The sequence below is a fragment of the Protomyctophum bolini genome (genome assembly GCF_963924005.1).
Source record: "Protomyctophum bolini genome assembly, chromosome: 15".
NCBI classification, from domain to species: domain Eukaryota; kingdom Metazoa; phylum Chordata; class Actinopteri; order Myctophiformes; family Myctophidae; genus Protomyctophum; species Protomyctophum bolini.
The window spans coordinates 5,529,467-5,596,640 of record NC_137876.1 but is presented as its reverse complement, the minus strand read 5'-3'; the positions used below and the strand labels follow the sequence as shown (position 1 = coordinate 5,596,640).

General features: G+C 40.0%; 1 protein-coding gene across 1 annotated transcript; it reads right to left on the bottom strand.

Moving 5' to 3' along the window:
- Positions 1 to 11,838: 11,838 nt before the first annotated feature.
- LOC308329235 (nuclear factor 7, brain-like) lies at positions 11,839 to 13,278 on the bottom strand (the record flags this gene model as incomplete). The annotated part of the gene is made up of 1 exon (XM_080783440.1): positions 11,839 to 13,278. One exon carries the CDS (start codon positions 13,276 to 13,278, stop codon positions 11,839 to 11,841), a length of 1,440 nt encoding a protein of 479 aa, XP_080639566.1.
- Between the last annotated feature and the right edge of the window lie 53,896 nt (positions 13,279 to 67,174).

Sequence of the window (67,174 nt, the reverse complement as noted above, 5' to 3'; positions counted from 1 at the left end):
AATGAGGCAGGAAGAGGAAACAAGGGGGGGGGTCTTTTGAACTCACGCAAGCCTGAAGTGTATACTGTGTAGCGATCCTAATTAGCCAGGCTCCAATTACAAAGTCGGACCAATTAGGTGGCACTCTGATTATCATCATAGTGCAATGTGGAGGGCTTTCTGTGCAAGGGAACGGTGTGTTTTGTTTTATTTCATAATGAAACATTGCTATAACTGTTACGTTTTAAAGGTACGTTTAAGCTCACGCGTCGTGTATATAGCTGCACCATAGCGTGCTTTTTGGTCAATTCATTGTGCTGAGTGAGTAAATGGAACTATTCTTTTATACTGCGTTATAGGTTTTAACCCATTCTAGACGGGGACCCCTTTTGGTGTTAGCATCATGTCATGCTTTAGCTATTGAAAAATAGCAGATCTACAAGCTCATAGCGCGCCACCGAGTGGCGCGCTACGAGCTTGTAGGTCTGCTATTTTTTTGAAAAATCGAAAGAACGACTGACATTTTTAGAATCTGATCTCAGGTCAGAATGGGTTAATCAGACCAGTGTGTGTCCAGTGGAAACCTCGTATGAATCTGATCTCAGGTCAGAATGGGTTAAAGAAAACACACGGGCGCTCTTATCGTTGTACATCATCCATCCATCCATTCATTGGCTATGGGAATTTAATCTTTGTGTATATAGTGACAAAAAATAGCCGATGATTTCACGGGGTTCCCCGCTGACAGTACAGTTTACTATATTTACGCGTCCTGAAAAAGGTTGAGAACCAACTGGGCTAAATAAACTAAACCACTAAGCTAAATAAAGCAGGTTGTCGCAGGAGATCTCTAGCCCATTTAGACCTGAGAACCGATTCTACAAAATGTCTTCTGAATCCTGAAAAACCCATGTTTCTACGTCAGTGGTTCTCAAGGAAGGTTATGTCAAACTAAGACCCCCAGAATGATACGTAATTGGCCGCCGACCCCCCATCTGAAAATATGTAGTTCCAGGGACCCCCCAGAAGCAAAGATTTGATTTAAAGACGTTGGCTCTGAAAGAATATATATATATTTAAAGATTTGCGCCACATTTTCACGATTTTCAAAGATAGCAGATCCACGAGCTCGTAGCGAGGCACTCGGTGCCGTGCTATGAGCTTGTAGAACTGCTATTTTTCAAAAGCTAAAGTGTAACATATAATGCTTAAAACACCAAAAAAGGTGGTTCCCCGTCAAGAATGGGCTAAAGGAGCTAGGGGCCCCTCTGGCTCCTTGAGGTGTCCCAGAAGGGGAGCGTTGCATTGGGGGGGCCCGGCTGGCCCCGGCCCGCCGAGCGGCGGCCACAGGGGCTAAACGCGATTGTTCCGCCGAAAGAAAAATGGCAGCCCGTGTGTGACTAAATCGGGTTTGCTTGGCAGCCGGACCGCAGGCCCGCTTCCACGGGGGAGGGGGAGGGGGAGAGGGGGAGGGGAGGGGAGGGGGAGGGGGAGGGGAGGGGGAGGGGAGGGGGGGCTCCCGGGAGACGGCAGAGGAAACGAGCAAACAAACGAGTGGGAGAATGCGCGGCCCAAAACACGTCCTCCTCGCAGACACAAACACACACGCGCGCCTATGCGTGCGCCTATGCTAAAAAACCTGGCATCTGATGCGAGATTGAGCGTTGCCAAAGCTATATGCATTCACTACAATTAGCTTCCTCCTCAGCCCCTGTTTGCCTGCTTATCCTAAGCCCCAAGGTGGCTATCCAAATGGATGCCTTTGTTTTGGAGGAGCTCTGTTTGTCACCATGGCACTAACATGACTCGTTTGCTGTCAGACAGACAGAGCACTTTGTCCTCTTGCGAGAGAGAGAGAGAGAGAGAGAGAGAGAGATGAGAGAGAGAGAGAGAGAGAGAGAGACACATAGAGGAGCCGAGGCCTGGGCTTATACAGTATACCGTGCTGCATATCGCCTCTCTTTGGAGTGGAAAGATGCACGGAAAAACATAATAATAAAGTGCCACTTTTCGGGAAATGGGGTACAAAAGAATTGCACCTGTACTGTTAACCCAAATCCCCACCGGGATTAATTAATAACATGCAAGGATATATATATCGCCCCGTTCAACCCTTATTTTGAAGATCCAACACACTGAGACCGGATGTCGTGTCAGCTTAATCGTGCGCGTGTGTGTGTGTGTGTGTGTGTGTGCGTGTGTTGTCGTTCGATTGTTATTGTTTCACAAGCCGATGGGAAGTACAGGCCGGCGCCATTACTGCGACAGCTATAGGATCCGTGCAGCAAGTGTCATTTAGCGTTTTTTCTCCAGTGTGAATACGCTGGTGTGACCTTCAGACTACTTGAGGCAGTGAAACAAACACTTGTCACAATGTTTACAGTGTAATGTTTACGTATAGTCTGTTGTTGTTGTTATGTATTATGTTCTACTGTTTGTAATGTATTTAAGAGCTTTTATTATCAGCCGTAAAACGAAGTGCCCAGCTTGGGGACATATGAATGAACTTGACCTTGACACCAGCGTCTCCATGTATGCACACTGGAGAAAAAAATACATACTGCTGTAAACAAAAGTTTCAATCAGTCCCGGTTATCTTAAGAAACACCAGCGTCTCCACACTGGAGAAAAACCACACCACTGCAAACATTGTTTCACTGACAAGAGTTTCACTGACTCTATAGTCTGAGGTCACAACCAGCGTATTCACACATAAACATTACACAGAGACTTTAGTTGTTACTGTACAATACTTTTTTTTTTTATATATATATTTTATCCACGATTTTGTCCCTTTGCCAATCATCTACTGTGATCCTGGGCTCTACACACCCTCCGTTAGGCATGAAGGGAGCATGAGTTAAGTCCGTTGCTCTCCCCAGGTTGAGTGTCCAAGTTGCTCCTTTACACCTGACACGGGGGAGTTTCCCTGGTTGGAATAACGTGTTCCTTCCACGCGCTACGTCCTTTTAGTTCCTTTCCCCTCCATCAGGCGCCCCGGCTGGCCAGGGGGAGGCAGTTTAGAGACCAGGATTACTGCATGTTTTTGTGAGGGTATCTACCCTAGGGACACGGGGAGAACATGCAAACTCCACACAGAAAGACCTTTCGCCAACCCTGTACAACCCTGTACAGTACCTACTGTAGAATACTTTAAAACAGTTGTCATGTTGCACACATGCCTAAAACTTCTCATATTTGCGCCGCCCCTCGTTGAAAACAATGCATTTAAAACCTCCATCTTGTCACACTCTCTGCATGGCGGTTTTGTTTTCCGCCCCCGTCAATGACGTCACTTCTCCTATAGTCTCCACCCCTCTGGTGAGTCGTAGGATCGATTGCGGAAGAGCGCCCCCTATCGTAATCACTGAGAACACCATGACATTCAATGGCAGTCAAGCGTTGGGTTTGAAACGCAACACATATACAGGCCGTGAACAGACTGCGTGAAGTGCTGGCCATTAGTACCATGCAGGACGCGGCGAGCTGCCGCGCAGCTGCCAATTTGTGGCAAGGAGAAAATATTGTTTCACCGCACGGCAACGCATGCGTCAAGTTACATTCCATTAGGTTATTGAGGTCAGTTCATTAACCCATTCTGAACGGGAACCCGTTTTGGTGTTGGCATCATGTTATGCTTTAGCTATTGAAAAATAGCAGATCTACAAGCTCATAGCGCGCCACCGAGTGGCGCGCTACGAGCTTGTAGGTCTGCTATTTTTGAAAAATCGAAGAACGACTGACATTTTTTAGAATCTGATCTCAGGTCAGAATGGGTTCATCAGACCAGTGTGTGTCCAGTGGAAACCTCGTATGAATCTGATCTCAGGTCAGAATGGGTTAACATGGGGGTTATTGATCATGGTTTCATCATCTGTCGCTCTCTCTCTCTCAGGCTGACACTTCTTTCACAGATCGTCTCATATCGTGACGGGTGGAAACCTCATTGTGTCCAAAACCGTTACTCTTCTTTCGGGATTCAAATTAAAATAATATCTCAAATGAGCAAATCCATGCGAGCTCAAAACGCTTGGCGTCGCGTTGTGAGCTTTGCAGATCTGCTACTTTGGAGGCTTTTTGTGTGAAGCTGTATTTAGGCCTACAGTCAAGTGGGCGTTAACCCATTCTGACCTGAGATCAGATTCATACGAGGTTTTCACTGGACACACACTGGTCTGATTAACCCATTCTGACCTGAGATCAGATTCTAGAAAAATGTCAGTCGTTCTTCGATTTTTCAAAAATAGCAGACCTACAAGCTCGTAGCGCGCCACTCGGTGGCGCGCTATGAGCTTGTAGATCTGCTATTTTTCAATAGCTAAAGCATAACATGATGCTAACACCAAAATGGGTGCCCGGTCAGAATGGGTTAAAACCCAAAACAAGACGTTTAAAACAAGGTTTCTGTCCGACAGCAACGATATGCAAATGCACACACCCACATGCATGCAATTTGTAAAAAACATTATGTATAGAAGGGATCGATATTCAAAGTCACATATCAACACGCACACGCTCTTGCACATGCACATGCACACGCACACGCACGCGCGAGCGCACACACACACACACACACACACACACACACACACGAGTGCGTGCGTGTGTGTGTGTGTGAGTGAAGTGGAGCGTTTAGCTCGCCACATACTCTTATCAGGCTGAACTGTGGCCGACTCCCGTGTTAGGGCAGCGAGAGACGGAGCCTACCCTATCCATCATTATGATGAATTACACACACACACACACACACACACACACACACACACACACACACACACACACACTATAGAAAAACAGGGAGACAGAGAGATGGAGTCGATACAGTACAATATTTGCCTTTGAAATGTAGCGGAGTAAAAGTGAGAAAAAAATAACACTGAACTTGAACCTGAACTTGATTGATTGATTGATTGATTGATTGATTGATTGATTGGGAAATGACTTTGGGCCAACCAGCCATGATGCGATAAGTCGTTGTCGGGCAGAAGCCTCAGATCTCCGTTTTTATAGAATCTTTATGTTTCTTTCTTCATGAATTAATTCCAGCGTGGAACTGATCGTGGAAATAGCAGATCCAACAAGTGCATAAATTAAACAACGCGCTGTGGATCGGCAGTATATTATATATACTCATATGCTCCTATATTCACTATAGTTTCAAATGTTTTCATTAGAACTAATGATGAAAACAGGAACGGTTTTGCACATGCAAGGTTTTCCACTTCTTTGGAGTGTCTAATCATGTCTGGCATGGCATGGTGTATACATGGCTGTCATGATCTGTCACTCCACAGACCATGTCTCCTCCCTGGCCACTCCCTCATTTCCATCCCATTCACTCACCTGCTTCCAACTCCCTCGTCATTCCACCTGTGAACAATTCCTCAATCAACCTTCCCCCTATAAGACTGGACTCATGGCTAACATTCAGTGTCAGTTCATTATTTGTTGTAGCAGATGCATGTTCCTGGTTTTCCATGTTGTTCCTGGTTTTTGACAGTTTGGACATTTTCTGATTTTGATTCCTATACGTGCTGCTCTAGTGTGAGTTTTTCCTGAGCTAGCTTTTTACAGCTACCTTTTTTGTTTGTGTCCCTTATCTGCCTTGGATATATAAATAAATACTTTGATTTTGAAACCTTCCGGTTTTGTGGCTTGCATATTGGGTTCAGTCATTCTCATACCATAACATAGGCACTGCGCTGTGGGGAGTGCATCTGGAGCGCCTGAGAGGAATCTATATTGTCACTGTCAGCCGGTGGATGGACTGTACTGTATCCAAAACGCTTTACCTTTCAGCTAATGGGAAAACAAAAGTTGTGTTCCCAATGGATCCAATGTAGTGATTTCTTTTGTCTCACACACAGTCTTGTTAATATTTGCAGTTATATTATACAGCATTTAGTTTTAATGCTGCACTATTTAACGTTCCTCTATACTATACCACAGGTTTGAACCCGGTTTTCTATATAGCTGTGTGCTGTATTGTCTTTTACCATTGAGCTAATAGAGCCTGCCTGCGTGCTTGCTCAGGGGATAAGTTCAATCTTGACCATGTAGGTAAAAGATGTTTTACCTGATGTGCACTATGTAAAAAAATTACATAGTGCTGCTTATAAAATAAAATAAAATAAAATAAAATTCATAAAATGTAAAAACCAATAAAAATATTATTGAAAAAAAAAAAAAAAAAAACTCAGGGCAATTTATACCAGAATGTTTTTTTTGTTTTTGTTTTTTTTAGGTGGAGATACAAGCTGGTTTCTGCCTGCCAGCGAAGACTCTTTGACTCCTACATGGTGGATAGAACGACGTGGTTGTATATAGATGCAGTGGGTGGCGGTGATGGTTGCATACGGCGGAGCGCGCGGGAGGAGGCACTGCTTGGTTGGTGCTGCTAAACGTGTGTGGGGGATTCCTGGGGAGAACGCAACGCTTCCATCTGTCACTCATCAAGAGACCACAGACCACTTTGAAGAATGATGGAATATGATCGACTGACTTTCTGGGTGAGTGTGTGTGTGTGTGTGTGTGTGTGTGTGTGTGTGTGTGTGTGTGTGTGCACATGCATGCATACTTGTCTGTCTTTCCCCATCACTCTCTCCATCCTTGTCCGTTTCATGTTTCTCTCACTCTGTGATTGGCTCACACTCACTCTCTCTCTCTCTCTCTCTCTCTCTCTGTCTCTCTCTCTCTTAGACGAATCGGATAGGTCCGCACCTGGGAAAGAAGTTCCCTGGTTCGATTCCCGGCCTGTTACAGTATGTGTCGAGGTGTCCATGAGCAAGACACTGACTGTTCTCCCCTGAGCGCAGAACCATCTGAGCAACCATCAGCTGGATGTCTTTCCACCACCACCACCACCTCTCTCTCTCTCTCTCTCTCTCTCTCTCTCTGTGCTACAGGTAAATTGATTTCAAAATACTACTATAAAGTTTTTAAGGATTTAGGGTTTCTGCGGATTCTGCAATATTATTATAAACCATCCAGGTCATCTGGGAAAGGTCTGCTTTCTGTGCCTATATATTGCCTAAGGCCAAAAAACAATCAAACATGGAGAAGCATTTAGCCAAGGCGTTATGCACCACAATTTACAAACTCCCAGAAAAAAGCTATGCATGTCTGCTGCCATTCTTAGTCCTTTTAATTTCACAGCTAAAGACCTTGCTGCTGCCTTTCATTGAGTAAATCAATTTCTCTTTCTCTTTGGCACTGTGATTTTTGTCATTGTCAGTTGTAATGCATCCTAATGGCATTGTTATAATAATGTGTATCCTTTTGCTTGATGTTTTGCGTAAAGCACATTGACGTGCCTTGTTCTTCAAACGTGCCGTACAGATAAACTCCCTCCTTCTCCCTCTGAGCGCACATGCAGGCTTCAGTAATTAAAGTGCTTTGCTTCATTAACTGTCCTCCGCTGCCCTCTCCTGGTCAAATCATCTAATCAATTTATACCTCCTCCAACACAATAATTGTATGTCCTCCCATTACACATGGACATCATCGATTAGCGTTTAACTTTGAGTTCCCTACACAGCGGCGCGCTTCTCAACCTGTGGGCTGTGAGGATGCTGGAAGTGGGCCCCCCCCAAATAATATAAGATACAGTACCAATGATAATGTGATGTTATCACGCACGCACGAGTCCACATGACACAAGTCAAACACTTAACTTAACCCATTCTGACCTGAGATCAGATTCATACGAGGTTTCCACTGGACACACACTGGTCTGATTAACCCATTCTGACCTGAGATCAGATTCTAAAAATGTCAGTCGTTCTTCGATTTGTCAAAAATAGCAGATCTACAAGCTCATAGCGCGCCACCGAGTGGCGCGCTATGAGCTTGTAGATCTGCTATTTTTCAATAGCTAAAGCATAACATGATGCTTACACCAAAATGGATTCCCGTTCAGAATGGGTTAAGATGTATTTAAATTTTTACTAAATTAAAGCTGATATATGAGTGTGTGAATAAGTCATAGTCAGTCAGTGGATGTGTGTAATGTGCTGTGTGAGCGTATTAAAAGGCAACCTCAACCAAAAGGGTTAGACCCCAAACAGGCCAGTTAATTGGCAGGCCCAAACACGACCTGCATCAACGGGGCTGCATGTCTTTTGTCGTACGTACTGTATATGGCATGGTGTAGTACAGTTGAGTTTGGCTTTTGCTTTTGCACCCCAGGCTACTGACATGCAGGAAATATGCTGAGAATGTAGGTGGATGATTTCCATGAAACAACATGGTTTCATGGAAACCATCCACCTACATTCCTTATAGTTTTGTTGTTTGCTTTTGCACCCCAGCCCGCTGACATGAATGAGCATGTGTATCGGACGGTTATTCTCTTGAAACCACATGATGGTTTCATGGAAACCTCTGTGTGACGTCACGGAGTCAGTGCAGGTCTCTACGCGTAGAAGAAGCTGAGTTTTGGTATGACAGCGGAGGTTGGAGTTCCATACAATGGCCATGCCGTTCAGGGCCCTCCATGGTTGTAGTTCCATACACTGGCCATGCCGTTCAGGGCCCTCCATGCAAGGGGAGGTTGTAGTTCCATACACTGGCCATGCCGTTTAGGGCCCTCCATGGTTGGAGTTCCATACACTGGCCATGCCGTTCAGGGCCCTCCATGCAAGGGGAGGTTGTAGTTCCATACACTGGCCATGCCGTTTAGGGCCCTCCATGGTTGTAGTTCCATACACTGGCCATGCCGTTCAGGGCCCTCCATGCAAGGGGAGGTTGTAGTTCCATACACTGGCCATGCCGTTCAGGGCCCTCCATGCAAGGGGAGGTTGTAGTTCCATACACTGGCCATGCCGTTCAGGGCCCTCCATGGTTGGAGTTCCATACACTGGCCATGCCGTTCAGGGCCCTCCATGCAAGGGGAGGTTGTAGTTCCATACACTGGCCATGCCGTTCAGGGCCCTCCATGCAAGGGGAGGTTGTAGTTCCATACACTGGCCATGCCGTTCAGGGCCCTCCATGGTTGTAGTTCCACACACTGGCCATGCCGTTCAGGGCCCTCCATGCCAAGTGCCTTCCTCACTTTCAGGTCTTGTTGGGTTTGAGTTGACCCATGAGCCCATCAGGTACTTGAAGTCCTTGACTTCCTTCAAAGCAGTGCCTTCTGTTGTTGTTAGAGGTGGATATGCTGGCCCTATTGTTTGTTTTTGCTTGTTGTTATTTCCGTCTAAAAGCAAGCATGGCAAGTGGCAATGTTTCTATATATACCAAGTTGCTTGAATGTCGTAATTGTGGCAACCTATCGGGAATAGTATACTTTACTCTGTACTGTAGCTGTACTGTACTGTACTGTACTGTACTGTACTGTACTGTACTGTACTGTACTGTACTGTACTGTACTGTACTGTACTGTACTGTACTGTACTGTGGAATACAACTAAGAGAGCTGTCTGTATATGTACTCCTTTCTTCCTTTTATGGACCGAAACAAAATATATCTACGGTATCTATGTTATACTTTAGCTATTGAAAAATTGCAGATCTACAAGCTCGGAGCTTGTAGGTCTGCTGTTTTTGAATAATCGATCAAATGTGGCACAAATCTTTTAATATGTATTCTTTCAGAGCCAAAGTTTTTAATCTCAAATCTATATACATCTACATTATACATCTTCTGTTGGCTCATAATGCACATACTGTACTATGTGTTCTAACTACAATGTACAGGGTGAAGGGATGTTAGGGAAAGAAAGGTTGCAGCTAGAAAACATGTTTACACTCCTGGAGCTCCATGTCTTGTCGGTGGAGGAAAGTAACTATATGTACATTTAATTAGGTACAATTTTGAGGCATAATTTGTACTTTACTTTAATCGAGTATTTCCTATAATGTCAGTGCTTTTACTTCTACTCCATTACATCTCAGAGGCAAATATTGTCTACATTTATTTGAAAACTTTAGTTACTTTATAGATTTAGATTATTATTATTACACAACATGCATTAACGACCACTTTGGCCTCGTACCGGTATACATTTTTTGCCATTTGAAAATAGCCGATCTAAAAGCTCACAATGTGTCGCAATGCAACGCATTGTGAGCTTGTAGATCTGCTATTTTCCAAAGGTTGTTTATACATGTGAAAACTTGAAAGTGGGCATTCTGCACATTCTGGGAGCGACACACACACACACACACACACACACACACACACACACACACACACACACACACACACACACACACACACACACACACACACACACACACACACACACGCTCTCTCTCGCTCTCTCTGCACACTCTCTCTCTTTCTCTCAATGGTAAAGTGACAGAATGTAAAGAGATTATACACATTTTAATCAGATTGATCACAGCTTACAATAAATTATTAATAATAACCATTCCAACTATATGTCCACCACAATATGCCCTTTTCTCGTGGGAACCCAAAGATCAGTGACTCTGTCTCTAGCTCTCTGTCGTCATTTGAGCTGCTATGTGTAAATTGTGACTTTTATGGCAATTAACAGACTTGTGTTTTCCCCAATCCAGATAGGGCTAGATAGCAGTGTTGTTTTCGTCGACTAAAACTAAGACACCTTTCTCCACTGACGAAAACGCAATGGAAACTAAATGAAAACTAAGCTATGATGACTAAGTAAGACTAAATATACTGTTGATTTAGTCAACAAATAAAAACTAGACTATAATGTTAGTAAGGGACTAGTGGATAAGAGATCCTGTGTAAGTCATTTTACACTTTGTTGCATGCTGAAAATAGCAGATCTACAAGCTCACAACGCGTCGCAACACATTGTGAGCTTGTAGATCTGCTATTTTCAGCAAGTTTAAGTCATTACGACGGCATTAAGGCCCGCCGAAACACATTTTATTAGACTAAATCAACTGTAGATTTAGTCGACACAAATCTGGTTGTGGATCTATCAGCCAATCAGAAGTCAGAGTGGAGGGTATTATGGGATGTATGGGGCAGCTGTATGCATTGATTGATTAAAAAAAAAAGATTATTCTTTTTGTCAAATACGTTTTTTATTAAAAGCAGGTATAAATGATTATATCATTGGTACAGTATACATTTATTCACTTTTTTATTAAAACAAAAAGAAGAAAGGAAAGAAATAAGTGAGGGGCGCTAATATATTAAAGTCTAACTCATGTTGATTAGGTGATGTAAAACAAACATTGAATGCCATTATCAATAAAGAGACAATATGTCGGAATTAGCACATTATAACGTACATTTCCCCTTCATTGTCAATGCGTTTACAAACAAACATTGAACTAAAGACAAACATTAAACCTGTGTAACGCCCCTCAAATAACAGACAAAAAGAAAACCCTCAGTCCCTCCCACCCAGACTGCTCAATGACACCGCATAGAATGAAATAGTAAGATGATGAAATAGTCATGGAAATCAACATCTGAAATGATTCTATAGTCAATTCAAGGATTTTTTTTTTTATGGTGTTATCATTTTATTATCTGTGACTGCAGGGTTCATAGTCCACCTCATCCTGTGGTTTCATTAAAGTAATTAACATTAACTAATATTTAACATACTGACCTCTGCTAACCATCATACATATTATAACTATATAATGTCATAAAGAGACTCATCCAACCTGATTATTACATTTTAGGACATTGTGTAAAAAGTACAGTGCAGTTAAGTGTAAAGGTTTGCACGGGAGGAAACTATATCTAACTCAATTCCTTTTTGTTTTTTAGTTTTTTTTAGTTTTTAGTTTTCTCTTTTGGCTTAAATCAGAGCTATTGAACACCATTTACGTCAGTGTGTTGTTTAGAAAATATTGTACGATCTACAAGTTCACAACGAGTTTGTAGATCGGCTATTTTCACAATATTTATGTGTGGTACCATTCTGTTGCTTGTCTGGGTGAGGGGTCCAGAGTCACACTGACCTTCCATGGTAACATCTTCAGAGTCTGAACAGTGTCAATGTATGGACGGAGTGTGCCAGTGAAGGTGTGTTTGAAGGTGTGGATGCGTGTGTTGGTATCGGGATCAGAGAAGGACAGAGTTCCTTTGTTCCAGTCCAGCTGGACTCTGATCTTCTTGGGGTTCTGCTTCAGTGAGAGAACAGTGACTGACCCTGAGGGGGGGCTTGCTTTGTATTTACCATTATAGAACTGTATGGCCCAACGTGGACCCGCTCCGTTTCCTTTCCTCTGGTAAGACTCCGCTAACACACCCAGTGCCCAGTATGTAGTACTGTCTCCAACCTCAACATCCCAGCTGTGAGTCCCAGAGTTAAAGCCCTCAGAACCCAAGACACAGAGACAGTGGTCAAACCTCCCTGGATTGTCAGGAAGCTGCTGTTTCTTTCCAAATCTCACACTGGTCAGATCATCAGACAGGGTGAGGTTTGGATGGGCAGTGTTGGGATCCAGAATGACAGGAGTGTAGGAGACGATGTCCTTCATCTTGTCCCAGACTCCGAAGGCCAGGTTTCCCAGGTGTTTGGCCTCGTCTATCATTGCTCCTGAGACCGGCTGTGGGTCCTGCAGTCCTGCAGTGAGCTGGACTCTTTCCACTGTGGTCTTGTAGTTCTGCAGGAATGAGACGTGTCCGGCTCTCAGCTCCTCTTCGGTGGCTCTGATCGTGTCTGAAATGGTTGATATGTCTCTGTTCAGACCCTCCATCTTCTTCTTCATCATCTGACTCTTCTGCTGCTCTTCCTCCCTCAGTTTGGTGATCCTGGCCTCCTCTGCATCATGTAGAAACTGATGCATCTTCTTAAACTGTTCCTTTATCTGCGTCTCGGTGTGCCGGGCCCGGACCTTAATGTGTTCTGCCGTTTGGTCGTAGTTTGTTTTAACTTCATTAAAAACCTTCAGTTTCTCCTGTAAAGGCTCCAGGGATTTCTGGACTTTCTCCTTGTGTTCTGGTGCAGCTTCATCGATGGGTCTGATAATGTGGTTGGAGTGTGTTTTAGAATCTCGACACACGACACACGCTGGCTGTTGACATTCCAGGCAGAACAGTTTGAGTTTCTCATCGGCGTGCAGAAGGCAGAGAACCCCAGACCCAGTTGCAGCTCTCTGATGTCCCTCCTGTACGAAGGACTCACACAGGTTCTTCAGATCCCGGTTTAGAGTTGGATCAGCAATTGAATGTCTCTTAATACAAATGGGACATTCCTTTGTGACCTTACCTCTCCACCATTCCTGCAGACAGGCTTTACAGAAGCTGTGGCTACACGGCAGTATAACAGGATCTTTAAAGATGTCGCAACACACGGAACAGCAATAATCCTCTTCTGGGCGAGATGCGTTGGAAGCCATTTTGTTTAGAGTTTAGCTACAAATGCCCGAGACAGGAAATGGTATAACACTCCTTTTAGAATATTCAAATGAAGTTTACTTTGACTGTGAAAGTGGTTGTTGTTAAAGTCCATTCAGCTGATAGAGCCAGCAGGTAGTTCCAGTGGTCTGGGTCAGTGTCCAGGTATAGTTCCAGTGGTCTGGGGTCAGTGTTCAGGTATAGTTCCAGTGCTCTGGGGTCAGTGTTTCTTCCTCTAGGTGTGGATGGAAAAACAGTCTGTTCTCTCTCTCAGTGGAAGTTGCGTTTGATCTGGCGTCTCAGATCAGACTGGCAAGAGGTTGAGCTTTGACACAATATCTATAGACAAAGTTCACTCTCTCTCTGTCACACATGCAGGTTCGCACACGCGTTCTGGGCTTAACACACAACTATAAACAAACAGGTTCTAGGAGTCAGGTGGCAACATGCAATGTTCCCCCTAAGGAAGGCACATGGCCAAATGCTCTCGCGCACAACTGAAATCTGTCGCGCACAGACACCGACGCTGGTGTAAAAAAAAAAAGAAAAGTTTTCTTTAAAAGAAAAATGTGTCCCCCCCCCCCCCCCCCCCCCCGAGTATCATCTACATTACAGTAATAATACCTATCCCGAGTCGACATTTGCCCACACTTTATTTCTATTTACTTCACAGTTTATTTAGATTACACAGGCGAGGCGACAGACACAGGTCTCCTCCCCTCCTTTTTTGACTCTTTGCTCTCCTCTCCTCTCCTCTCCTCCTGTGTATGACTGCAGCGCCCGGCGTCTGCGCGGCGAGCGAGGACCTTAGACGGAGACGTAACAGCAGGAAGCAGTCAGCGCACTGCAGTGCAGTCAGTGTTAATGAAACCCCCAAGAACCAGATAAGATCGCGTTGCGCCTTGGACCCGTGCGTTGATGGGACCTCTCTCTGTAATTCTCCAATCTGTTAAAACAGCTTTCTTCAATCAATCAATCAATCAATCAATCAATCAATCAATCAATCAATCAATCAATCAATCCCTCTGCTATGTAGAGCTACATAATAATAACCCATAGCTGGCGTAGTATAGGGGCCATAAGGGGCTGCTGACGTTCGACAATCTGAGAAACTATAGGAGTTCAAAGACACACCAACAAAAACGTCTTTGTGTGTGTGTGTGTGTGTGTGTGTGTGTGTGTGTGTGTGTGTGTGTGTGTGTGTGTGTGTGTGTGTGTGTGTGTGTGTGTGTGTGTGTGTGTGTGTGTGTGTGTGTGTGTGTGTGTGTTAGCTGGATGCCCAGAGAAGGCATGCAGACTTCAGAGCAGTGTGACCTCTTTAAAGTGGACACTGAGACTGGGGGGCCGAAGGCCCCCCAGTCTCTGCACCTGAGGACCACCAGCTCATCCTCACCCCGAGAGAGAGGTTGTATGTAAGTATCCAGAGCTCTACAGGGATAGCACTTACCCCGTAGCCATTAGACATCTGAACTCATAGTACAGTATATGCATATAGCACTTAAAAAAAAACTGAATGTAATTTCATATGCTGCTGGTTTTTGTATTGTACTGTCCTTCTTGTTTGTGTATCTATGGTTGTCTGTATATGTTGAGTATGAACCAAGACAAATTCCTATCAACTTGTTGACATGGAAAATAAATTATTGAATCTTGAATCTTGAATGGGGCATGATGTAGGGGGGGGAAGAGTGAACACCTGGGCACCTGATTGGCTGTTTGTTTCCAAAATGCTGTTTGTTTCCAAAACTGAATTTAGGAAACGTTATGTAAAGCAATCATGTATACATGATTAGAACAATTTGCTTGAACATTTGACATTGATACATTAATAGTTCACCTCCAAAATAACTTTATTTTGTGTCACAATGAAAACTCAGCATTTTTCAAGCAAGTTTTGAAAGAAATAGATACTAAATATCATCATTCATCATTTCTATATATCTTGATATTGTTATCATGAACATTGTTTTGCCAAATATCTGGGGCCCACTTGCAATACCCTTGCGACGCACCAGTTTTCCCCGGCCCGTGCACATCTCTTTTGTTTTAATTTCCTTTTATAGGAAAAGAGAAAGGAACCTGCACACTCATATGAGTTTCGAGCCAAGGCTCTGGTTTGACCAGATGAAGTATTGGCTCGAAACTTCGTCAATAAATGTATCTTTTGGAGCATAATGAGTGTGCGGGTTCCTTTCTCTTTTCCTATGTCACTTTTTGAACCCAGCACCTCCACGAAGTGATGTGCGTATTTTACTATAGTTTCTTTAACCCATTCTGACCTGAGATCAGATTCATACGAGGTTTCCACTGGACACACACTGGTCTGATGAACCCATTCTGACCTGAGATCAGATTCTAAAAATGTCAGTCGTTCTTCGAATTTTTCAAAAATAGCAGACCTACAAGCTCGTATCGCGCCACTCGGTGGCGCGCTATGAGCTTGTAGATCTGCTATTTTTCAATAGGTAAAGCATAACATGATGCTAACACCAAAATGGGTGCCCGGTCAGAATGGGTTAAAAGAAATGATCACACAGTGCTTTTGTAACCCATTTCTTCACCCAGTGCACTACACTCCCTCGGCCAACCTGAGGAGTGCAATGAACTGACCTCATGCTATCTTCTATGCAGTCAGAGCCGCTTCTATTCACCCGACAGGGGGGAGCTATGCCCCTGTTGGACGTAGAGCATGCGGTTATAACAACCAGGCCCTTTCGCCAACCCCACCACATAGGACGCTGGTGACCACGGAGAAGCTCATGAGCACGACGCCCACAGCGTCCCCCAGCGGGACTCGAACCCCGGACCTTGTATAGCTGTGTGGCGACAGCGGTACTGACTATACGGCACCGCGTGCCCCCATATATGTGCGGGTTCTCTACCCCGTATAGTATAGGATATACTCTGCCGCAGGTATAGGGAAAGTTGGAGGAAAGTTTTCCGTCTCCTTCTGCTGCAGTCGAGGGTTGACTTGGTGGTGAACCCTCTCAACGTCATTCTTTTCTTCTTCTTTTTATTCCGCCGGCCTCTCTCGTCTCTCTCTCTCTCTCGTCTCTCTCTCTCTCTCTCTCTCTCCACCCCTCTTCACCTCCTCTGGTCCTTCCATCCCTCGCTCTCGCCCTCCTGGATATTTGGCCTGACAGTCAAGGCTGCTGGGCGGGCAGGAGAGCCCCGCGTGCCACAAGACATCACGTCACGCACACACAGACACACACACATGAACACACACACACACACACACACACACACGGGCGATGTGTCCACCTGAGCAGTCATACTGCAGCTATAGGAAGCACAGCGAGGGGTCCAGGAGGTGGTCAGACGAAAATGAACTTGCACAACTGCGTGCAAACACACACACACACACACACACACACACACGCTCACCGTACGCACGCACGCATGCACGCACACCATCGTTCCAGGGTGTTGGAAGTGTCAGGTCTGGTGGATTCTAGGTCAGGTCTGGGAGGGTGGGCCCGGGGGGGCGAGGGGGCTGATGAAGATGAGGTGGGACACACACGGGCACTGGGCCTTTTCACCGCTCGCTGGCCACACAGTGAGCGGTGTGTGTGTGTGTGTGTGTGCGTGCGCGTGTGTGTGAGGTGTGTATGTGCGAGAGGTGCAGATCAGTCCTGATCGGAGGTGATTTTGTCATCTCTCGGACTTCTCCACCGCGTCTCCTGACAGGCGAGGGACAGGGCCGTCACGCCGAGACCGGTCACCACCACCACCACCACGAGGAGAGAGAGAGAGAGAGAGAGAGAGAGAGAGAGAGAGAGAGAGAGAGAGAGAGAGAGAGAGAGAGAGAGAGAGGCAGAGAGAGAGAGAAGGCTGAGGGGGTGGTGGTCAACGACGCATGGAGAAAGTTCCATAGGCTACTGTAGCCTACTTGGGAAAAACTCAGTCACACACGCCATAGCAGACACTCCTAACTCCTATATTACATATTGCACGCACACACACGCACGCACTGTTGCACGTACGCACGATATTGATTGACACAGAAAATAATCAAGTTTATTTTTATGATGTCATTACACTTCTCATAATGCCATAGCGAAAACCCCCCCCCCCCCCCCCCCCCCCCACACACACACACACACACACACAATACTACAAAACACCAGCGCTGCGCTGCATCAGATACAATGAAAAGTGTCCATGTTGATCTAGAAGGCACAGCGTGGATCATACGGTATACTATCAATAAAAGATGGCGGTCGGTTGTGTTGATTAGCGTCGCTGGAACACTATCTGATCTTGTGGAGAGAGACGCACAGCCGTCAGCACATTTTACAGACCGAGTAGAAGGGGAAAAAAGGAGTAGCCTATATGAAAACAAAAACACATTAGCTTTATATCTCTTTGGAATTGAATTTTGCTCAATCGATTGTCAGTGTTTCGCCAAAAAGTTCTGGATCAGGAGAGGAGGATGTTTTGTTATTTGACACACTCGGGCTGCGCGATGACGAGTTGAGTTTAACGCTGTTAGAATGGACTTTTTTTTATGTTAAAACAATCATAGCGCGCCACCGCGCTACGAGCTTGTAGGTCTGCTATTTTGAAAAAAAATCGAAGAACGACTGACATTTTTAGAATCTGATCTCAGGTCAGAATGGGTTAATCAGACCAGTGTGTGTCCAGTGGAAACCTCGTATGAATCTGATCTCAGGTCAGAATGGGTTAAAGGCCCAATGCATTGTCAATGGCAATAGCACAAACTTTGGCACGTTACTAGTCCTACACAGGCTACTTACACCTAGAACATTGTTGTGCTGTTGTTTATCCAGACGTCTGAATGTTTATGTATCACAATGGAAACATGTCATTATCTATTTGGCTTTTGCACATTACCTCACTGGGCAAAGAGCCTCCCTGGGAATCTGGAGGCCACAGTTTCAAGGTCCATCTTTGATGCTGGAACTTTTTACTTTGAGAATTTTGTAACATTTGGATCGTGACAAATCATGACAATGAACACAATGTTTTGGGGCCGATCAAATAATTTATAAGACGAAAAACAAAACAAATAGTGTTGTCTCCTGACTTTCTTTTCTTCTTTCTAATGATTTGATCGGCCCAAAACATTGTGTTCATTGTCATGATTTGTCAGCTATATTTACAGCTATATTTTGGCCATTTGAAACAAGTGGCTGATCTACAAGCTCACAATGCATTGCAATGTGTCACATAGATTTCTTGGAGGGCACTTTCAAGGACAGACTCAATCTTCTGGAAGTCTGCTTGTTGGGTCGTAATGCAGAGGTCGTCGGCGTAGATGAAACGCTGGCATTAGGCATTGGGTAGTGGCTGGTCGTTTGTGTAGATATTGAAAAGGAGGGGGGCGAGCACGCTACCTTGTGGGAGGTCGTTCTTTTGGGCTTTCCATTTACTCCTCTGGTCATTTAACTGGACATAGAAGAGGCTGTTGTTGAGGAGGCTTTTCCTGACCATTGTGTGGTGTTGGACAGTGTCATAGGCAGCAGAGAGATCTCTGAATGCTGCTCCAGTTATTTGTTTTGGTTTGAGGGCTGGCTGATTGTGGTTGGTCTGATACCACTGTGCGATGGTATTCTCCTGTGGGTCGGCGGCGTTGTTGGTTACGACTGTTGGCCACCAGTTGTGATGCAACAGAGTTTGCTGTGACCGTTGTGAATTATGGGTGGCTCCCAGAGGTCCTTGATCCCCATGGGGTCCAACAGTGGTCATTGAAGCGTGCACACACAAATGCACATATGCACCTACACACGCACAGGCGCACATGCGTATGCACACCTGGACCTGTAAATTAACAACACAAAAACTAAGGCACTGGTGTCGTACTTCTGGTTTACCGGAACGGGGTTCAACTCCCTGCAGTGCCCTGCTCAATGTGTTGTATTTACATGGTTCATTGGTCCATGGTCTCAGGTCATTGAGCGGCGCGCTATATAGACAACGCTATATACTGTTATTTTTCATGTTGGTGTTCTCTATATCTTTTCGTCCTGGGCATGACGTTAAACTGTTCCGTTCGAGAGGACCGGCGACCCTCGAATGTAAACAGCCACGAAAGAAATTGTTATTTAGGGCTGTGTCGACCAGTTTGGTGTGACGTGATCGGCTCCAGCTTGAGCAGGCATACTCTGCTGTAGAGAAAGACAGGGCCATGGCAGTTGCACTGATTGTTTGTGGGTCTGCGTCCCACTTGGAGTTCACTAGTTTTCACAGGATGTTATTGTGGGTGTTGACCGTGGCTTTTGTGTTCTCCAGGTGTTTTTTTTTTGAGAGTTTGTGATGCTCAGTTATTTTTTTGCGTCTCGGTTCCTCAGGTGGAAGCTGCATAGTTGGGTTTTTGATGGGTTGGGTTTCAGGTGGTTGTATTGTAGTAGCTTGACATTTCTTGGAGGGCACTTTCAAGGACAGACTCAATCTTCTGGAAGTCTGCTTGTTGGGTCGTAATGCAGAGGTCGTCGGCGTAGATGAAACGCTGGCATTAGGCATTGGGTAGTGGCTGGTCGTTTGTGTAGATATTGAAAAGGAGGGGGGCGAGCACGCTACCTTGTGGGAGGCCATTCTTTTGGGCTTTCTATTTACTATGTCCTGTCCAGTGTAACTCCAAGGTACATGGGGTGGTTGGAGAGTTTGTGACCATCCCAAGTGACGCTCAGTTCTTTTTTCGCGTCTCGGTTCCTCAGGTGGAAGCTGCATAGTTGGGTTTGTGTGTGTCTTTCTTTTTCTGTCGTTCTTTCTTAGGACGGAGATCAAGGTAGACGCCTTTGGAAGGCTCAACACAAGCCGATGCCCCTAGAGATCCATCCCAAAGCTTCCCTCAGGGAGCCCAGCAAGCCAGCTAGCCAGCAAGCCTGCCCAGTCAGCCAACGCAGCCAGTCAGCTCCGCCAGTCAGCCAGTGTAGAAAGTCAGGCTGCCAAGCCAGAGCATATCAGCCCTTGCAGTCAGCCATTGCAGCCATACCAGCCTTGCACGGTCAGCTCAGCCAGGCCTCTTTCGAGGCCTGGCTCTCTGTCTGCCTGGCCCGGTCTGCCCTGCCATGCCTTGCAGCAACAGAACAAGCCTATCTGGCGAGCCAGCCAGCTCAGAATGCGAGCTTAGCAAGCCAGTGCAGCAACAAGCCCAGACTAGGTTACTGCAGCCTTACTGTGCAGCCACAGCCACTCAGTCCAGATCAGCAGGAGCAAGCCAGGCTCCAACCCTTGCAGCCCAGCCTTAGGCCGGATAGTCCCCCTGCCTGCACTTTGTTGCTTTCCTGGTCTGTCTGCCTGCCTAGGCGCCTCGGTCTGCCTATCTGTCTGCCTTGGCCTGCCGGTCTGAAACTGGTTTAGACTAACTGCGTGCTTGCCAGCTGTGCTGGCTTGCTGAGCTCGTATTCTGAGCTGGCTGCCTTGCCGGCAAGGCTGGTTCTATTGCTGCAAGGCAGGGCGGGGCAGACTGGGCCAGGCAGACAGAGAGCCAGGCCTCGAGAGAGGCCTGGCTGAGCTGACTGAGCAAGGCTGGTATGGCTGCAATGGCTGACTGCAAGGGCTGATGTGCGCTGGCTTGGCAGCCTGACTTTCTACACTGGCTGACTGGCGGAGCTGGCTGGCTGCGTTGGCTGATTGGGCGGGCTTGCTGGCTAGCTGGCTTGCTGGGCTCCCTGAGGGAAGCTTTGGGATGGATCTCTAGGGGCATCGGCTTGTGTTGAGCCTTCCAACGGCGTCTACCTTGATCTCTGTCCTAAGAAAGAGACAGAAAAAGAAAGAGACACACAAACTCAACTATGCTTCCACATGAGGAAGGCAGGCACGCAGGCAGGCACCAGCTGACTGCATGCTTGCCTTTGTGTTCTCCAGGTGTTTTTTGAAGTGTCCTGTCCAGTGTAACTCCAAGTTACATGGGGTGGGTATGGTTGGAGAGTTTGTGACCATCCCAAGTGACGCTCAGTTCGTTTTTCACGTCTCGGTTTCCTCAGGTGGAAGCTGCATAGTTGGGTTTTTGATGGGTTGGGTTTCAGGTGGTTGTATTGTAGTAGCTTGACATTTCTTGGAGGGCACTTTCAAGGACAGACTCAATCTTTTGCAAGTCTGCTTGTTGGGTGGTAATGCAGAGGTCGTCAGCGTAGATGAAACGCTGGCATTCTGTTGGTAGTGGCTGGTCGTTTGTGTAGATATTGAAAAGGAGGGGGGCGAGCACGCTACCTTGTGGGAGGTCGTTCTTTTGGGCTTTCCATTTACTCCTCTGGTCATTTAACTGGACATAGAAGAGGCTGTCCATTGTGTGGTGTTGGGCAGTGTCATAGGCAGCAGAGAGATCTCTGAATGCTGCTCCAGTTATTTGTTTTCCCTCAAACCCATCCTCAATGTGTTGGGTGAGGTTGAGCTCTGTCCAGCACAGGAGCGGCACGGAAACCAGCTTGGTCTTTAGTCAGCTTGGTGTCTATGATTGGCAACGAGGCGTTGGAGTAGCAGCCTCTCATAGAGCTTTTAGGTGATGCAGAGGAGGGAAATGGGTCGGTAGCTCTTTGGGGATGATGGGTCTTTGCCAGGTTTGGGGATTGCAACCACTTTGGCCTTTTTCCAGACAGAAAGGGATGGTTTTCTGTGCCATGCATGTGTTCAGCATCCCCACAAGCCAGGTCTTTGCGTTAGGTCCCAGGTGCTGTATCATTTCTGCCAGTATGTCATCAATCCCTACTGCTTACTTTCCCATTGCAGTTTCGAGTTCTTCTAGGTCGAAGGGTTTGGTTTGAGGGCTGGCTGATTGTGGTTGGTCTGATACCACTGTGCGATGGTATAGTTGAATACACAAAAGCTAAGGCACTGGTGTCGTACTTCTGGTTTAGCGGAACGGGGTTCAACTCCCTACAGTGCCCTGCTAAATGTGTTGTATTTACCGGAAAAATTGAGTGTTGCGGAGGATGAGAAACATTATCAAGTTGCCGAAAAATTGCGGAGTTTTACGTATGAATTGTGGAAAATTGCGGAAAAAACGTTTGGTTATAGGCCATGTTTTTTGAAATTTTGAAAAAAAAAGTTAGCCTCGTTTCTCATCATTTTGGACCTTGGGCTATAGCCCATATCGTACGGCATACTATAGCGCGCCGTTTTTCATCATTTTTGAGGATTCGAAAAAAATTACGAAATGACAAAAACGATGGGTTATAGCCCATGTTTTTTGAAATTTTGAAAAAAAAAGTTAGCCTCGTTTCTCATCATTTTGGACCATGGGCTATAGCCCATATCGTACGGCATACTATGGCACGCCGTTTTTCATCATTTTTGAGGATTTGAAAAAAATGACGAAATGACAAAAACGATGGGTTATAGCCCATGTTTTTTGAAATTTTGAAAAAAAAAGTTATCCTCGTTTCTCATCATTTTGGACCATGGGCTATAGCCCATATCGTACGGCATACTATAGCGCGCCGTTTTTCATCATTTTTGAGGATTTGAAAAAAATGACGAAATGACAAAAACGATGGGTTATAGCCCATGTTTTTTTAAATTTTGAAAAAAAAAGTTAGCCTCGTTTCTCATCATTTTGGACCATGGGCTATAGCCCATATCGTACGGCATACTATAGCGTGCCGTTTTTCATCATTTTTGAGGATTTGAAAAAAATGACGAAATGACAAAAACGATGGGTTATAGCCCATGTTTTTTGAAATTTTGAAAAAAAAAGTTAGCCTCGTTTCTCATCATTTTGGACCATGGGCTATAGCCCATATCGTACGGCATACTATAGCGCGCCGTTTTTCATCATTTTTGAGGATTTGAAAAAAATGACGAAATGACAAAAACGATGGGTTATAGCCCATGTTTTTGAAATTTTGAAAAAAAAAGTTATCCTCGTTTCTCATCATTTTGGACCATGGGCTATAGCCCATATCGTACGGCATACTATAGCGCGCCGTTTTTCATCATTTTTGAGGATTTGAAAAAAATTACGAAATGACAAAAACGATGGGTTATAGCCCATGTTTTTGAAATTTTGAAAAAAAAAGTTATCCTCGTTTCTCATCATTTTGGACCATGGGCTATAGCCCATATCGTACGGCATACTATAGCGCGCCGTTTTTCATCATTTTTGAGGATTTGGAAAAAAATGACGAAATGACAAAAACGATGGGTTATAGCCCATGTTTTTTTAAATTAAAAAAAAAAAAGTTAGCCTCGTTTCTCATCATTTTGGACCATGGGCTATAGCCCATATCGTTCGGCATACTATAGCGCGCCGTTTTTCATCATTTTTGAGGATTTGAAAAAAATGACGAAATGACAAAAACGATGGGTTATAGCCCATGTTTTTTGAAATTTGAAAAAAACAAGTTAGCCTCGTTTCTCATCATTTTGGACCATGGGCTATAGCCCATATCGTACGGCATACTATAGCGCGCCGTTTTTCATAATTTTTGAGGATTTGAAAAAAATGACGAAATGACAAAAACGATGGGTTATAGCCCATGTTTTTTGAAATTTGAAAAAAAAAAGTTAGCCTCGTTTCTCATCATTTTGGACCATGGGCTATAGCCCATATCGTACGGCATACTATAGCGCGCCGTTTTTCATCATTTTTGAGGATTTGAAAAAAATGACGAAATGACAAAAACGATGGGTTATAGCCCATGTTTTTTGAAATTTTGAAAAAAAAAGTTAGCCTCGTTTCTCATCATTTTGGACCATGGGCTATAGCCCATATCGTACGGCATACTATAACGCGCCGTTTTTCATCATTTTTGAGGATTTGAAAAAAATGACGAAATGACAAAAACGATGGGTTATAGCCCATGTTTTTTGAAATTTTGAAAAAAAAAGTTAGCCTCGTTTCTCATCATTTTGGACCATGGGCTATAGCCCATATCATACGGCATACTATAGCGCGCCGTTTTTCATCATTTTTGAGGATTTGGAAAAAAATGACGAAATGACAAAAACGATGGGTTATAGCCCATGTTTTTTTAAATTAAAAAAAAAAAAGTTAGCCTCGTTTCTCATCATTTTGGACCATGGGCTATAGCCCATATCGTTCGGCATACTATAGCGCGCCGTTTTTCATCATTTTTGAGGATTTGAAAAAAATGACGAAATGACAAAAACGATGGGTTATAGCCCATGTTTTTTTAAATTAAAAAAAAAAAAGTTAGCCTCGTTTCTCATCATTTTGGACCATGGGCTATAGCCCATATCGTACGGCATACTATAGCGCGCCGTTTTTCATCATTTTTGAGGATTTGAAAAAAATGACGAAATGACAAAAACGATGGGTTATAGCCCATGTTTTTTGAAATTTGAAAAAAACAAGTTAGCCTCGTTTCTCATCATTTTGGACCATGGGCTATAGCCCATATCGTACGGCATACTATAGCGCGCCGTTTTTCATAATTTTTGAGGATTTGAAAAAAATGACGAAATGACAAAAACGATGGGTTATAGCCCATGTTTTTTGAAATTTGAAAAAAAAAAGTTAGCCTCGTTTCTCATCATTTTGGACCATGGGCTATAGCCCATATCGTACGGCATACTATAGCGCGCCGTTTTTCATCATTTTTGAGGATTTGAAAAAAATGACGAAATGACAAAAACGATGGGTTATAGCCCATGTTTTTTGAAATTTTGAAAAAAAAAGTTAGCCTCGTTTCTCATCATTTTGGACCATGGGCTATAGCCCATATCGTACGGCATACTATAACGCGCCGTTTTTCATCATTTTTGAGGATTTGAAAAAAATGACGAAATGACAAAAACGATGGGTTATAGCCCATGTTTTTTGAAATTTTGAAAAAAAAAGTTAGCCTCGTTTCTCATCATTTTGGACCATGGGCTATAGCCCATATCATACGGCATACTATAGCGCGCCGTTTTTCATCATTTTTGAGGATTTGGAAAAAAATGACGAAATGACAAAAACGATGGGTTATAGCCCATGTTTTTTTAAATTAAAAAAAAAAAAGTTAGCCTCGTTTCTCATCATTTTGGACCATGGGCTATAGCCCATATCGTTCGGCATACTATAGCGCGCCGTTTTTCATCATTTTTGAGGATTTGAAAAAAATGACGAAATGACAAAAACGATGGGTTATAGCCCATGTTTTTTTAAATTAAAAAAAAAAAAGTTAGCCTCGTTTCTCATCATTTTGGACCATGGGCTATAGCCCATATCGTACGGCATACTATAGCGCGCCGTTTTTCATCATTTTTGAGGATTTGAAAAAAATGACGAAATGACAAAAACGATGGGTTATAGCCCATGTTTTTTGAAATTTGAAAAAAACAAGTTAGCCTCGTTTCTCATCATTTTGGACCATGGGCTATAGCCCATATCGTACGGCATACTATAGCGCGCCGTTTTTCATAATTTTTGAGGATTTGAAAAAAATGACGAAATGACAAAAACGATGGGTTATAGCCCATGTTTTTTGAAATTTGAAAAAAAAAAGTTAGCCTCGTTTCTCATCATTTTGGACCATGGGCTATAGCCCATATCGTACGGCATACTATAGCGCGCCGTTTTTCATCATTTTTGAGGATTTGAAAAAAATGACGAAATGACAAAAACGATGGGTTATAGCCCATGTTTTTTGAAATTTTGAAAAAAAAAGTTAGCCTCGTTTCTCATCATTTTGGACCATGGGCTATAGCCCATATCGTACGGCATACTATAACGCGCCGTTTTTCATCATTTTTGAGGATTTGAAAAAAATGACGAAATGACAAAAACGATGGGTTATAGCCCATGTTTTTTGAAATTTTGAAAAAAAAAGTTAGCCTCGTTTCTCATCATTTTGGACCATGGGCTATAGCCCATATCGTACGGCATACTATAGCGCGCCGTTTTTCATCATTTTTGAGGATATGAAAAAAATGACGAAATGACAAAAACGATGGGTTATAGCCCATGTTTTTGAAATTTTGAAAAAAAAAGTTATCCTCGTTTCTCATCATTTTGGACCATGGGCTATAGCCCATATCGCACGGCATACTATAGCGCGCCGTTTTTCATCATTTTTGAGGATTTTAAAAAAATGACGAAATGACAAAAACGATGGGTTATAGCCCATGTTAAAAAAAAAAAAAAAAAAAAGAGTTAGCCTCGTTTCTCATCATTTTGGACCATGGGCTATAGCCCATATCGTACGGCATACTATAGCGCGCCGTTTTTCATCATTTTTGAGGATTTGAAAAAAATGACGAAATGACAAAAACGATGGGTTATAGCCCATGTTTTTTTAAATTAAAAAAAAAAAAGTTAGCCTCGTTTCTCATCATTTTGGACCATGGGCTATAGCCCATATCGTACGGCATACTATAGCGCGCCGTTTTTCATCATTTTTGAGGATTTGAAAAAAATGACGAAATGACAAAAACGATGGGTTATAGCCCATGTTTTTTGAAATTTGAAAAAAAGAAGTTAGCCTCGTTTCTCATCATTTTGGACCATGGGCTATAGCCCATATCGTACGGCATACTATAGCGCGCCGTTTTTCATCATTTTTGAGGATTTGAAAAAAATGACGAAATGACAAAAACGATGGGTTATATCCCATGTTTTTTTTAATTAAAAAAAAAAAAGTTAGCCTCGTTTCTCATCATTTTGGACCATGGGCTATAGCCCATATCGTACGGCATACTATAGCGCGCCGTTTTTCATCATTTTTGAGGATTTGAAAAAAATGACGAAATTACAAAAACGATGGGTTATAGCCCATGTTTTTTGAAATTTTGAAAAAAAAAGTTAGCCTCGTTTCTCATCATTTTGGACCATGGGCTATAGCCCATATCGTACGGCATACTATAGCGCGCCGTTTTTCATCATTTTTGAGGATTTGAAAAAAATGACGAAATGACAAAAACGATGGGTTATAGCCCATGTTTTTTGAAATTTGAAAAAAAAAAGTTAGCCCCTTTTCTCATCATTTTGGACCATGGGCTATAGCCCATATCGTACGGCATACTATAGCGCGCCGTTTTTCATCATTTTTGAGGATTTGAAAAAAAAGACGAAATGACAAAAACGATGGGTTATAGCCCATGTTTTTTGAAATTTGAAAAAAAAAAGTTAGCCTCGTTTCTCATCATTTTGGACCATGGGCTATAGCCCATATCGTACGGCATACTATAGCGCGCCGTTTTTCATCATTTTTGAGGATTTGAAAAAAATGACGAAATGAAAAAAACGATGGGTTATAGCCCATGTTTTTTGAAATTTGAAAAAAAAAAGTTAGCCTCGTTTCTCATCATTTTGGACCATGGGCTATAGCCCATATCGTACGGCATACTATAGCGCGCCGTTTTTCATCATTTTTGAGGATTTGAAAAAAATGACGAAATGACAAAAACGATGGGTTATAGCCCATGTTTTTTTAAATTAAAAAAAAAAAAGTTAGCCTCGTTTCTCATCATTTTGGACCATGGGCTATAGCCCATATCGTACGGCATACTATAGCGCGCCTTTTTTCATCATTTTTGAGGATTTGAAAAAAATGACGAAATGACAAAAACGATGGGTTATAGCCCATGTTTTTTGAAATTTGAAAAAAAAAAGTTAGCCTCGTTTCTCATCATTTTGGACCATGGGCTATAGCCCATATCGTACGGCATACTATAGCGCGCCGTTTTTCATCATTTTTGAGGATTTTAAAAAAATGACGAAATGACAAAAACGATGGGTTATAGCCCATGTTTTTTGAAATTTTGAAAAAAAAAGTTAGTCTCGTTTCTCATCATTTTGGACCATGGGCTATAGCCCATATCGTACGGCATACTATAGCGCGCCGTTTTTCATCATTTTTGAGGATTTGAAAAAAATGACGAAATGACAAAAACGATGGGTTATAGCCCATGTTTTTTGAAATTTGAAAAATAAAAGTTAGCCTCGTTTCTCATCATTTTGGACCATGGGCTATAGCCCATATCGTACGGCATACTACAGCGCGCCGTTTTTCATCATTTTTGAGGATTTGAAAAAAATGACGAAATGACAAAAACGATGGGTTATAGCCCATGTTTTTTTAAATTAAAAAAAAAAAAGTTAGCCTCGTTTCTCATCATTTTGGACCATGGGCTATAGCCCATATCGTACGGCATACTATAGCGCGCCGTTTTTCATCATTTTTGAGGATTTGAAAAAAATGACGAAATGACAAAAACGATGGGTTATAGCCCATGTTTTTTGAAATTTTGAAAAAAAAAGTTAGCCTCGTTTCTCATCATTTTGGACCATGGGCTATAGCCCATATCGTACGGCATACTATAGCGCGCCGTTTTTCATCATTTTTGAGGATTTGAAAAAAATGACGAAATGACAAAAACGATGGGTTATAGCCCATGTCTTTTTAAATTTGAAAAAAAAAAGTTAGCCTCGTTTCTCATCATTTTGGACCATGGGCTATAGCCCATATCGTACGGCATACTATAGCGCACCGTTTTTCATCATTTTTGAGGATTTGAAAAAAATGACGAAATGACAAAAACGATGGGTTATAGCCCATGTTTTTTGAAATTTGAAAAAAAAAAGTTAGCCTCGTTTCTCATCATTTTGGACCATGGGCTATAGCCCATATCGTACGGCATACTATAGCGCGCCGTTTTTCATCATTTTTGAGGATTTGAAAAAAATGACGAAATGACAAAAACGATGGGTTATAGCCCATGTCTTTTGAAATTTGAAAAAAAAAAGTTAGCCTCGTTTCTCATCATTTTGGACCATGGGCTATAGCCCATATCGTACGGCATACTATAGCGCGCCGTTTTTCATCATTTTTGAGGATTTGAAAAAAATGACGAAATGACAAAAACGATGGGTTATAGCCCATGTTTTTTTAAATTAAAAAAAAAAAAGTTAGCCTCGTTTCTCATCATTTTGGACCATGGGCTATAGCCCATATCGTACGGCATACTATAGCGCGCCGTTTTTCAACATTTTTGAGGATTTGAAAAAAATGACGAAATGACAAAAACGATGGGTTATAGCCCATGTTTTTTTAAATTAAAAAAAAAAAAGTTAGCCTCGTTTCTCATCATTTTGGACCATGGGCTATAGCCCATATCGTACGGCATACTATAGCGCGCCGTTTTTCAACATTTTTGAGGATTTGAAAAAAATGACGAAATGACAAAAACGATGGGTTATAGCCCATGTTTTTTGAAATTTGAAAAAAAAAAGTTAGCCTCGTTTCTCATCATTTTGGACCATGGGCTATAGCCCATATCGTACGGCATACTATAGCGCGCCGTTTTTCATCATTTTTGAGGATTTGAAAAAAATGACGAAATGACAAAAACGATGGGTTATAGCCCATGTTTTTTGAAATTTGAAAAAAAAAAGTTAGCCTCGTTTCTCATCATTTTGGACCATGGGCTATAGCCCATATCGTACGGCATACTATAGCGCGCCGTTTTTCATCATTTTTGAGGATTTGAAAAAAATGACGAAATGACAAAAACGATGGGTTATAGCCCATGTTTTTTGAAATTTGAAAAAAAAAAGTTAGCCTCGTTTCTCATCATTTTGGACCATGGGCTATAGCCCATATCGTACGGCATACTATAGCGCACCGTTTTTCATCATTTTTGAGGATTTGAAAAAAATGACGAAATGACAAAAACGATGGGTTATAGCCCATGTTTTTTGAAATTTGAAAAAAAAAAGTTAGCCTCGTTTCTCATCATTTTGGACCATGGGCTATAGCCCATATCGTACGGCATACTATAGCGCGCCGTTTTTCATCATTTTTGAGGATTTGAAAAAAATGACGAAATGACAAAAACGATGGGTTATAGCCCATGTTTTTTGAAATTTGAAAAATAAAAGTTAGCCTCGTTTCTCATCATTTTGGACCATGGGCTATAGCCCATATCGTACGGCATACTATAGCGCGCCGTTTTTCATCATTTTTGAGGATTTGAAAAAAATGACGAAATGACAAAAACGATGGGTTATAGCCCATGTTTTTTTAAATTAAAAAAAAAAAAGTTAGCCTCGTTTCTCATCATTTTGGACCATGGGCTATAGCCCATATCGTACGGCATACTATAGCGCGCCGTTTTTCATCATTTTTGAGGATTTGAAAAAAATGACGAAATGACAAAAACGATGGGTTATAGCCCATGTCTTTTTAAATTTGAAAAAAAAAAGTTAGCCTCGTTTCTCATCATTTTGGACCATGGGCTATAGCCCATATCGTACGGCATACTATAGCGCACCGTTTTTCATCATTTTTGAGGATTTGAAAAAAATGACGAAATGACAAAAACGATGGGTTATAGCCCATGTCTTTTTAAATTTGAAAAAAAAAAGTTAGCCTCGTTTCTCATCATTTTGGACCATGGGCTATAGCCCATATCGTACGGCATACTATAGCGCGCCGTTTTTCATCATTTTTGAGGATTTGAAAAAAATGACGAAATGACAAAAACGATGGGTTATAGCCCATGTTTTTTGAAATTTGAAAAAAAAAAGTTAGCCTCGTTTCTCATCATTTTGGACCATGGGCTATAGCCCATATCGTACGGCATACTATAGCGCGCCGTTTTTCATCATTTTTGAGGATTTGAAAAAAATGACGAAATGACAAAAACGATGGGTTATAGCCCATGTTTTTTTAAATTAAAAAAAAAAAAGTTAGCCTCGTTTCTCATCATTTTGGACCATGGGCTATAGCCCATATCGTACGGCATACTATAGCGCGCCGTTTTTCATCATTTTTGAGGATTTGAAAAAAATGACGAAATGACAAAAACGATGGGTTATAGCCCATGTTTTTTTAAATTAAAAAAAAAAAAGTTAGCCTCGTTTCTCATCATTTTGGACCATGGGCTATAGCCCATATCGTACGGCATACTATAGCGCGCCGTTTTTCATCATTTTTGAGGATTTGAAAAAAATGACGAAATGACAAAAACGATGGGTTATAGCCCATGTTTTTTGAAATTTGAAAAAAAAAAGTTAGCCTCGTTTCTCATCATTTTGGACCATGGGCTATAGCCCATATCGTACGGCATACTATAGCGCGCCGTTTTTCATCATTTTTGAGGATTTGAAAAAAATGACGAAATGACAAAAACGATGGGTTATAGCCCATGTTTTTTGAAATTTGAAAAAAAAAAGTTAGCCTCGTTTCTCATCATTTTGGACCATGGGCTATAGCCCATATCGTACGGCATACTATAGCGCACCGTTTTTCATCATTTTTGAGGATTTGAAAAAAATGACGAAATGACAAAAACGATGGGTTATAGCCCATGTTTTTTGAAATTTGAAAAAAAAAAGTTAGCCTCGTTTCTCATCATTTTGGACCATGGGCTATAGCCCATATCGTACGGCATACTATAGCGCGCCGTTTTTCATCATTTTTGAGGAATTGAAAAAAATGACGAAATGACAAAAACGATGGGTTATAGCCCATGTTTTTTTAAATTAAAAAAAAAAAAGTTAGCCTCGTTTCTCATCATTTTGGACCATGGGCTATAGCCCATATCGTACGGCATACTATAGCACGCCGTTTTTCATCATTTTTGAGGATTTGAAAAAAATGACGAAATGACAAAAACGATGGGTTATAGCCCATGTTTTTTGAAATTTGAAAAATAAAAGTTAGCCTCGTTTCTCATCATTTTGGACCATGGGCTATAGCCCATATCGTACGGCATACTATAGCGCGCCGTTTTTCATCATTTTTGAGGATTTGAAAAAAATGACGAAATGACAAAAACGATGGGTTATAGCCCATGTTTTTTGAAATTTGAAAAAAAAAAGTTAGCCTCGTTTCTCATCATTTTGGACCATGGGCTATAGCCCATATCGTACGGCATACTATAGCGCACCGTTTTTCGTCATTTTTGAGGATTTGAAAAAAATGACGAAATGACAAAAACGATGGGTTATAGCCCATGTTTTTTGAAATTTGAAAAAAAAAAGTTAGCCTCGTTTCTCATCATTTTGGACCATGGGCTATAGCCCATATCGTACGGCATACTATCGCGCGCCGTTTTTCATCATTTTTGAGGATTTGAAAAAAATGACGAAATGACAAAAACGATGGGTTATAGCCCATGTTTTTTGAAATTTGAAAAATAAAAGTTAGCCTCGTTTCTCATCATTTTGGACCATGGGCTATAGCCCATATCGTACGGCATACTATAGCGCGCCGTTTTTCATCATTTTTGAGGATTTGAAAAAAATGACGAAATGACAAAAACGATGGGTTATAGCCCATGTTTTTTTAAATTAAAAAAAAAAAGTTAGCCTCGTTTCTCATCATTTTGGACCATGGGCTATAGCCCATATCGTACGGCATACTATAGCGCGCCGTTTTTCATCATTTTTGAGGATTTGAAAAAAATGACGAAATGACAAAAACGATGGGTTATAGCCCATGTCTTTTTAAATTTGAAAAAAAAAAGTTAGCCTCGTTTCTCATCATTTTGGACCATGGGCTATAGCCCATATCGTACGGCATACTATAGCGCACCGTTTTTCATCATTTTTGAGGATTTGAAAAAAATGACGAAATGACAAAAACGATGGGTTATAGCCCATGTTTTTTGAAATTTGAAAAAAAAAAGTTAGCCTCGTTTCTCATCATTTTGGACCATGGGCTATAGCCCATATCGTACGGCATACTATAGCGCGCCGTTTTTCATCATTTTTGAGGATTTGAAAAAAATGACGAAATGACAAAAACGATGGGTTATAGCCCATGTCTTTTGAAATTTGAAAAAAAAAAGTTAGCCTCGTTTCTCATCATTTTGGACCATGGGCTATAGCCCATATCGTACGGCATACTATAGCGCGCCGTTTTTCATCATTTTTGAGGATTTGAAAAAAATGACGAAATGACAAAAACGATGGGTTATAGCCCATGTTTTTTTAAATTAAAAAAAAAAAAGTTAGCCTCGTTTCTCATCATTTTGGACCATGGGCTATAGCCCATATCGTACGGCATACTATAGCGCGCCGTTTTTCATCATTTTTGAGGATTTGAAAAAAATGACGAAATGACAAAAACGATGGGTTATAGCCCATGTTTTTTGAAATTTGAAAAAAAAAAGTTAGCCTCGTTTCTCATCATTTTGGACCATGGGCTATAGCCCATATCGTACGGCATACTATAGCGCGCCGTTTTTCATCATTTTTGAGGATTTGAAAAAAATGACAAAATGACAAAAACGATGGGTTATAGCCCATGTTTTTTGAAATTTGAAAAATAAAAGTTAGCCTCGTTTCTCATCATATTGGACCATGGGCTATAGCCCATATCGTACGGCATACTATAGCGCGCCGTTTTTCATCATTTTTGAGGATTTGAAAAAAATGACGAAATGACAAAAACGATGGGTTATAGCCCATGTTTTTTTAAATTAAAAAAAAAAAAGTTAGCCTCGTTTCTCATCATTTTGGACCATGGGCTATAGCCCATATCGTACGGCATACTATAGCGCGCCGTTTTTCATCATTTTTGAGGATTTGAAAAAAATGACGAAATGACAAAAACGATGGGTTATAGCCCATGTTTTTTGAAATTTGAAAAAAAAAAGTTAGCCTCGTTTCTCATCATTTTGGACCATGGGCTATAGCCCATATCGTACGGCATACTATAGCGCGCCGTTTTTCATCATTTTTGAGGATTTGAAAAAAATGACGAAATGACAAAAACGATGGGTTATAGCCCATGTTTTTTGAAAATTTGAAAAAAAAAGTTAGCCTCGTTTCTCATCATTTTGGACCATGGGCTATAGCCCATATCGTACGGCATACTATAGCGCGCCGTTTTTCATCATTTTTGAGGATTTGAAAAAAATGACGAAATGACAAAAACGATGGGTTATAGCCCATGTTTTTTGAAATTTGAAAAAAAGAAGTTAGCCTCGTTTCTCATCATTTTGGACCATGGGCTATAGCCCATATCGTACGGCATACTATAGCGCGCCGTTTTTCATCATTTTTGAGGATTTGAAAAAAATGACGAAATGACAAAAACGATGGGTTATAGCCCATGTTTTTTTTTATTTGAAAAAAAAAAGTTAGCCTCGTTTCTCATCATTTTGGACCATGGGCTATAGCCCATATCGTACGGCATACTATAGCGCGCCGTTTTTCATCATTTTTGAGGATTTAAAAAAAATGACGAAATGACAAAAACGATGGGTTATAGCCCATGTTTTTTGAAATTTGAAAAAAAAAAGTTAGCCTCGTTTCTCATCATTTTGGACCATGGGCTATAGCCCATATCGTACGGCATACTATAGCGCGCCGTTTTTCATCATTTTTGAGGATTTGAAAAGAAGTTTGTGTCTGCTGTTAATGTTGTTTCTCTGTTCATGTGCAGGAGGAGGGGACCAGCCTGCAGGGGTGTGGCCTAGATGAGGAGGCACACCTGACTCAAATTGGGCTCAGCCTATTTAAGCAGGCTGGTCGAGGCCATTTGAGATCTCTCTCCTGCCTAGGGAACAATGTCTGGTTTTTGCTCCTTTAAGTTTGTTTTGATCTAAGTTGCTGCACTTGCACCTACACTATACTTTCACACATCCACACATGCAATACACTACTGATCTAACTGATGACTCACACCCCACTTTCAACTGTTAAGTATGATTTATAATTATTTGACTAGTTTAAAATAAATACTTATACTTTTTGGCATTTACTCCTGTGTGTCGTCTCCCATTCTTGTCATGGTTAAGTCCGTTCATGACAGCTGTGACCGTTGTGAATTATGGGTGGCTCCCAGAGGTCCTTGATCCCCATGGGGTCCAACAGTGGTCATTGAAGCGTGCACACACAAATGCACATATGCACCTACACACGCACAGGCGCACTTGCGTATGCACACCTGGACCTGTAAATTAACAACACAAAAACTAAGGCACTGGTGTCGGACTTCTGGTTTACCGGAACGGGGTTCAACTCCCTGCAGTGCCCTGCTCAATGTGTTGTATTTACATGGTTGTAATTTCCGCAATTTCCATTTCCGCAATTACCATTTCCGCAATTTACGCAATTTCCCCAATTTCCATTTCCGAAATTTCCGCAATTACCATTTCCGCAATTTCTGCAATTTTCCCAATTTCCATTTCCGCAATTCCGCAATTTCCGCAATTACGATTTCCGCAATTTCCGCAATTCCGCAATTTCCAATTTCCGCAATTACCATTTCCGCAATTTCCGCAATTACGATTTCCGCAATTTCCGCAATTTCCGCAATTCCGCAATTACATTTCCGCAATTTCCGCAATTTCTGCAATTCCGCAATTTCCGCAATTACCATTTCCGCAATTCCGCAATTACATTTCCGCAATTTCCGCAATTCCGCAATTTCCGCAATTACCATTTCCGCAATTCCGCAATTACCATTTCCGCAATTTCCGCAATTTCTGCAATTCCGCAATTTCCGCAATTCCGCAATTACCATTTCCGCAATTCCGCAATTTCCCCAATTTTCGCAATTTCCGCAATTGCCAATTTACGCAATTACCATTTCTGCAATTTCCGCAATTCCGCAATTACCATTTCCGCAATTTCTGCAATTCCGCAATTACCATTTCCGCAATTTCCGCAATTCCGCAATTTCCGCAATTACCATTTCCGCAATTTCCGCAATTCCGCAATTACCATTTCCGCAATTTCTGCAATTTCTGCAATTCCGCAATTTCCGCAATTACCATTTCCGCAATTCCGCAATTACATTTCCGCAATTTCCGCAATTCCGCAATTTCAGCAATTACCATTTCCGCAATTTCCGCAATTCCGCAATTACCATTTCCGCAATTTCCGCAATTCCGCAATTTCCGCAATTACCATTTCCGCAATTCCGCAATTACCATTTCCGCAATTTCCGCAATTCCGCAATTTCCCCAATTTCCGCAATTTCCGAAATTTCCGCAATTGCAACCATGTAAATACAACACATTGAGCAGGGCACTGCAGGGAGTTGAACCCCGTTCCGGTAAACCAGAAGTCCGACACCAGTGCCTTAGTTTTTGTGTTGTTAATTTACAGGTCCAGGTGTGCATACGCAAGTGCGCCTGTGCGTGTGTAGGTGCATATGTGCATTTGTGTGTGCACGCTTCAATGACCACTGTTGGACCCCATGGGGATCAAGGACCTCTGGGAGCCACCCATAATTCACAGCTGTCATGAACGGACTTAACCATGACAAGAATGGGAGACGACACACAGGAGTAAATGTCATCACACTTTTTTGATAGTATGCCGTACGATATGGGCTATAGCCCATGGTCCAAAATGATGAGAAACGAGGCTAACTTTTTTTTTTCAAATTTCAAAAAACATGGGCTATAACCCATCGTTTTTGTCATTTCGTCATTTTTTTCAAATCCTCAAAAATGATGAAAAACGGCGCGCTATAGTATGCCGTACGATATGGGCTATAGCCCATGGTCCAAAATGATGAGAAACGAGGCTAACTTTTTTTTTTCAAATTTCAAAAAACATGGGCTATAACCCATCGTTTTTGTCATTTCGTCATTTTTTTCAAATCCTCAAAAATGATGAAAAACGGCGCGCTATAGTATGCCGTACGATATGGGCTATAGCCCATAGTCCAAAATGATGAGAAACGAGGCTAACTTTTTTTTTTTAAATTTAAAAAAACATGGGCTATAACCCATCGTTTTTGTCATTTCGTCATTTTTTTCAAATCCTCAAAAATGATGAAAAACGGCGCGCTATAGTATGCCGTACGATATGGGCTATAGCCCATGGTCCAAAATGATGAGAAACGAGGCTAACTTTTTTTTTTCAAATTTCAAAAAACATGGGCTATAACCCATCGTTTTTGTCATTTCGTCATTTTTTTCAAATCCTCAAAAATGATGAAAAACGGCGCGCTATAGTATGCTGTACGATATGGGCTATAGCCCATGGTCCAAAATGATGAGAAACGAGGCTAACTTTTTTTTTTTAAATTTCAAAAAACATGGGCTATAACCCATCGTTTTTGTCATTTCGTCATTTTTTTCAAATCCTCAAAAATGATGAAAAACGGCGCGCTATAGTATGCCGTACGATATGGGCTATAGCCCATGGTCCAAAATGATGAGAAACGAGGCTAACTTTTTTTTTTCAAATTTCAAAAAACATGGGCTATAACCCATCGTTTTTGTCATTTCGTCATTTTTTTCAAATCCTCAAAAATGATGAAAAACGGCGCGTTATAGTATGCCGTACGATATGGGCTATAGCCCATGGTCCAAAATGATGAGAAACGAGGCTAACTTTTTTTTTTCAAATTTCAAAAACATGGGCTATAACCCATCGTTTTTGTCATTTCGTCATTTTTTTCAAATCCTCAAAAATGATGAAAAACGGCGCACTATAGTATGCCGTACGATATGGGCTATAGCCCATGGTCCAAAATGATGAGAAACGAGGCTAACTTTTTTTTTTCAAATTTCAAAAAACATGGGCTATAACCCATCGTTTTTGTCATTTCGTCATTTTTTTCAAATCCTCAAAAATGATGAAAAACGGCACGCTATAGTATGCCGTACGATATGGGCTATAGCCCATGGTCCAAATTGATGAGAAACGAGGATAACTTTTTTTTTTCAAATTTCAAAAAACATGGGCTATAACCCATCGTTTTTGTCATTTCGTCTTTTTTTTCAAATCCTCAAAAATGATGAAAAACGGCGCGCTATAGTATACCGTACGATATGGGCTATAGCCCATGGTCCAAAATGATGAGAAACGAGGCTAACTTTTTTTTTTTTAATTTCAAAAAACATGGGCTATAACCCATCGTTTTTGTCATTTCGTCATTTTTTTCAAATCCTCAAAAATGATGAAAAACGGCGCGCTATAGTATGCCGTACGATATGGGCTATATAGCCCATGGTCCAAAATGATGAGAAACGAGGCCAACTTTTTTTTTTCAAATTTCAAAAAACATGGGCTATAACCCATCGTTTTTGTCATTTCGTCATTTTTTTAAAATCCTCAAAAATTATGAAAAAAGGCGCGCTATAGTATGCCGTACGATATGGGCTATAGCCCATGGTCCAAAATGATGAGAAACGAGGCTAACTTTTTTTTTTCAAATTTCAAAAAACATGGGCTATAACTCATCGTTTTTGTCATTTCGTCATTTTTTTCAAATCCTCAAAAATGATGAAAAACGGCGCGCTATAGTATGCCGTACGATATGGGCTATAGCCCATGGTCCAAAATGATGAGAAACGAGGCTAACTTTTTTTTTTCAAATTTCAAAAAACATGGGCTATAACCCATCGTTTTTGTCATTTCGTCATTTTTTTCAAATCCTCAAAAATGATGAAAAACGGCGCGCTATAGTATGCCGTACGATATGGGCTATAGCCCATGGTCCAAAATGATGAGAAACGAGGCTAACTTTTTTTTTTCAAATTTCAAAAAACATGGGCTATAACCCATCGTTTTTGTCATTTCGTCATTTTTTTCAAATCCTCAAAAATGATGAAAAACGGCGCGCTATAGTATGCCGTACGATATGGGCTATAGCCCATGGTCCAAAATGATGAGAAACGAGGCTAACTTTTTTTTTTTTAATTTCAAAAAACATGGGCTATAACCCATCGTTTTTGTCATTTCGTCATTTTTTTCAAATCCTCAAAAATGATGAAAAACGGCGCGCTATATTATGCCGTACGATATGGGCTATAGCCCATGGTCCAAAATGATGAGAAACGAGGCTAACTTTTTTTTTTTTAATTTAAAAAAACATGGGCTATAACCCATCGTTTTTGTCATTTCGTCATTTTTTTCAAATCCTCAAAAATGATGAAAAACGGCGCGCTATAGTATGCCGTACGATATGGGCTATAGCCCATGGTCCAAAATGATGAGAAACGAGGCTAACTTTTTTTTTTCAAATTAAAAAAAACATGGGCTATAACCCATCGTTTTTGTCATTTCGTCATTTTTTTCAAATCCTCAAAAATGATGAAAAACGGCGCGCTATAGTATGCCGTACGATATGGGCTATAGCCCATGGTCCAAAATGATGAGAAACGAGGCTAACTTTTTTTTTTCAAATTTCAAAAAACATGGGCTATAACCCATCGTTTTTGTCATTTTGTCATTTTTTTCAAATCCTCAAAAATGATGAAAAACGTCGCGCTATAGTATGCCGTACGATATGGGCTATAGCCCATGGTCCAAAATGATGAGAAACGAGGCTAACTTTTTTTTTTCAAATTTAAAAAAACATGGGCTATAACCCATCGTTTTTGTCATTTCGTCATTTTTTTCAAATCCTCAAAAATGATGAAAAACGGCACGCTATAGTATGCCGTACGATATGGGCTATAGCCCATGGTCCAAATTGATGAGAAACGAGGATAACTTTTTTTTTTCAAATTTCAAAAAACATGGGCTATAACCCATCGTTTTTGTCATTTCGTCATTTTTTTCAAATCCTCAAAAATGATGAAAAACGGCACGCTATAGTATGCCGTACGATATGGGCTATAGCCCATGGTCCAAATTGATGAGAAACGAGGATAACTTTTTTTTTTCAAATTTCAAAAAACATGGGCTATAACCCATCGTTTTTGTCATTTCGTCTTTTTTTTCAAATCCTCAAAAATGATGAAAAACGGCGCGCTATAGTATGCCGTACGATATGGGCTATAGCCCATGGTCCAAAATGATGAGAAACGAGGCTAACTTTTTTTTTTCCAATTTCAAAAAACATGGGCTATAACCCATCGTTTTTGTCATTTCGTCATTTTTTTCAAATCCTCAAAAATGATGAAAAACGGCGCGCTATAGTATGCCGTACGATATGGGCTATATAGCCCATGGTCCAAAATGATGAGAAACGAGGCCAACTTTTTTTTTTCAAATTTCAAAAAACATGGGCTATAACCCATCGTTTTTGTCATTTCGTCATTTTTTTAAAATCCTCAAAAATTATGAAAAAAGGCGCGCTATAGTATGCCGTACGATATGGGCTATAGCCCATGGTCCAAAATGATGAGAAACGAGGCTAACTTTTTTTTTTCAAATTTCAAAAAACATGGGCTATAACTCATCGTTTTTGTCATTTTGTCATTTTTTTCAAATCCTCAAAAATGATGAAAAACGGCGCGCTATAGTATGCCGTACGATATGGGCTATAGCCCATGGTCCAAAATGATGAGAAACGAGGCTAACTTTTTTTTTTCAAATTTCAAAAAACATGGGCTATAACCCATCGTTTTTGTCATTTCGTCATTTTTTTCAAATCCTCAAAAATGATGAAAAACGGCGCGCTATAGTATGCCGTACGATATGGGCTATAGCCCATGGTCCAAAATGATGAGAAACGAGGCTAACTTTTTTTTTTCAAATTTCAAAAAACATGGGCTATAACCCATCGTTTTTGTCATTTCGTCATTTTTTTCAAATCCTCAAAAATGATGAAAAACGGCGCGCTATAGTATGCCGTACGATATGGGCTATAGCCCATGGTCCAAAATGATGAGAAACGAGGCTAACTTTTTTTTTTTAAATTTCAAAAAACATGGGCTATAACCCATCGTTTTTGTCATTTCGTCATTTTTTTCAAATCCTCAAAAATGATGAAAAACGGCGCGCTATATTATGCCGTACGATATGGGCTATAGCCCATGGTCCAAAATGATGAGAAACGAGGCTAACTTTTTTTTTTTAATTTAAAAAAACATGGGCTATAACCCATCGTTTTTGTCATTTTGTCATTTTTTTCAAATCCTCAAAAATGATGAAAAACGTCGCGCTATAGTATGCCGTACGATATGGGCTATAGCCCATGGTCCAAACTGATGAGAAACGAGGCTAACTTTTTTTTTTCAAATTTCAAAAAACATGGGCTATAACCCATCGTTTTTGTCATTTCGTCATTTTTTTCAAATCCTCAAAAATGATGAAAAACGGCGCGCTATAGTATGCCGTACGATATGGGCTATAGCCCATGGTCCAAAATGATGAGAAACGAGGCTAACTTTTTTTTTTCAAATTTCAAAAAACATGGGCTATAACCCATCGTTTTTGTCATTTCGTCATTTTTTTCAAATCCTCAAAAATGATGAAAAACGGCGCGCTATAGTATGCCGTACGATATGGGCTATAGCCCATGGTCCAAAATGATGAGAAACGAGGCTAACTTTTTTTTTCAAAATTTCAAAAAACATGGGCTATAACCCATCGTTTTTGTCATTTCGTCATTTTTTTCAAATCCTCAAAAATGATGAAAAACGGCGCGCTATAGTATGCCGTACGATATGGGCTATAGCCCATGGTCCAAAATGATGAGAAACGAGGCTAACTTTTTTTTTTCAAATTTCAAAAAACATGGGCTATAACCCATCGTTTTTGTCATTTCGTCATTTTTTTCAAATCCTCAAAAATGATGAAAAACGGCGCGCTATAGTATGCCGTACGATATGGGCTATAGCCCATGGTCCAAAATGATGAGAAACGAAGCTAACTTTTTTTTTCAAAATTTCAAAAAACATGGGCTATAACCCATCGTTTGTCATTTCGTAATTTTTTTCAAATCCTCAAAAATGATGAAAAACGGCGCGCTATAGTATGCCGTACGATATGGGCTATAGCCCATGGTCCAAAATGATGAGAAACGAGGATAACTTTTTTTTTCAAAATTTCAAAAACATGGGCTATAACCCATCGTTTTTGTCATTTCGTCATTTTTTTAAAATCCTCAAAAATTATGAGAAACGGCGCGCTATAGTATGCCGTACGATATGGGCTATAGCCCATGGTCCAAAATGATGAGAAACGAGGCTAACTTTTTTTTTCAAAATTACAATAAACATGGGCTATAACCCATCGTTTTTGTCATTTCGTCATTTTTTTCAAATCCTCAAAAATGATGAAAAACGGCGCGCTATAGTATGCCGTACGATATGGGCTATAGCCCATGGTCCAAAATGATGAGAAACGAGGCTAACTTCTTTTTTTCAAATTTCAAAAAACATGGGCTATAACCCATCGTTTTTGTCATTTCGTCATTTTTTTCAAATCCTCAAAAATGATGAAAAACGGCGCGCTATAGTATGCCGTACGATATGGGCTATAGCCCATGGTCCAAAATGTTGAGAAACGAGGCTAACTTTTTTTTTTCAAATTTCAAAAAACATGGGCTATAACCCATCGTTTTTGTCATTTCGTCATTTTTTTCATATCCTCAAAAATGATGAAAAACGGCGCGCTATATTATGCCGTACGATATGGGCTATAGCCCATGGTCCAAAATGATGAGAAACGAGGCTAACTTTTTTTTTTCAAATTTCAAAAAACATGGGCTATAACCCATCGTTTTTGTCATTTCGTCATTTTTTTCAAATCCTCAAAAATGATGAAAAACGGCGCGCTATAGTATGCCGTACGATATGGGCTATAGCCCATGGTCCAAAATGATGAGAAACGAGGCTAACTTTTTTTTTTCAAATTTCAAAAACATGGGCTATAACCCATCGTTTTTGTCATTTCGTCATTTTTTTAAAATCCTCAAAAATTATGAGAAACGGCGCGCTATAGTATGCCGTACGATATGGGCTATAGCCCATGGTCCAAAATGATGAGAAACGAGGCTAACTTTTTTTTTCAAAATTACAATAAACATGGGCTATAACCCATCGTTTTTGTCATTTCGTCATTTTTTTCAAATCCTCAAAAATGATGAAAAACGGCGCGCTATAGTATGCCGTACGATATGGGCTATAGCCCATGGTCCAAAATGATGAGAAACGAGGCTAACTTCTTTTTTTCAAATTTCAAAAAACATGGGCTATAACCCATCGTTTTTGTCATTTCGTCATTTTTTTCAAATCCTCAAAAATGATGAAAAACGGCGCGCTATAGTATGCCGTACGATATGGGCTATAGCCCATGGTCCAAAATGATGAGAAACGAGGCTAACTTTTTTTTTTCAAATTTCAAAAAACATGGGCTATAACCCATCGTTTTTGTCATTTCGTCATTTTTTTCATATCCTCAAAAATGATGAAAAACGGCGCGCTATATTATGCCGTACGATATGGGCTATAGCCCATGGTCCAAAATGATGAGAAACGAGGCTAACTTTTTTTTTTCAAATTTCAAAAAACATGGGCTATAACCCATCGTTTTTGTCATTTCGTCATTTTTTTCAAATCCTCAAAAATGATGAAAAACGGCGCGCTATAGTATGCCGTACGATATGGGCTATAGCCCATGGTCACAAATGATGAGAAACGAGGCTAACTTTTTTTTTTCAAATTTCAAAAAACATGGGCTATAACCCATCGTTTTTGTCATTTCGTCATTTTTTTCAAATCCTCAAAAATGATGAAAAACTGCGCGCTATAGTATGCCGTACGATATGGGCTATAGCCCATGGTCCAAAATGATGAGAAACGAGGCTAACTTTTTTTTTTCAAATTTCAAAAAACATGGGCTATAACCCATCGTTTTTGTCATTTCGTCATTTTTTTCAAATCCTCAAAAATGATGAAAAACGGCACGCTATAGTATGCCGTACGATATGGGCTATAGCCCATGGTCCAAAATGATGAGAAACGAGGCTAACTTTTTTTTTTCAAATTTCAAAAAACATGGGCTATAACCCATCGTTTTTGTCATTTCGTCATTTTTTTAAAATCCTCAAAAATTATGAGAAACGGCGCGCTATAGTATGCCGTACGATATGGGCTATAGCCCATGGTCCAAAATGATGAGAAACGAGGCTAACTTTTTTTTTTAAAATTACAATAAACATGGGCTATAACCCATCGTTTTTGTCATTTCGTCATTTTTTTCAAATCCTCAAAAATGATGAAAAACGGCGCGCTATAGTATGCCGTACGATATGGGCTATAGCCCATGGTCCAAAATGATGAGAAACGAGGCTAACTTATTTTTTTCAAATTTCAAAAAACATGGGCTATAACCCATCGTTTTTGTCATTTCGTCATTTTTTTCAAATCCTCAAAAATGATGAAAAACGGCGCGCTATAGTATGCCGTACGATATGGGCTATAGCCCATGGTCCAAAATGATGAGAAACGAGGCTAACTTTTTTTTTTCAAATTTCAAAAAACATGGGCTATAACCCATCGTTTTTGTCATTTCGTCATTTTTTTCATATCCTCAAAAATGATGAAAAACGGCGCGCTATATTATGCCGTACGATATGGGCTATAGCCCATGGTCCAAAATGATGAGAAACGAGGCTAACTTTTTTTTTTCAAATTTCAAAAAACATGGGCTATAACCCATCGTTTTTGTCATTTCGTCATTTTTTTCAAATCCTCAAAAATGATGAAAAACGGCACGCTATAGTATGCCGTACGATATGGGCTATAGCCCATGGTCACAAATGATGAGAAACGAGGCTAACTTTTTTTTTTCAAATTTCAAAAAACATGGGCTATAACCCATCGTTTTTGTCATTTCGTCATTTTTTTCAAATCCTCAAAAATGATGAAAAACTGCGCGCTATAGTATGCCGTACGATATGGGCTATAGCCCATGGTCCAAAATGATGAGAAACGAGGCTAACTTTTTTTTTTCAAATTTCAAAAAACATGGGCTATAACCCATCGTTTTTGTCATTTCGTCATTTTTTTCAAATCCTCAAAAATGATGAAAAACGGCGCGCTATAGTATGCCGTACGATATGGGCTATAGCCCATGGTCCAAAATGATGAGAAACGAGGCTAACTTTTTTTTTTCAAATTTCAAAAAACATGGGCTATAACCCATCGTTTTTGTCATTTCGTCATTTTTTTCAAATCCTCAAAAATGATGAAAAACGGCGCGCTATAGTATGCCGTACGATATGGGCTATAGCCCATGGTCCAAAATGATGAGAAACGAGGCTAACTTTTTTTTTTCAAATTTCAAAAAACATGGGCTATAACCCATCGTTTTTGTCATTTCGTCATTTTTTTCAAATCCTCAAAAATGATGAAAAACGGCGCGCTATATTATGCCGTACGATATGGGCTATAGCCCATGGTCCAAAATGATGAGAAACGAGGCTAACTTTTTTTTTTTTTAATTTAAAAAAACATGGGCTATAACCCATCGTTTTTGTCATTTCGTCATTTTTTTCAAATCCTCAAAAATGATGAAAAACGGCGCGCTATAGTATGCCGTACGATATGGGCTATAGCCCATGGTCCAAAATGATGAGAAACGAGGCTAACTTTTTTTTTTCAAATTTAAAAAAACATGGGCTATAACCCATCGTTTTTGTCATTTCGTCATTTTTTTCAAATCCTCAAAAATGATGAAAAACGTCGCGCTATAGTATGCCGTACGATATGGGCTATAGCCCATGGTCCAAAATGATGAGAAACGAGGCTAACTTTTTTTTTTCAAATTTCAAAAAACATGGGCTATAACCCATCGTTTTTGTCATTTCGTCATTTTTTTCAAATCCTCAAAAATGATGAAAAACGGCGCGCTATAGTATGCCGTACGATATGGGCTATAGCCCATGGTCCAAAATGATGAGAAACGAGGCTAACTTTTTTTTTTCAAATTTCAAAAAACATGGGCTATAACCCATCGTTTTTGTCATTTCGTCATTTTTTTCATATCCTCAAAAATGATGAAAAACGGCGCGCTATAGTATGCCGTACGATATGGGCTATAGCCCATGGTCCAAAATGATGAGAAACGAGGCTAACTTTTTTTTTCAAAATTTCAAAAAACATGGGCTATAACCCATCGTTTTTGTCATTTCGTAATTTTTTTCAAATCCTCAAAAATGATGAAAAACGGCGCGCTATAGTATGCCGTACGATATGGGCTATAGCCCATGGTCCAAAATGATGAGAAACGAGGATAACTTTTTTTTTCAAAATTTCAAAAACATGGGCTATAACCCATCGTTTTTGTCATTTCGTCATTTTTTTCAAATCCTCAAAAATGATGAAAAACGGCGCGCTATAGTATGCCGTACGATATGGGCTATAGCCCATGGTCCAAAATGATGAGAAACGAGGCTAACTTTTTTTTTTTTTTTTTCAAAAAACATGGGCTATAACCCATCGTTTTTGTCATTTCGTCATTTTTTTCAAATCCTCAAAAATGATGAAAAACGGCGCGCTATAGTATGCCGTACGATATGGGCTATAGCCCATGGTCCAAAATGATGAGAAACGAGGCTAACTTTTTTTTTTTTAATTTCAAAAAACATGGGCTATAACCCATCGTTTTTGTCATTTCGTCATTTTTTTCAAATCCTCAAAAATGATGAAAAACGGCGCGCTATAGTATGCCGTACGATATGGGCTATAGCCCATGGTCCAAAATGATGAGAAACGAGGCTAACTTTTTTTTTTCAAATTTCAAAAAACATGGGCTATAACCCATCGTTTTTGTCATTTCGTAATTTTTTTCAAATCCTCAAAAATGATGAAAAACGGCGCGCTATAGTATGCCGTACGATATGGGCTATAGCCCATGGTCCAAAATGATGAGAAACGAGGCTAACTTTTTTTTTCAAAATTTAAAAAAACATGGGCTATAACCCATCGTTTTTGTCATTTCGTCATTTTTTTTCAAATCCTCAAAAATGATGAAAAACAGCGCGCTATAGTATGCCGTACGATATGGGCTATAGCCCATGGTCCAAAATGATGAGAAACGAGGCTAACTTTTTTTTTTCAAATTTCAAAAAACATGGGCTATAACCCATCGTTTTTGTCATTTCGTCATTTTTTTCAAATCCTCAAAAATGATGAAAAACGGCGCGCTATAGTATGCCGTACGATATGGGCTATAGCCCATGGTCCAAAATGATGAGAAACGAGGCTAACTATTTTTTTTTTTATTTCAAAAAACATGGGCTATAACCCATCGTTTTTGTCATTTCGTCATTTTTTTAAAATCCTCAAAAATGATGAAAAACGGCGCGCTATAGTATGCCGTACGATATGGGCTATAGCCCATGGTCCAAAATGATGAGAAACGAGGCTAACTTTTTTTTTTTTAAATTTCAAAAAACATGGGCTATAACCCATCGTTTTTTTCATTTCGTCATTTTATTCAAATCCTCAAAAATGATGAAAAACGGCGCGCTATAGTATGCCGTACGATATGGGCTATAGCCCATGGTCCAAAATGATGAGAAACGAGGCTAACTTTTTTTTTTCAAATTTCAAAAAACATGGGCTATAACCCATCGTTTTTGTCATTTCGTCATTTTTTTCAAATCCTCAAAAATGATGAAAAACGGCGCGCTATAGTATGCCGTACGATATGGGCTATAGCCCATGGTCCAAAATGATGAGAAACGAGGCTAACTTTTTTTTTTCAAATTTCAAAAAACATGGGCTATAACCCATCGTTTTTGTCATTTCGTCATTTTTTTCAAATCCTCAAAAATGATGAAAAACGGCGCGCTATAGTATGCCGTACGATATGGGCTATAGCCCATGGTCCAAAATGATGAGAAACGAGGCTAACTTTTTTTTTTCAAATTTCAAAAAACATGGGCTATAACCCATCGTTTTTGTCATTTCGTCATTTTTTTCAAATCCTCAAAAATGATGAAAAACGGCGCGCTATATTATGCCGTACGATATGGGCTATAGCCCATGGTCCAAAATGATGAGAAACGAGGCTAACTTTTTTTTTTTTTAATTTAAAAAAACATGGGCTATAACCCATCGTTTTTGTCATTTCGTCATTTTTTTCAAATCCTCAAAAATGATGAAAAACGGCGCGCTATAGTATGCCGTACGATATGGGCTATAGCCCATGGTCCAAAATGATGAGAAACGAGGCTAACTTTTTTTTTTCAAATTTAAAAAAACATGGGCTATAACCCATCGTTTTTGTCATTTCGTCATTTTTTTCAAATCCTCAAAAATGATGAAAAACGTCGCGCTATAGTATGCCGTACGATATGGGCTATAGCCCATGGTCCAAAATGATGAGAAACGAGGCTAACTTTTTTTTTTCAAATTTCAAAAAACATGGGCTATAACCCATCGTTTTTGTCATTTCGTCATTTTTTTCAAATCCTCAAAAATGATGAAAAACGGCGCGCTATAGTATGCCGTACGATATGGGCTATAGCCCATGGTCCAAAATGATGAGAAACGAGGCTAACTTTTTTTTTTCAAATTTCAAAAAACATGGGCTATAACCCATCGTTTTTGTCATTTCGTCATTTTTTTCATATCCTCAAAAATGATGAAAAACGGCGCGCTATAGTATGCCGTACGATATGGGCTATAGCCCATGGTCCAAAATGATGAGAAACGAGGCTAACTTTTTTTTTCAAAATTTCAAAAAACATGGGCTATAACCCATCGTTTTTGTCATTTCGTAATTTTTTTCAAATCCTCAAAAATGATGAAAAACGGCGCGCTATAGTATGCCGTACGATATGGGCTATAGCCCATGGTCCAAAATGATGAGAAACGAGGATAACTTTTTTTTTCAAAATTTCAAAAACATGGGCTATAACCCATCGTTTTTGTCATTTCGTCATTTTTTTCAAATCCTCAAAAATGATGAAAAACGGCGCGCTATAGTATGCCGTACGATATGGGCTATAGCCCATGGTCCAAAATGATGAGAAACGAGGCTAACTTTTTTTTTTCAAATTAAAAAAAACATGGGCTATAACCCATCGTTTTTGTCATTTCGTCATTTTTTTCAAATCCTCAAAAATGATGAAAAACGTCGCGCTATAGTATGCCGTACGATATGGGCTATAGCCCATGGTCCAAAATGATGAGAAACGAGGCTAACTTTTTTTTTTCAAATTTCAAAAAACATGGGCTATAACCCATCGTTTTTGTCATTTCGTCATTTTTTTCAAATCCTCAAAAATGATGAAAAACGGCGCGCTATAGTATGCCGTACGATATGGGCTATAGCCCATGGTCCAAAATGATGAGAAACGAGGCTAACTTTTTTTTTTCAAATTTCAAAAAACATGGGCTATAACCCATCGTTTTTGTCATTTCGTCATTTTTTTCATATCCTCAAAAATGATGAAAAACGGCGCGCTATAGTATGCCGTACGATATGGGCTATAGCCCATGGTCCAAAATGATGAGATACGAGGCTAACTTTTTTTTTCAAAATTTCAAAAAACATGGGCTATAACCCATCGTTTTTGTCATTTCGTAATTTTTTTCAAATCCTCAAAAATGATGAAAAACGGCGCGCTATAGTATGCCGTACGATATGGGCTATAGCCCATGGTCCAAAATGATGAGAAACGAGGATAACTTTTTTTTTCAAAATTTCAAAAACATGGGCTATAACCCATCGTTTTTGTCATTTCGTCATTTTTTTCAAATCCTCAAAAATGATGAAAAACGGCGCGCTATAGTATGCCGTACGATATGGGCTATAGCCCATGGTCCAAAATGATGAGAAACGAGGCTAACTTTTTTTTTTTTTTTTTTTAAAAACATGGGCTATAACCCATCGTTTTTGTCATTTCGTCATTTTTTTCAAATCCTCAAAAATGATGAAAAACGGCGCGCTATAGTATGCCGTACGATATGGGCTATAGCCCATGGTCCAAAATGATGAGAAACGAGGCTAACTTTTTTTTTTTAAATTTCAAAAAACATGGGCTATAACCCATCGTTTTTGTCATTTCGTCATTTTTTTCAAATCCTCAAAAATGATGAAAAACGGCGCGCTATAGTATGCCGTACGATATGGGCTATAGCCCATGGTCCAAAATGATGAGAAACGAGGCTAACTTTTTTTTTCAAAATTTAAAAAAACATGGGCTATAACCCATCGTTTTTGTCATTTCGTCATTTTTTTTCAAATCCTCAAAAATGATGAAAAACAGCGCGCTATAGTATGCCGTACGATATGGGCTATAGCCCATGGTCCAAAATGATGAGAAACGAGGCTAACTTTTTTTTTTCAAATTTCAAAAAACATGGGCTATAACCCATCGTTTTTGTCATTTCGTCATTTTTTTCAAATCCTCAAAAATGATGAAAAACGGCGCGCTATAGTATGCCGTACGATATGGGCTATAGCCCATGGTCCAAAATGATGAGAAACGAGGCTAACTATTTTTTTTTTTATTTCAAAAAACATGGGCTATAACCCATCGTTTTTGTCATTTCGTCATTTTTTTAAAATCCTCAAAAATGATGAAAAACGGCGCGCTATAGTATGCCGTACGATATGGGCTATAGCCCATGGTCCAAAATGATGAGAAACGAGGCTAACTTTTTTTTTTTTAAATTTCAAAAAACATGGGCTATAACCCATCGTTTTTTTCATTTCGTCATTTTATTCAAATCCTCAAAAATGATGAAAAACGGCGCGCTATAGTATGCCGTACGATATGGGCTATAGCCCATGGTCCAAAATGATGAGAAACGAGGCTAACTTTTTTTTTTCAAATTTCAAAAAACATGGGCTATAACCCATCGTTTTTGTCATTTCGTCATTTTTTTCAAATCCTCAAAAATGATGAAAAACGGCGCGCTATAGTATGCCGTACGATATGGGCTATAGCCCATGGTCCAAAATGATGAGAAACGAGGCTAACTTTTTTTTTTCAAATTTCAAAAAACATGGGCTATAACCCATCGTTTTTGTCATTTCGTCATTTTTTTCAAATCCTCAAAAATGATGAAAAACGGCGCGCTATAGTATGCCGTACGATATGGGCTATAGCCCATGGTCCAAAATGATGAGAAACGAGGCTAACTTTTTTTTTTCAAATTTCAAAAAACATGGGCTATAACCCATCGTTTTTGTCATTTCGTCATTTTTTTCAAATCCTCAAAAATGATGAAAAACGGCGCGCTATATTATGCCGTACGATATGGGCTATAGCCCATGGTCCAAAATGATGAGAAACGAGGCTAACTTTTTTTTTTTTAATTTAAAAAAACATGGGCTATAACCCATCGTTTTTGTCATTTCGTCATTTTTTTCAAATCCTCAAAAATGATGAAAAACGGCGCGCTATAGTATGCCGTACGATATGGGCTATAGCCCATGGTCCAAAATGATGAGAAACGAGGCTAACTTTTTTTTTTCAAATTTAAAAAAACATGGGCTATAACCCATCGTTTTTGTCATTTCGTCATTTTTTTCAAATCCTCAAAAATGATGAAAAACGGCGCGCTATAGTATGCCGTACGATATGGGCTATAGCCCATGGTCCAAAATGATGAGAAACGAGGCTAACTTTTTTTTTTCAAATTTCAAAAAACATGGGCTATAACCCATCGTTTTTGTCATTTCGTCATTTTTTTCATATCCTCAAAAATGATGAAAAACGGCGCGCTATAGTATGCCGTACGATATGGGCTATAGCCCATGGTCCAAAATGATGAGAAACGAGGCTAACTTTTTTTTTCAAAATTTCAAAAAACATGGGCTATAACCCATCGTTTTTGTCATTTCGTAATTTTTTTCAAATCCTCAAAAATGATGAAAAACGGCGCGCTATAGTATGCCGTACGATATGGGCTATAGCCCATGGTCCAAAATGATGAGAAACGAGGATAACTTTTTTTTTCAAAATTTCAAAAACATGGGCTATAACCCATCGTTTTTGTCATTTCGTCATTTTTTTCAAATCCTCAAAAATGATGAAAAACGGCGCGCTATAGTATGCCGTACGATATGGGCTATAGCCCATGGTCCAAAATGATGAGAAACGAGGCTAACTTTTTTTTTTTTTTTTTCAAAAAACATGGGCTATAACCCATCGTTTTTGTCATTTCGTCATTTTTTTCAAATCCTCAAAAATGATGAAAAACGGCGCGCTATAGTATGCCGTACGATATGGGCTATAGCCCATGGTCCAAAATGATGAGAAACGAGGCTAACTTTTTTTTTTTAAATTTCAAAAAACATGGGCTATAACCCATCGTTTTTTTCATTTCGTCATTTTATTCAAATCCTCAAAAATGATGAAAAACGGCGCGCTATAGTATGCCGTACGATATGGGCTATAGCCCATGGTCCAAAATGATGAGAAACGAGGCTAACTTTTTTTTTTCAAATTTCAAAAAACATGGGCTATAACCCATCGTTTTTGTCATTTCGTCATTTTTTTCAAATCCTCAAAAATGATGAAAAACGGCGCGCTATAGTATGCCGTACGATATGGGCTATAGCCCATGGTCCAAAATGATGAGAAACGAGGCTAACTTTTTTTTTTCAAATTTCAAAAAACATGGGCTATAACCCATCGTTTTTGTCATTTCGTCATTTTTTTCAAATCCTCAAAAATGATGAAAAACGGCGCGCTATAGTATGCCGTACGATATGGGCTATAGCCCATGGTCCAAAATGATGAGAAACGAGGCTAACTTTTTTTTTTCAAATTTCAAAAAACATGGGCTATAACCCATCGTTTTTGTCATTTCGTCATTTTTTTCAAATCCTCAAAAATGATGAAAAACGGCGCGCTATATTATGCCGTACGATATGGGCTATAGCCCATGGTCCAAAATGATGAGAAACGAGGCTAACTTTTTTTTTTTTTAATTTAAAAAAACATGGGCTATAACCCATCGTTTTTGTCATTTCGTCATTTTTTTCAAATCCTCAAAAATGATGAAAAACGGCGCGCTATAGTATGCCGTACGATATGGGCTATAGCCCATGGTCCAAAATGATGAGAAACGAGGCTAACTTTTTTTTTTCAAATTTCAAAAAACATGGGCTATAACCCATCGTTTTTGTCATTTCGTCATTTTTTTCAAATCCTCAAAAATGATGAAAAACGGCGCGCTATAGTATGCCGTACGATATGGGCTATAGCCCATGGTCCAAAATGATGAGAAACGAGGCTAACTTTTTTTTTTCAAATTTCAAAAAACATGGGCTATAACCCATCGTTTTTGTCATTTCGTCATTTTTTTCATATCCTCAAAAATGATGAAAAACGGCGCGCTATAGTATGCCGTACGATATGGGCTATAGCCCATGGTCCAAAATGATGAGAAACGAGGCTAACTTTTTTTTTCAAAATTTCAAAAAACATGGGCTATAACCCATCGTTTTTGTCATTTCGTAATTTTTTTCAAATCCTCAAAAATGATGAAAAACGGCGCGCTATAGTATGCCGTACGATATGGGCTATAGCCCATGGTCCAAAATGATGAGAAACGAGGATAACTTTTTTTTTCAAAATTTCAAAAACATGGGCTATAACCCATCGTTTTTGTCATTTCGTCATTTTTTTCAAATCCTCAAAAATGATGAAAAACGGCGCGCTATAGTATGCCGTACGATATGGGCTATAGCCCATGGTCCAAAATGATGAGAAACGAGGCTAACTTTTTTTTTTTTTTTTTCAAAAAACATGGGCTATAACCCATCGTTTTTGTCATTTCGTCATTTTTTTCAAATCCTCAAAAATGATGAAAAACGGCGCGCTATAGTATGCCGTACGATATGGGCTATAGCCCATGGTCCAAAATGATGAGAAACGAGGCTAACTTTTTTTTTTTAAATTTCAAAAAACATGGGCTATAACCCATCGTTTTTGTCATTTCGTCATTTTTTTCAAATCCTCAAAAATGATGAAAAACGGCGCGCTATAGTATTCCGTACGATATGGGCTATAGCCCATGGTCCAAAATGATGAGAAACGAGGCTAACTTTTTTTTTTCAAATTTCAAAAAACATGGGCTATAACCCATCGTTTTTGTCATTTCGTAATTTTTTTCAAATCCTCAAAAATGATGAAAAACGGCGCGCTATAGTATGCCGTACGATATGGGCTATAGCCCATGGTCCAAAATGATGAGAAACGAGGCTAACTTTTTTTTTCAAAATTTAAAAAAACATGGGCTATAACCCATCGTTTTTGTCATTTCGTCATTTTTTTTCAAATCCTCAAAAATGATGAAAAACAGCGCGCTATAGTATGCCGTACGATATGGGCTATAGCCCATGGTCCAAAATGATGAGAAACGAGGCTAACTTTTTTTTTTCAAATTTCAAAAAACATGGGCTATAACCCATCGTTTTTGTCATTTCGTCATTTTTTTCAAATCCTCAAAAATGATGAAAAACGGCGCGCTATAGTATGCCGTACGATATGGGCTATAGCCCATGGTCCAAAATGATGAGAAACGAGGCTAACTATTTTTTTTTTTATTTCAAAAAACATGGGCTATAACCCATCGTTTTTGTCATTTCGTCATTTTTTTAAAATCCTCAAAAATGATGAAAAACGGCGCGCTATAGTATGCCGTACGATATGGGCTATAGCCCATGGTCCAAAATGATGAGAAACGAGGCTAACTTTTTTTTTTTTTAATTTCAAAAAACATGGGCTATAACCCATCGTTTTTTTCATTTCGTCATTTTATTCAAATCCTCAAAAATGATGAAAAACGGCGCGCTATAGTATGCCGTACGATATGGGCTATAGCCCATGGTCCAAAATGATGAGAAACGAGGCTAACTTTTTTTTTTCAAATTTCAAAAAACATGGGCTATAACCCATCGTTTTTGTCATTTCGTCATTTTTTTCAAATCCTCAAAAATGATGAAAAACGGCGCGCTATAGTATGCCGTACGATATGGGCTATAGCCCATGGTCCAAAATGATGAGAAACGAGGCTAACTTTTTTTTTTCAAATTTCAAAAAACATGGGCTATAACCCATCGTTTTTGTCATTTCGTCATTTTTTTCAAATCCTCAAAAATGATGAAAAACGGCGCGCTATAGTATGCCGTACGATATGGGCTATAGCCCATGGTCCAAAATGATGAGAAACGAGGCTAACTTTTTTTTTTCAAATTTCAAAAAACATGGGCTATAACCCATCGTTTTTGTCATTTCGTCATTTTTTTCAAATCCTCAAAAATGATGAAAAACGGCGCGCTATATTATGCCGTACGATATGGGCTATAGCCCATGGTCCAAAATGATGAGAAACGAGGCTAACTTTTTTTTTTTTTTATTTAAAAAAACATGGGCTATAACCCATCGTTTTTGTCATTTCGTCATTTTTTTCAAATCCTCAAAAATGATGAAAAACGGCGCGCTATAGTATGCCGTACGATATGGGCTATAGCCCATGGTCCAAAATGATGAGAAACGAGGCTAACTTTTTTTTTTCAAATTTAAAAAAACATGGGCTATAACCCATCGTTTTTGTCATTTCGTCATTTTTTTCAAATCCTCAAAAATGATGAAAAACGTCGCGCTATAGTATGCCGTACGATATGGGCTATAGCCCATGGTCCAAAATGATGAGAAACGAGGCTAACTTTTTTTTTTCAAATTTCAAAAAACATGGGCTATAACCCATCGTTTTTGTCATTTCGTCATTTTTTTCAAATCCTCAAAAATGATGAAAAACGGCGCGCTATAGTATGCCGTACGATATGGGCTATAGCCCATGGTCCAAAATGATGAGAAACGAGGCTAACTTTTTTTTTTCAAATTTCAAAAAACATGGGCTATAACCCATCGTTTTTGTCATTTCGTCATTTTTTTCATATCCTCAAAAATGATGAAAAACGGCGCGCTATAGTATGCCGTACGATATGGGCTATAGCCCATGGTCCAAAATGATGAGAAACGAGGCTAACTTTTTTTTTCAAAATTTCAAAAAACATGGGCTATAACCCATCGTTTTTGTCATTTCGTAATTTTTTTCAAATCCTCAAAAATGATGAAAAACGGCGCGCTATAGTATGCCGTACGATATGGGCTATAGCCCATGGTCCAAAATGATGAGAAACGAGGCTAACTTTTTTTTTCAAAATTTCAAAAACATGGGCTATAACCCATCGTTTTTGTCATTTCGTCATTTTTTTCAAATCCTCAAAAATGATGAAAAACGGCGCGCTATAGTATGCCGTACGATATGGGCTATAGCCCATGGTCCAAAATGATGAGAAACGAGGCTAACTTTTTTTTTTCAAATTTAAAAAAACATGGGCTATAACCCATCGTTTTTGTCATTTCGTCATTTTTTTCAAATCCTCAAAAATGATGAAAAACGTCGCGCTATAGTATGCCGTACGATATGGGCTATAGCCCATGGTCCAAAATGATGAGAAACGAGGCTAACTTTTTTTTTTCAAATTTCAAAAAACATGGGCTATAACCCATCGTTTTTGTCATTTCGTCATTTTTTTCAAATCCTCAAAAATGATGAAAAACGGCGCGCTATAGTATGCCGTACGATATGGGCTATAGCCCATGGTCCAAAATGATGAGAAACGAGGCTAACTTTTTTTTTTCAAATTTCAAAAAACATGGGCTATAACCCATCGTTTTTGTCATTTCGTCATTTTTTTCATATCCTCAAAAATGATGAAAAACGGCGCGCTATAGTATGCCGTACGATATGGGCTATAGCCCATGGTCCAAAATGATGAGATACGAGGCTAACTTTTTTTTTCAAAATTTCAAAAAACATGGGCTATAACCCATCGTTTTTGTCATTTCGTAATTTTTTTCAAATCCTCAAAAATGATGAAAAACGGCGCGCTATAGTATGCCGTACGATATGGGCTATAGCCCATGGTCCAAAATGATGAGAAACGAGGATAACTTTTTTTTTCAAAATTTCAAAAACATGGGCTATAACCCATCGTTTTTGTCATTTCGTCATTTTTTTCAAATCCTCAAAAATGATGAAAAACGGCGCGCTATAGTATGCCGTACGATATGGGCTATAGCCCATGGTCCAAAATGATGAGAAACGAGGCTAACTTTTTTTTTTTTTTTTTTTTAAAACATGGGCTATAACCCATCGTTTTTGTCATTTCGTCATTTTTTTCAAATCCTCAAAAATGATGAAAAACGGCGCGCTATAGTATGCCGTACGATATGGGCTATAGCCCATGGTCCAAAATGATGAGAAACGAGGCTAACTTTTTTTTTTTAAATTTCAAAAAACATGGGCTATAACCCATCGTTTTTGTCATTTCGTCATTTTTTTCAAATCCTCAAAAATGATGAAAAACGGCGCGCTATAGTATGCCGTACGATATGGGCTATAGCCCATGGTCCAAAATGATGAGAAACGAGGCTAACTTTTTTTTTCAAAATTTAAAAAAACATGGGCTATAACCCATCGTTTTTGTCATTTCGTCATTTTTTTTCAAATCCTCAAAAATGATGAAAAACAGCGCGCTATAGTATGCCGTACGATATGGGCTATAGCCCATGGTCCAAAATGATGAGAAACGAGGCTAACTTTTTTTTTTCAAATTTCAAAAAACATGGGCTATAACCCATCGTTTTTGTCATTTCGTCATTTTTTTCAAATCCTCAAAAATGATGAAAAACGGCGCGCTATAGTATGCCGTACGATATGGGCTATAGCCCATGGTCCAAAATGATGAGAAACGAGGCTAACTATTTTTTTTTTTTTTTCAAAAAACATGGGCTATAACCCATCGTTTTTGTCATTTCGTCATTTTTTTAAAATCCTCAAAAATGATGAAAAACGGCGCGCTATAGTATGCCGTACGATATGGGCTATAGCCCATGGTCCAAAATGATGAGAAACGAGGCTAACTTTTTTTTTTTTTTTTTTCAAAAAACATGGGCTATAACCCATCGTTTTTTTCATTTCGTCATTTTATTCAAATCCTCAAAAATGATGAAAAACGGCGCGCTATAGTATGCCGTACGATATGGGCTATAGCCCATGGTCCAAAATGATGAGAAACGAGGCTAACTTTTTTTTTTCAAATTTCAAAAAACATGGGCTATAACCCATCGTTTTTGTCATTTCGTCATTTTTTTCAAATCCTCAAAAATGATGAAAAACGGCGCGCTATAGTATGCCGTACGATATGGGCTATAGCCCATGGTCCAAAATGATGAGAAACGAGGCTAACTTTTTTTTTTCAAATTTCAAAAAACATGGGCTATAACCCATCGTTTTTGTCATTTCGTCATTTTTTTCAAATCCTCAAAAATGATGAAAAACGGCGCGCTATAGTATGCCGTACGATATGGGCTATAGCCCATGGTCCAAAATGATGAGAAACGAGGCTAACTTTTTTTTTTCAAATTTCAAAAAACATGGGCTATAACCCATCGTTTTTGTCATTTCGTCATTTTTTTCAAATCCTCAAAAATGATGAAAAACGGCGCGCTATATTATGCCGTACGATATGGGCTATAGCCCATGGTCCAAAATGATGAGAAACGAGGCTAACTTTTTTTTTTTTTTATTTAAAAAAACATGGGCTATAACCCATCGTTTTTGTCATTTCGTCATTTTTTTCAAATCCTCAAAAATGATGAAAAACGGCGCGCTATAGTATGCCGTACGATATGGGCTATAGCCCATGGTCCAAAATGATGAGAAACGAGGCTAACTTTTTTTTTTCAAATTTAAAAAAACATGGGCTATAACCCATCGTTTTTGTCATTTCGTCATTTTTTTCAAATCCTCAAAAATGATGAAAAACGTCGCGCTATAGTATGCCGTACGATATGGGCTATAGCCCATGGTCCAAAATGATGAGAAACGAGGCTAACTTTTTTTTTTCAAATTTCAAAAAACATGGGCTATAACCCATCGTTTTTGTCATTTCGTCATTTTTTTCAAATCCTCAAAAATGATGAAAAACGGCGCGCTATAGTATGCCGTACGATATGGGCTATAGCCCATGGTCCAAAATGATGAGAAACGAGGCTAACTTTTTTTTTTCAAATTTCAAAAAACATGGGCTATAACCCATCGTTTTTGTCATTTCGTCATTTTTTTCATATCCTCAAAAATGATGAAAAACGGCGCGCTATAGTATGCCGTACGATATGGGCTATAGCCCATGGTCCAAAATGATGAGAAACGAGGCTAACTTTTTTTTTCAAAATTTCAAAAAACATGGGCTATAACCCATCGTTTTTGTCATTTCGTAATTTTTTTCAAATCCTCAAAAATGATGAAAAACGGCGCGCTATAGTATGCCGTACGATATGGGCTATAGCCCATGGTCCAAAATGATGAGAAACGAGGATAACTTTTTTTTTCAAAATTTCAAAAACATGGGCTATAACCCATCGTTTTTGTCATTTCGTCATTTTTTTCAAATCCTCAAAAATGATGAAAAACGGCGCGCTATAGTATGCCGTACGATATGGGCTATAGCCCATGGTCCAAAATGATGAGAAACGAGGCTAACTTTTTTTTTTTTTTTTTCAAAAAACATGGGCTATAACCCATCGTTTTTGTCATTTCGTCATTTTTTTCAAATCCTCAAAAATGATGAAAAACGGCGCGCTATAGTATGCCGTACGATATGGGCTATAGCCCATGGTCCAAAATGATGAGAAACGAGGCTAACTTTTTTTTTTTAAATTTCAAAAAACATGGGCTATAACCCATCGTTTTTGTCATTTCGTCATTTTTTTCAAATCCTCAAAAATGATGAAAAACGGCGCGCTATAGTATTCCGTACGATATGGGCTATAGCCCATGGTCCAAAATGATGAGAAACGAGGCTAACTTTTTTTTTTCAAATTTCAAAAAACATGGGCTATAACCCATCGTTTTTGTCATTTCGTAATTTTTTTCAAATCCTCAAAAATGATGAAAAACGGCGCGCTATAGTATGCCGTACGATATGGGCTATAGCCCATGGTCCAAAATGATGAGAAACGAGGCTAACTTTTTTTTTCAAAATTTAAAAAAACATGGGCTATAACCCATCGTTTTTGTCATTTCGTCATTTTTTTTCAAATCCTCAAAAATGATGAAAAACAGCGCGCTATAGTATGCCGTACGATATGGGCTATAGCCCATGGTCCAAAATGATGAGAAACGAGGCTAACTTTTTTTTTTCAAATTTCAAAAAACATGGGCTATAACCCATCGTTTTTGTCATTTCGTCATTTTTTTCAAATCCTCAAAAATGATGAAAAACGGCGCGCTATAGTATGCCGTACGATATGGGCTATAGCCCATGGTCCAAAATGATGAGAAACGAGGCTAACTATTTTTTTTTTTATTTAAAAAAACATGGGCTATAACCCATCGTTTTTGTCATTTCGTCATTTTTTTAAAATCCTCAAAAATGATGAAAAACGGCGCGCTATAGTATGCCGTACGATATGGGCTATAGCCCATGGTCCAAAATGATGAGAAACGAGGCTAACTTTTTTTTTTTTAAATTTCAAAAAACATGGGCTATAACCCATCGTTTTTTTCATTTCGTCATTTTATTCAAATCCTCAAAAATGATGAAAAACGGCGCGCTATAGTATGCCGTACGATATGGGCTATAGCCCATGGTCCAAAATGATGAGAAACAAGGCTAACTTTTTTTTTTCAAATTTCAAAAAACATGGGCTATAACCCATCGTTTTTGTCATTTCGTCATTTTTTTCAAATCCTCAAAAATGATGAAAAACGGCGCGCTATAGTATGCCGTACGATATGGGCTATAGCCCATGGTCCAAAATGATGAGAAACGAGGCTAACTTTTTTTTTTCAAATTTCAAAAAACATGGGCTATAACCCATCGTTTTTGTCATTTCGTAATTTTTTTCAAATCCTCAAAAATGATGAAAAACGGCGCGCTATAGTATGCCGTACGATATGGGCTATAGCCCATGGTCCAAAATGATGAGAAACGAGGCCAACTTTTTTTTTTCAAATTTCAAAAAACATGGGCTATAACCCATCGTTTTTGTCATTTCGTCATTTTTTTAAAATCCTCAAAAATGATGAAAAAAGGCGCGCTATAGTATGCCGTACGATATGGGCTATAGCCCATGGTCCAAAATGATGAGAAACGAGGCTAACTTTTTTTTTCAAAATTTCAAAAAACATGGGCTAAAACCCATCGTTTTTGTCATTTCGTCATTTTTTTCAAATCCTCAAAAATGATGAAAAACGGCGCGCTATAGTATGCCGTACGATATGGGCTATAGCCCATGGTCCAAAATGATGAGAAACGAGGCTAACTTTTTTTTTTCAAATTTCAAAAAACATGGGCTATAACCCATCGTTTTTGTCATTTCGTAATTTTTTTCAAATCCTCAAAAATGATGAAAAACGGCGCGCTATAGTATGCCGTACGATATGGGCTATAGCCCATGGTCCAAAATGATGAGAAACGAGGCCAACTTTTTTTTTTTCAAATTTCAAAAAACATGGGCTATAACCCATCGTTTTTGTCATTTCGTCATTTTTTTAAAATCCTCAAAAATGATGAAAAAAGGCGCGCTATAGTATAATATAGTAATATAATAATAAGTGTGTGTGTGTGTGTGTGTGTGTGTGTGTGTGTGTGTGCGCTTGTAGCTGCCTGTCCGTCTGTACCCCAGTGTATTCCTGCTTGCTTGCATGCGTTTCATATATGCCTATATTCAACCGCGCCACGACAGCGTCGGTCCATGTGTGTGTGTGTGTGTGTGTGTGTGTGTGTGTGTCTGTGACACAGATGTCCTCTGAGTGCAGACACACCTTGTTAAGGGTATTAGAGATCAAGCCAGTTGATTGATCTACATGTCAGGTGGGTAAGTGGTGCACTGGGGGAGGCGCCTGTCCACACCCCCCACTTTACATCCTGAGGTCAATTAAGAGTGTAGTGCGTGTGTGTGTGTGTGTGTGTGTGTGTGTGTGTGTGTGTGTTCATGTGTGTGTGCGAGCATGCTTGCATGTATGCATGCATGCATGCGTGCGTGCGTGCATGTGTGGCAGCAACCAAACGTCCCCACAAGTATAGAAAATGTGAGAATGAAATACACATGAGGACAATGCATTTTGCTGCTCCTCACAAGACATATGTTTACGATTAGATTTAATTCATCTTGGAACCCAGTCGGTACATATTGTGTTATATGTATTCTTTGTCATGGACCCCAGGAAGAGTATATCTGCTACTTCGGTGGCAGCTAATGGGGATCCATCTGAATGAAGAATAAAGAATGAAAATGTTTGTGTATGAACAGGAACTCGGTTTCGCTCCTCCCCTTTCGTAGTCCACTTCGCCCTGGGTGCGTCCGTGTTTATTCCTACTAACAACACTACATGTTTGGGGCACTGGTGCTGACAGAATGTGTTGTTGGCAGAATCTGTCTTGAGAGATTAGGGTTGAATATACTAATTTGGGGAAAACAGGCACAAAACTATTTTTGGCATTATGGTCAACTATTTTTGGCAATAGGGTAATAGTTAAAAATCACACCCGTGTGAAGTGAGGGGCGCTAATATATTAAAGTCTAACTCATGTTGCTATTATGATTAGGTGATGTAATGGTGATGTAAAACAAACGGTGCCAATATACAAACATTAAATTCTCTTTACTGTTAATGGCATTAAATGTTTGCGTTACGGACAAGATGACGAGATGATGAAGAATGCCATTTATGAAATCACTGTCCTAAAATGTTGATGTTCTACTGTTGTATAATAATAGTAATAGTGTGTGCGTGCATGTGTGAACCAAAGGAAGAGAAGGAGAGAGAGAGACAGATGTGCATGAAGTGAGGTGGGAAAGGATAAGGCGAGCGGGGAGGGGGTGTGGGGGAGGGGGTGTGGAGGAGGGGGTGTGGGGGAGGGGGTGTGGGGGAGGGGGTGTGGGGGAGGGGAAAATGCAGAAAAGATTGAAAGTGGGAGGGACGTCACGGCCACATCGTCACTCATACCAAATGACGGTGTGTGTGTGTGTGTGTGTGTGTGTGTGTGTGTGTGTGTGTGTGTGTGTGTGTGACATGCAGAAATACAAAGGAACACAACCTGAGGGACGATGTCATCATGTCTCGACGAATGGGGTTCATGTGCTGAAAAAAAAGAAGAAAAAAAAAAGATTCCGGGTCTTTATTGTGATTCGAAGGAATTTGTATAATATCGTCACTTTATCTTTTATCTTTATCTTTATCTATTATTTTTTTTAAGATATTCTTTTGGCCTTTATTGATAGGTATAGTAGTCAGGACAGGAATTCTGGGGAGAGAGATGGGAGGGAATTAAGACACACACGGCAAAAGGCCGTCGGGATTCGGAAGTCGAACCTGCGGCATGCACGCCGTCAGGCTGGCTCAGCAGCCTATAGGTGCCCGGACGGTAAATGAATGCCCTATTTATTGTCATACTATTATACACTTACACACAAAAGTAGCAAAAATCTAGCAGCTCAAAATGCATAGCTTGTATACAAAATAACCACGTTTTTTTTTGTTTTGTTTTTCTTGAGCAGCAGTTATTAACCCATTCTGTACGGGAACCCGTTTTGGTGTTGGCATCATGTCGTGCTTTAGCTATTGAAAAATAGCAGATCTACAAGCTCATAGCGCGCCACCGAGTGGCGCGCTATGAGCTTGTAGGTCTGCTATTTTTGAAAAATCGAAGAACGGCTGACATTTTTAGAATCTGATCTCGGGTCAGAATGGGTTAATCAGACCCAGTGTGTGTCCAGTGGAAACCTCGTATGAATCTGATCTCAGGTCAGAATGGGTTAATCGTTCACGGTATCGCTGCTGTTGTGGAAACCACAGCAGCGTGCAGTGGTTCCCATGCTGATTTTATCGCCCTAAACTTATGACGACATTTTTTTCACCGACCAAAACGAAATAAAAACGAATAGTCCACGATGACTAAAACTATGACTAAAAGATACTGACAATTTCGTCAACAAATTAAAACTTAGACAAAAATGTTTGTTTGTGCTCGGGTGTTGCACTCTGAAAATAGCAGATCTGCAAGTTCACAACGAGTGAGCTTGTAGATCGGCTATTTTCAGCATGCGTGTAAAAGCTGCCATTGCGTGCATCATTGACAAAAATCTCATGAAATTGAGTCAACTAAAACTAGACTAAAGGTAAAACATTTCAGATGACCATATAAATAGGACAAAAACGTAACAGAAATTGATTCAAATCATAGCCCTAAATACAAAATCAACACTGCATGGTTCCCACAGCCACTGGTGGGTCCACTTGGATATTCAAAGCGGGCCCCTAAATAATAGTCCCCGAAGGCAGCGTTATTTTTAGTATTGTAAATCCCACAGGCCCGGGGGAATATTAGATTGCAACAAACCACCCCTTCCTTTTTAGCGGCTATGAGACTCTGGGCTGTATTTTGCGTGTCTTAAGTACCAGGTCTTATTCCCTATAACTTGAGTAAACTAAAGACCTGGAGGTGTGATCATCAATGCTCTTTGGCCACTCAGAATAGCCAAATGGCATTGATCACGCCTCCAGGTCTTTAGTTTACTCAAGTTAGGGAATAAGACCTGGTACTTAAGACACGCAAAATACAGCCCTTTGTGTCGTTTTTTGATTGAGTTGCCTGATGATGACGTTTGTGTTAACCCATTCTGACCGGGCACCCATTTTGGTGTTAGCATCATGTTATGCTTTAGCTATTTAAAAATAGCAGACCTACAAGCTCATAGCGCGCCACCGAGTGGCGCGCTACGAGCTTGTAGGTCTGCTATTTTTGAAAAATCAAAGAGCGACTGACATTTTTAGAATCTGATCTCAGGTCAGAATGGGTTCATCAGAACAGCGTGTGTCCAGTGGAAACCTCGTATGAATTTGATCTCAGGTCAGAATGGGTTAAAACATCTTACTCTGATTAATTTGTACTTTTTCCACCGTCAGTTGATGATTCCACACATTGCTGTTCCTTACCCGCAGATACCCGCAGATTCCCATCATGCACCTGTGCACAGTGTGAAGCTCAAAAGCGCCACTTTGTCACCTGTAAACAGACAGACAGACAGACAGACAGAGTTGTTCATTGGAGTGGCTGCACCACTCAAAAATACAAAAAGAAATACAATACAGTAGCGGCAGTGATGTCAGATGTGTTGCTCTATTGGCAAAAGACTATAGGAACACAATTAAAAAAACAAAATATCTTGGCTTATTTTTATAAAACATGCATAAACATGCTCTAAAAATGCACACAGCCCATCCATCTGACCACTTGTCATGTTAGTGCATGGCGTCTGCAAGACAAGACATGTGAATACAAGCGTTTCAGTTGTAACTATATCTCTTTTCATATTGTGATATTGCTATTTTATTTAATTTGAATACACATAATCTGGCAGATTTGTTCCACCCCTGCTGAGTGGCTATATAGTCACAATCCTAACTCAATGTTTCCTCTGGGTGCCTTCTCTATTCATATATACTCTAAGGCAGGGGTAGGCAACCTTAGGCACCAGTGCCAACATTGGCACAAAGGAGGGTGATCACTGGCACACTGGCAATGGGGCAGCGGTGGCCGAACGGTTTGCGGAGCGGTCTTGATATCGGAAGGTCGCCAACTATAATTACCCTGGGTAAATATAGTAACTTTGCTTTGCTTTGCTTTGCAAGTGTGTGAGAGAGTATTTTTGGTTTTAAATAAACTATTTAAAAAATGAGTCAAATCCCTCACATTTGTGTGTAAATTACATCCTGCATTCCACATTCATTAAACTGAACTCTGTTATTGCCCCGAGTATAATGATCATTATAACAACGTGGACAAGCAAAATATGTTGGCTTTTTTCACATGGTGTCATTAAAATTAATTAATGTTGATTTGGCACACTTGACGATCTAGAAAATACAAACATGGCACTTAATTTAAAAAAGGTTGCAGACCCCTGCTCTAAGGTATAGAGGTAGCCTAGCTACGAGTGAAATACAGTCACGTTGTCACCTCTGTCACTACTCTCCATTTGTGGATGACAGATAGCACATGAAGGGAGGGGAAATAAACACACATCGCTCCCGTTTCATTTTCCACCACGGTCGCCTTTTTGCTGCCATTTGCATTTTTGATGGAATCACATGAAAGAACAAGTGAAATGAGCTGCTGTGAGGCTTGATAACCCATTCTGACCTGAGATCAGATTCACACGAGGTTTCCACTGGACGTGATAGCCTACACACTGGTCTGATTAACCCATTCTGACCCGAGATCAGATTCTAAAAATGTCAGTCGTTCTTCGATTTTTCAAAAACAGCAGACCTACAAGCTCGTATAGCGCGCCACTCGGTGGCGCGCTATGAGCTTGTAGATCTGCTATTTTTCAATAGCTAAAGCACGACATGGCCAAAATGGGTTAACATCAACGGGGGGGAAAAAACAATATAAAACTGCAAACGTCTTCCTATACGTCTTATAGACTCATTTTTTTTAAAGGTATAAGGTAAGTGTTTTGTGTTTGTTTTTAGATCACTATATTCTGATCAGTAATCCTTTTGCTAGAGAGTGTTTGTGTCGCGGCATGAGACCCAAGTGTTGGACCCAAGTGCAGAACCACACAGGTTCAAGTTCAGGTTCAGGTTTACCCAATTACTGATGGAAAGTTATATTATATAAGAGGTGACAGTACTTCATTAGACCACTTGGTGTGGTTGTTATGTGCACTGGTGTATATTAACTTTATATATAGGGTTTCTTCTTGGAGGCTGAAACCTTGACAGTCAAACGTGCCAATGAAAATAAAAACAGTAATATAGTGACATCACACTATCAGCCCCTCCCTTAACGCCTCCCCCTTTATCATAGAAACAACAGCTGTGGGTGTGGCTTCAGTTCAGGTGGATCACCACCCATCACCACCCACCCACCATGCAGGCAAACCAGGCATACCTAATGAACTAGTTCAGGTGGATCACCACCCATCACCATCCACCCACCATGCAGGCAAACCAGGCATACTTAATGAACTAGTGGGCGTGCAGCCGTACACGTAATAAAAACGACATTTTAACAAATACTGTACACTTTTTTTGAAAACATTCTTCCTCCTCATACAATAACAATAAGACCTGATGATCATGTTTTAGGGTAGGGGGAAAAAAACTCATGGCACTCCATCTTTAACCCATTCTGAACGGAAACCCATTTTGGTGTTAGCATCATGTTATGCTTTAGCTATTGAAAAACAGCAGATCTACAAGCTCATAGCGCGCCACCGAGTTGCGCGCTACGAGCTTGTAGGTCTGCTATTTTTTTTAAATCGAAGAACGACTGACATT